Genomic DNA, 72,089 nt, shown 5'->3' with positions numbered 1-72,089 from the left:
GATGAAGCATGATGAGCCACTTCAGTACAGAAGAATCACATCACGGCAGGATGAAAAATGCTGTCAGCAGCTGAGGCAGCATGAGGAGGCAGGATTTAAGTGCCTAAACTGTATAGAACCAGGACACCAATCCACCCGTCACCTCTTACAAAGAAACTCTACATGTCTGTAGTCACCAAGCAGGTGAAAAGCAGCAAAGGGCTCCTTAACTCCCTGCTGGGGCTTACACTGACCGTGCTCCAAAAGCAGGGACTCACACAGTAGATGCATTGCCTAAGCAGTGAGTTACACTCTCAGACTGTTGCCTACTTAGTAATGGGCTGGGCTGAGGTGGGAAAGGATCAGTGAAGAAAGGGAAGGGAGGTCTTCATATGCATAGAGAGCCAGGGCTCTGAGCACCTGCTGCCCTGCAGGGATTGATGCTGTATGCTCTCTTTCACCTTTGAAAAGCTCCCAAGGTTGGCTGGAGTTTGTGACTAAAGAGGAGAAGGGTGGGACTGATCCATAGTGCCTGCATCTGGCAAGTCACCTTGGCTTCCTTTACATCTGATAGGGAAAAGCTCACTCTTCTGGCATGCCATTCATTGGACCTCTTCTTTACAACAAGAAAAATCTCTCTCTAAAGGGGACTGTTTTCCTCCAGAGACCATATAGAAAGCCTGAGGTGACTATCCCAGATGTATGCACCTGCATTTGCAGATACCTCTATTTGAGCAGGTGAACCTCCTCCAGAAGAGTCTACATTCCTTTCAGATCTGCGGGAGCTCAATGTGTGTGACAGGAGCCCTAATGTCCATGGCTGGACAAAGAGGCAAAAAGGCTAAGCAGTACTCAGATGGTGAATATTGGCCCAGACTCACTCATAGGACAGGGAAGATAATGTGAATTAAACTTTCCTCTACTGGATTGCCCAATGCTACAGCATAGGAGCTTCAAAGCCCTTGAAGGTGACTTTGATCTATGTTAAGTTCATCTGATTTGGGCCCAGAGAAACAAGTCATCCACCTATCCACCACAGAGGAATCAGCAGCTCCAATATCACCACAGCCCGTAAATCACAGGCCTGGGTTCAAGTCCTCTAGATCACATCTCTGCTACCATCGCCCATTTTGGAGCTACTCATCTCTGCATGGAGCTCCAGTCATGAGCTTGGTATCTCCCTCCTGACAGGGTGCTGCTCCAGTCCAGAAGAGAATTGAGCCCTACTTGTTCACAAGTATCTCTTTAGCTTCGTCAGTGCCAGCAAATTAAAAAGATATTGGAAAACAAATACGAGTATAACTTGTTTGGCCAGAAAAGATTGCCTGAGAGCATAAAGCGTAAGGTGTGTCTGCAGCTTGTGTGTTAGTGAGATTGTGATACTGTGAGTTGGGCATGAAATGATTTCTCATTGCTGTACAGTCTTCCAAACCATTGGACTTACTTCAGTTTACGAATGTATCTCACACTGGGTAACATCTGCCATTGATTTCAACAGAACTGGTGTTTTCAGTCAAGCAGAAAGGCCTACAGGCTTTCCAATAGTGTTAATATTACAGGTGGCTGGAAAATCTCCAAAGAAATTAATTCTGTCAGAAAGGGGTGATTTATCAAGCAAGAATTTTTATGGCAATTTGCCATTTTTAGTGGAAAAGATTTTTCAGGTCCAAATTGAAACAAGGATCAGAATAATCCCAAAACAGTTTAATAGTCTGGATTACAGAGCTTTAGGCCATTTAATACTTTATTCTGTCTAAAACTAAGCCTGGCACTTGACCATAGCTATCTCCATCTCAGAGGAGGGCTCTTATGGCCATTGCCTGTCCTAACTTGTATCTCATTTTCTCTCATTTGCAAATGTGAACAAACCCTTTTTGTTCCATTGTGGGAGGAGAAAAAGTACTGAATTTCCACCATTTTCCACCTTGCTTCACTGTGCTCAGCCCTGCATCTCCACTGAGCCAACAGCAGGATGAGCTTGAAAGTTGAAGCAGGGGCTTCAAATTCTGCAGTAGTTTTTTCTTTATTAAAAACTAACTAATTTAAACTAGGCAGAAAATGGACATTTAGAGCAGGTGTCATTTTGTATTTACTACTGTGATATTACATATTGTTCAGCACCTCATAGTCTCCACTTGGTAAAAATGGTTTGAGGCCAAATCCAGCAGCTACAGCAGGTAGGCAAGAAGATATTAGAGGACAAGGAAGGAGCAGCAGGAACTTTCCACTGGTGGGAGAAATGCAGCAACTAGATGTTTCAAATGGAATGGCAAGGAGCTGAACAGTAATGACTTGTCAGTGATCTCTGCTTGGTTTTGATGCCAACAAGCTGTTGAGAGGAGTAGAGCAGCCATAGAGGAATGTTATGGAAGACTAAGGAAGACATTGCTGTCTGGATTTATGCCACCTAACTTTGGGCTCTTAAAATTTCTTCTCTGTAGGCACAAGACTCCCTATACGAAGTACAAAAATATAGCTAGGCTTTAACCTAGACATCTCAGCTAAATGCATAAAGCTGAAGTGAATGAATCTGGGTTTACTGACTTGTCCCATCACTGACACCTTTGAAGTGTCCATTGACATAGGTCTCCCAAGACATTACACAGGCTCTTGTGTTGTTTAGTCCTTCTGTATGGGTAGGACTGACTCACAGGGACTCTGTCTCCTGAGTGCTTCTTGAAACAAGCCCCAAAACTGATTTGGCCACTGGTATGGATTTTTGTGTGGTCTTGATCATAGAATCATAGAAGCAGTAAGGTTGGAAGGGACCTCTGGAGATCATCTAGTCCAACCTCCCTACTCAGCAGGGTCACCTAGAGCATGTTAGATAGGGTTGCATCCAGGCAGGCCTTGAAGATCTCCAGAGAAGGAGACTCCACCACCTCTCTGGGCAACTTGTTCCAGTGCTCCGTCACTCTCACAGTGAAGATGTAACAGATGTGATGATTAACTACTAAGGGTGCTTGGAACACAGCAAGTTGGCCTGACTTGTGTGGAGTGCTCACATACCTCAGAGAACTTGCCCACATTTTTTGAGTTCTCAGAAGATACACAGGTTTGCAGAGTAACTAAGTGCATCCTTCACCCCTGAGGCATCAGCAGGGTGTGGGCCTCTGGTGTAAACGGACACCTTGGCATTCTGTAGATAATGCTGCATACTTGGCAAAACACTGCTGCCTGCAGAACTGAGATGAGTTATTTCATGTTAAGAAAATGGGCTACTTTGTCATGGATCAATGAGAACACAGATCCTGCTGGCTGCAGAGGAAGTCTGAATGGTAGTAATTTGTGTCCTGACATCAGAGAGACATAAATGGTCTTGGAGGCTCTCCAGACTACCAGTGGACAATTGAGAAAGAAGGGTGATGATCTAGGTGCCCAATGTCATACAGGACTATGGAACAGGCATTAGGACTCCAGAGATAGAGGATAATTTTGTTCACCACCAAGCCCTGCAATGCTGCAAATCATCCCCACAAGCCCAAGCAGATTGAGGCTTTGTGGAGGACGATGTATCTGGGAACCTGCACCTGTTGTCTCAGCAGTGTATTAAAAATCTGTCTTTTTCCATCGCTCTCTTCCCAGCTCTGAGAGGATGCAGATGCTCAGTGCGAAGCACATTCCCACAGAGTGCTTTCCTGGTAGCTATTGAGACTCCCAGAAAGACAGCAATGAGGGTTTGGACCTCTATGGTGCCAGTAATTTACACCAGGGTCTACTAGTTAGAACATAGTTCTTATATGAACATCTTCTATTCCAATGGAAAAGATAATTTCTGCAAAAAATATGTTTTCTTTTTCTTTTTCAGCAGGGAAAATGAAAGAAAAATGAGATTTAGTTTACATTTGATAAAACTGTTTTCAATTGGTCTCTTGAATGTTACTGTAGTGTATTGCAGATGTACACTGCAGTTTAATCTTCTGTAAAGTGCATTCTGCAACCCAGCTGTATTACCCATGACACGGAGCATGGAGGAAGATCAAACTCCCCCAAATGATGATTCAGTGCAGAACTCTCCCTCTGGAGGAGTCTGTCTGCCTCTCCAGTGGTGCCACAGAAGCCAAAGCAGATCAGCTAGGCAAGGCAGGTTAGATGTCTATGTGCAGGTGATGTGATCTCCCCAGGCCTACCTCTTCTGCTGAGGCTCTCAGTGCATCATGAGAAGCAGGCACAAGGGAAGGGACAACAGGAAGGGATGTGGTGTGAGCAGGCAGCACCGAGCAAATGAAGCCTTCATCTGTGGGATCATTCGCTGCAACAGAAAACTGCTGATGAACTCATGCTGAGCAACAGGTTAAAGACAAGTCGAAAGTGAATGTTGCAGGTCACGACTGTTGAAATGCTTCAATTTCAGCTGAAATGATGCATTTTATTGTATTTTTATATATACTATTTTTGGCAACTTTCTATTTCCTTGAAATGTTGATAAATATCTGCTCCACTCAGGTAGAAGAAGAATGCTTCATTTCTGGAAAAGCTATTTCCTGCAGGTCAGAAATTTTCAAATTTTACTCAAAAGAGATGTTTTTTCCGTGAAGATGGGAAGAGCTTCCTTGGCGTTTCCCAAAGGCTTGCTCCAGCAAGCTGCTGACTCAAGGGCCAGTGAGGACAAGTTCATCTTAGGCAGTAATTCCAGGCTCATAATTCCAATTCTTGGATACACAGGGATTTAAAGGGCTGTAGGAAACCTGAGCATATGTGGAAATTACAGATGGTGTATTTTTAATCAAGTAGGAAATAGAAATCCAGTGAATATCTTCCTTATTCATTGAAAAGCTTGCAGAAAGTCAATAGTATTTAGATGAGCTAGTGTGATATGTAATTAATAATAGTTATAATAATATCTTGCATTTGTATAACCTCTGCTCTGCTGTCCATGTATCTCACCAGATTGCTTAGTCACCATTAAAGTAACTGGGTGGGGAGCAACTGATCTGTGGTAGCTCATACTTGGCCTGTAATTTGGGTTAATTTAGCATGCAGAGTTGAAATCAAGTCATTTGCTGGTGGGCCTGAGGCCATAGTTTGTCAGTAGTAATTAATGTAAGTGCTTAGTAGAGCGGATCCATTATTTGTCCCATAGACTAGTTATCATCTTCCCCAGTGTCGCAGCAAGAAACCAGAGGCAGGGCTGGGAAGGGAAGTGGGATCCTTTCCCACCTTCCCTTCCACGTTGGCCACCAAAGAGTCCTCATTAAAACCTGAAATCAAGGTCACCCAACCTTATGGACCGGCACTTGCTAGGTTAATAAATGGGCCTGTGTTTTCTACGTGGGGCGGCATGAACAACCATGTGAGCACTGGCACCAAGGAGAAGACACAAATTCAGAGTTGAAGTAAGGCTTGAGTCTTGCTGCTGGGGAAATGGGTGGGGAAGGGCCCGTGAAGGTCCGTGATCCGGCCCAGCGTGCCACCGTGCGGTTGTGTTGTCTGCGAGAGCACCCACCGTGCGACAAGGACCTACCCCTCTGGCCTACGCAGGGCTTGGAGCAGCACTCCAGGGATGGACGGTTCAGGCGCAGCAGCATCCGTTATGGCCGAGGCAAATACTTAGGTGGCCCGCGGACCGCTGCCGCGTCTGCGCCGGGTGTCCGGCCCCAGACGTCGTCCTCGGCTGTCTCCCCGCAGGACGCTGGCTGGCAGGGCAGCAGCGCGTGCCTTCGAAGCGCGCTGTGCTGTTTAGCTGAGTGCCGTTGAGGTGAGGGCGGTGGGAGCGTGACCGCGCCGGTGGCCCTGCTCTGCAGCGCTCCCCTCCGGAAGGGACACGCACCGGCCTCGGGGGCGTTTGGGGGGACGGGTCCGAGGTCTGCAGCGGCGGCTCTCCTCGGGGACCCGCTCACCCGGGAGGGCTGCCCGTCCCACCCCTGGCCACGGGCCGCATCCTGGACGTCGCTGGGGGCGCAGGCGCGGGGAGCTAATCCACAGCTATGGGGGGCTTCGAGATCTTCCTTCTGCGTGCCAGTGCGGGCACCCCAGAGGTCCCAGCGGCCGGGACGGCCCCAGTGTGGCTCTCGCTGGGCACAGTGGCCGTACGCCAGGCCGGGGAGAGGCGGCTGCAGCCGGCGCGCGGCTAGATGGCAGCAGAACCGCGGCCGCGGGCCGGAGCACGTCGCCAGCCGCCCGGGAGAGCGCAGCTGTGTTTGCGCCTGTCTCTAGGATGTGGTGTCACTGGGACCACTCTGGCCCCTGGGGGCACCTGCCATGCTCGGCTGTGCCTGGCCCACCCCAGAGCTGCTTTCCCGGATGGCTTTTCTCATCAGCGTTGCTTCGGCGGAGCCTCTGGTAGAGGCAGAGATCTGGGGAGTTTGTCTCGCGATCCGGTCACCCCATGAGATGCCGGCCCAGGAGCTGGCCAGGCCTGGGGTGGGCTGTCCCACTAGGGCTTTTCAAAGTCCAGAGGAAAACTGTTTTTTTTTTTATTTTATTTTTTTCCTAGAGAGACTAGCAGGGGCCGGAATAAGGGATGCACAGAAAGCTCCTGCCCTTACCCGGGCCGGTCCTGGCCAGACAGCAGGACTCTGTCCCCAGGCCGGGCTGAACCACTTCTGAGCACCTGCACTTGCACTAAGCCCTGGAAAAAGGTGGGGAGTAAAATCAGGGCTGCTCTGCTCCAGGAGCAGAAGCTCTTCAGTGACTCAAAGAAGGGCTCTGGTAGCAAGAAATAGGCTCCAGCCTGACCCTACGCCTTGCTACCTAGGCCAGACCCTGCCGTGAGCTCATTTTGGCTGTCAGGATTTCACATGCGCCTGGAGGATCAGGAACTGCTCCTGACCACAACCCAGCCAGAAAACACCCTGCCAGCTTGCTGCCCACTGGCCCAGCTTGCTGCCCACTGGCCCACAGGAGTGATCAGATGAGGTCAGATGCTGCCCAGCCCTGGCTTTTCTCCTGAGGTCTGGAGGATCCTTACCAGCATCAGCTGGGAAGAAGTGAACGGTGCAGAGGGAGGAAGAAGGGGGGACCCAGTGCGGAGGTCTCACCAGGTGATCCGCTATCCAGAGCGAAGGGCCAACACGTAGCGGCAACAGCACTGGCTGCTCCTGGTGGCCTTCAGCAGAGCTGAGCCACTGCTTTCATTGCTCCAGCAGCAGCTTTCTGGCCACAGTCCAAGCTTTACTCCCTATTCATAGGAAAGGGAAAGCAGCATTTTAAGAGGCAGGGTTATTTCTACATCCTGGCCCTATTTCCGTCCTGCTCACTGCTGCCCGCTTGAGCGAAGCATGTTGTGGGTTCCCATGTGATCCTGCCTCTCTAGAGTGTCCGACACCTCTGGCCCAACACCCTGCAGCTGTGTTTGCCAAGTGTAAGATGATTTGTGGTTTCCTTCACGCTCAGCCTGGAACGGTCACTGGGTCACAGCTGTGAAGGCCGGCAGCCGAGGAAGCCTGGGCCTCTGCCTGTGACACCAGCGCCAAGCAAGCAGAGGTGAAGGGCTCTGCCTGGACAGCAAGAGGCTACGTATGAGAAGGAGTGGGATTTTCAGTATTTTTCCCACTGCATGCAAATCCAAAAGGACTTCATATATTTACAGACATGCCCTTTTTCTTCTGATAATTTTATTTTTCAGGCCAGAACAAAACTGAAACAGAAGATGCAAGTAGCTAACCTGCATGTTAGTAAAAACTATGCAAGCCATAGCCTTCCTTAGGGCACACATCACCCCCCTGACTTTGCAGAATTATTTGGGGTTTTAGGGCTATTTTTCCAGTTAAGTGAAGTAAAAATGGAAATGAAGAAGCTTCCTAAGCATGGTGAGATGATGACAGACCAACTGAATTTCAGCAGCTGGAACGTCAGCTACACCAAAAATACCGCTAAATACACCGTTTGTACTAAATATTTTTGGGTCCTTGGAGAGGAGAACTGTGACTCACCTGGAGAAAACCCCTTCGTGATCCTTTAACAATAAGCTGCCCCTCCCTGTGGTCTGTACTGGATAAATGGCAGGACTTTGGGGGAAAAAAGAAAAAAAGGCAGTGTGAGCAATTCAGCTGCTGGATAAGCTTTTCATTGCCAGGAGCCAGCCCATTTGGCACGTGTGGTTTTTCTCCTTTGCATTTCTTTCATTGTTTTAGGGCTCTTACATATGGCCAGGCCAGAGGTTCTTTGCAGGCAGTGCTGATCTGAGGCTTGCTCAAATTACTTACTGGAAGAAGGAGGGAGTAGCTCTGGTGCACCCCAATAGCTATGGCTTTTAGCTCCAGGAAAAATAAAAAAGGTGTTTGAAATAAAGGTTTATACCAATCAGTATTACAGGATAGCAACTGAGAGGTGAGGAGAAGTCCCAATCCATTTTACACACTCCACAGTAAGAGACTCTGTGACTAGGGAAGGAAGTTTGGTGTCTGGAGCACAGTATGTCTGAAATGTCCACTCCTTCTGGCCCATCTGGTGGGACTCCATCTGGTCCTTCTGGTGGACCTTCCTTTTTGGCCAGTGTCACTACAAGAGCAAAACTCTGCTAGAGGTGCAATGTGTAGTAGCAAAGCTGCACGTGCACGTGGTTGAGCAAAGCAAGCAGTAGGGCAAATCCAGCTGCCTGCACAGGGATCAGAAGTTGCGCTGGCACAGAAGTGCCACCAGTTGCTTCCCACCTACCAGCTCTGCCTCCTGAGCTGCCTCGTTTTCCCTTGCTGACAAGTGCTAAGACATCTGCTGAGATCAATGTAGGTGCCCAAAATACTGCACCTGTACCACAGATCTCCTAGCACTCTCCTTTCTCCCTAACCCTTAAACCTACCAACTCCAGAACTGTTCTTTTTGAAAGGAGAGATTAACAGTAGCAGGCGATAGCAGAAAAGGGGCCTACGACATCCGGAGCAAGTGTTGGCTTTACTGTTGCCCTCTGCAACACGCAGCCAGGAGAGCAGTGAGGGGATGAACGGTGGCGGGAGAGGGGTGGGACTGAAATACAGTCCTGCACAGCAATTCTCCCCTGCTCCCTGGACTGAAAACCCAGTGGATTTCAACAGGAACAAGCTTCTGAAGAACCAGTCTAGATGTGTGTTGGTGCTGGAGTAAAATCCTCATCCCCAGGAGAATTACTGTCTCCATGTGCGATTTGTTCTGCAGATAAGCAACTGTACCTCTCAGAATTAGACTTTTGATGCAAAACCCAGGAATTTGAACAGAAACTTCTAAAACTTTGTTTCACTACATTGTTTTCCCCAAGGAGGGTTCACTTCAAATCTTGTCCGTGCATTAAAACCAAATAATGCAATGTAATCCTTTGTCAGGAACAAAGATCATGATGTTCATCTCCATCTCCAATCACTAACAACTGCATATTTAAAATACACCATCTTCAGCAGGCGTTACATATTTTTCAGAAATAGAAATAGAACTGGATTAAAAACCAGGACAACCGAGTGGAGAGGAAGCACATTTACAGGACTGGAACTCCAAAACAGAGTATGTTTTGTTGCAAAGTATTCCTGAGCACGTGTCAAATAATGGATCAAACAAGAGACAGGTTTTATCAATTTTATTTAACCAATGAAATTCCTACTGATAACAATGAAAGTAATTTCAGCAAGTATAAATGCGATACAGTTTTAAACAAACCCCATTGTTCCGTACCTATAAATAGAATTTTCAAAACCTCATAAAAAGTGCAGATTTATGAATTGCTGTTAAAATGTTAATACATGATTCCTTTGTTTAAAAATGCATTTTTGTCTCTTAACTCACAAAAAAGTTCCTTCTGCATCTGTTCAGATAAATTCAAGTCGGGTAACTTAAAAACTAAAAAAAAAAAAAGGTCACACAAAAAAAGAATGGATCCCACTAGGTCAGTCTGTCCTCCGCAAAAAAAAAAAAAAAAAAAAAAAAAAAAAAAGAAAGAAAGAAAGAAAGAAAAGAAAAGAAAAAAAACAAAACCAGAAAAAAATGATAGAAACTGCTGTGAAATCCCACAGTTAACTCCTAGCGGCTGACTCACCTAGCAGGCAAATCACCTGCAAAAGCACAGGACCCTGTAAGACCCCACTGGAGCTCTGGGTACCTGATGGCCTGAGAGGCAATACAAGTGCCCCTGACTCCCTGTGCCAGCTATCATCTTGTAGGTAGCAACACGGTAGGCAATGTGGGACCTTCAGAGCTATTATGCTTCCCCCACATCTCTGGTGGTGGTGGGAGAGAGCAGCAGGATCAGAGCTTTGTCATTAATCCTCCATCCCAAAATGCTCAAGCAGCTGCGACAGTACAAAGCAACAAGCCTCACAGCTGCAAGGCAGGGACTTGGTACAATTTTCTCCCTCTCCAGAGGATGAGAGGTAAGAGTTGCAATTGGAAACAAAACAATTTCCCTCCTGGGATGATCAACAAATCACTGCCCTTTACTCCAGACAGATCTTTATGTCACTATCCAGCCTTAGGTTAACAAGGCTTAGACCCATAACCATCTTTGGAGAAGTCATGTCAATGGGGAGCAAACACTGCTTTTTACCCCTCACAAGCAAGGCTTTTTAGACATCAAATCAAATGCTAATTTTTGTACTTAAGAGAGGCCTGGAATCTATCAGCTGCAGAAATACTGTGCCCAAATTTTCCATCAAGCGGGCCAGTCCAAGCACTGAGCTATATGTCTGTTTTCCTTCCACTCTATCTGATGCTTACATGAAACCCAGGTTCCACATCCACTGACCGTGTTACTGCACTGCATAGGGCAACACATGGCTCACTTGCAAGCGAGATACCTTAAGCCATGGCCTTCACAGCATTTTGGCCCAAATGTGACCAAACACCTAACAGTCTTGCTGCTTGGACATCTCACCATACTTTTCCAAGAACGGGGCTCAGTACATCAACAGTCTAGAGAGGTCTCCCTCCATTGCCAGTAATTCTCCCCATATATACAGTGGTATTTTATGTACAGCAGGGTCTGTTTAGCAAGAGCAGTTTAAAGTGGCTATGTTTATCAAGTTTGCTACTTTACAAATTAAAAAAAAAAAAAAACACAACCCAACAACTATAAATACAAAGACTCTCACACATCAGACGTTTGCAGCCTGTGTGAATCATAAACCGCATTAATGTTCTGTTAAAAAGCTTATTCTACTTAAAACTATACATAGTACAAGAGATTGAAAAGTGGCAGTCATGTAAGGTCACATTGTCTGCCCCACATTGGCCCACAGTCACCTGCTTCATATAAATCAAAGTGTTTACAGTAACAAAGCACAGGACTGCAGAGCCTATCACAGCTTCTGATTACACTGGATACAAAGTACCAAAGAAAACACGAAAAAGACCTGGTGTTAATACTGATGATTTAAAGAGTAACTATAAGGATCAAAACAGACGTTCACAGCATGCTACATATATTGCTCACAAACTTAAGAGGAAAAAAAAAGGCTAATACAAAACAAGAAGTTGGCAGTCAGAGTTTCAGTTATGTCAGATAAAAGATAAAGCATATACATTCATTATGTAGCTTTCCAGCAAAAAGAGGAAGGGTAAAACTCAGAGATTTCAAGTTTACAAAATTCCTATTTTTTAAGCTACTGTTTATATCCAGTTCCATTCACAATCAGGAAATATTTGTGACTACATTTCCCCACAGAGTCCAAAGACTGTAGCCTGATTTTTTTAAAAAGGAAAAATTCCTTGCCTTAGATGTTTGTGTAGCTGCATCTCCTGTCAATGCTAGCAGCCCGTTTCTGGTAGCCATCCCTTCACGTAGCATGCAAATCGGGAGGGAAGTAAAAAGGAAGGCTGGGTTTAAATCCGGTGGCATAACATGAGCATGAAGTGGCAAATGAGAAACAGTGGATCGAGTTTTAGACTTTGAGTGTTTGGATCAACTGCTATCACTCTTCCAGACTGTGAGCTGGAGACACTCTGATAATCTACCTATTTTAGCCTTAAAATTCCTTTCAAAAAGTTGATGGAGGTGAGAAAATGCAATTCAACAGCAGCATGTTTCACTCAGCCAAAAATGAAATGTTACACTTGCCCTTTTACAGCCACAGAATAATAAAAGGGAAAGGTTTTCCATAGCAACTCAGAGTCTCATCTTTTATTATATAGAAATTCACTGGAAATTTTGGAAGAAAGTATTTTTCTACTGTCTCACAGAAATACAGAAGTACCTTTTGGACACAGTAGCGAAACTATTTTAATTGACAAAAATGTTCATTTCCTCTTATGCTGCTCATGTCCCCTGCTACTTTTATTTTCAGATGCTGACAGGGGGAGTTGCTGCCTGCTTAAGCCCACATTTAATCCATTCATTGGCATTTTAAATACTGACTCTAACTACTGTCAAGAAGACGGGCAGAATTCAGATTTTTTTTCATTAAAATCGGTAAGTTTTATGGTATTAGGTACGCGTAAGAACACCAAAATGTCCCATGTCTCAAGGAATCACTACAAAATTTGCATTTGGAGCTACGCATAAACACAAAGCCCAGATCAGTTTGTTCTAAAGGCCATTTGCAGTCTGTCCCACTGTGAGGAGCCTGAGGAACAGTCCAGAAGAATAACAACCCTATTAACATCCACTTTACTCCCATCCACGCTGCAAAAGAATATCTCAGAATTCCCTGTGAGAACTCCCTAGAAGAAGCTTGCATGGCTAAAATGCTCTCAAGAAAGGGGAATTTTGCCAAAGAAAGCATTTTCTTAGTGGATTCACTGGGTTTTTATTGTAATTCCAAAGATGGAATATGATATGCTACTACCAAGTACTACTTAAATGTTCTAAGTATGCACTAAGTACCACACTTTCAAATGAGATTTAGAATTTTCCTGCCCAGAAATAACTTAATACTGGAATTAAGTGTTTCTGAACATAAGAAAGATCCTATGAACTCAATAAAGAATGGTAACACGGGAACTTTAAATTATTTCACAATATTAAATCTAGGAGGCTGTCTCTCAATGATTATTAAGGTTTGAGAGTTGGAAAAACAGGAAGCACTTGATGCAGAGAGTGGTGGCAATGTAAAATGTCAATTTATGCCCTTGATGAGAAGAAGGAGGATTAAACATCTACAAGGGAGACCTGATGTGTGTTGAGGGAGCAGCATTACGACCACACGTCAAGAAAACTTGCTCCAGGAGATAGATTAACACTGTTCAAGACAGTCCTAATTTTTCCTCATACTACTGTGTTCTTCCCATCTCGCATACCTGTGATCCATGCGGTAGGTATGGAATGCTAAATTAACTTTCAGTTTAGGATAAAAGGTTTCATTTACACTTTCCAAACGTGAACAAGCTGGTGGATGCATCTCTTTAGACACACATACATTCTGGGGGACATTAGCGGGGATAAATACGAAGTTCGGATTGTCAGTCAGAAAACTGACATTTTTGTCCAACTCTTGGACTGATTGCTAAAGGCAAGCCAATTCTAACAGTTGTATATTCAGATCAGCTCGGGAAAAGTTATTTACAAAGAAATTCCCAGTCCCCCATCTTCTGCAATTTCACTCCTTATTTATAAGAAAAGGATTTGAACCTCTATGGAAAGTAACTGAAAGTACATCAGCCGAAATCAAGGAGATTTGGAATATATCCTTCTGGCCAAAAATTTTAAGACCTGGCACAAACTATACACTTGCTGATGCCAATAAATCTTTTCTCCAAGTAGAGGTTAAATAATCCAGGTCTTCTGAAATAGAGTCCAAACTCTTGAGCATAAACCTGAAATGCATGTCTTCAACAAAAACACGTATGTATGAGAAAAACTGAGAACCTGTTCTGCAAGAGGAGCATCTTACAGTTTAACTTCTTTTGGAAAGATTTTTCTAATTATATATTAAGATCCCCAAACAACCTATTTCATTAATAATTGCTGCAAATCATATGGATCTGCAACATATTATTCCTTTAATCTCTATGGAAACTGATTTTATTCTGTTGAATTTAAATGTTAAGTATCTTTAAAAATATGACTCAAAATGCAAGTGGGCACCTTGCAGGATTTTGCTAAGTGCCCAGGTGCTTAAATTCTCTTTGCAATTTAGGCAACTAGCTGTTTTTTCCAAATCCCATTAAACCATCTATCAGCATTGCTATGAACAAAAATACTTTGAAGAATCTGGTGCTTTGACCTTCTGTGAAGTACAAATCCCATTAAACCATCTATCAGCATTGCTATGAACAAAAATACTTTGAAGAATCTGGTGCTTTGACCTTCTGTGAAGTAATAGAGAAGCAAAATGTTTTTCTTTTTGTTCAATTCTAATCTATTGTAAATTTATAGAGAGATTCTTATTTATAACTATTTATAATCACTGATTTCCCCTGCCCCTAAAGTTTTTTTTTTTTTTTTTTTTTTTTTTTTTTTTTTTAAGAACACAGGAAGGGCTGATACTGGCAATTCTTTCATTTTTAAAGCTTAAAGTACATTCCTCCCATTTTAAGAAGGCTTTAGGACACAGTATACATGCTTCAGCTCAGTCTTGATGAACTGTTAAAAAGAAATTCATCTACAGTTCACCAAAATTCTGACAGGGTACCACAACGCTAGTTATAATAGCTATTTGCCCAAATTGTACCTTAGTATAAAATGGTTTCTGTTCTTCTATGATAACACTCTTGTAATGTTCAGCTGCAGGCAATGTATTCTGGAGAATGCAAATGCATTCTCCAGTTTGTATTTTTGTCACTTCTCTTTACTACCAAAAAAAATGCAACATTTTTAAAGGGAATATACTCTGTCAGAACACACATTTTAGCGTGATTCCGCACGGTTAGCAAGGTGTCCATGCTCACAAACTCTGTTCCCTACTTACAGCATTTCCTGTGATAGCTAGTTCATTGATATCTAACAAGTTTTCTCTTCGGTAGACAGGAGACTGTACACTTTGTTTTACATTGGTCATGCCTGGGATTTTGTGGACTAACATAAATGCTGGTAAATATAAATCTCAATAAAGGAACACAGAGGGAGGGTATCCAATGATTACAGTACTCTTAAGAATAGTATTCATGAACAAAATGTGAGGAATGACATTCATGAGTGCTTTAAATCCCACCCCCTCCAAAATCCAAGAACACTTGCACGTTAAAATTTGGCACGATGTGAGCCTAAAGTGTGAGTAAAACACATCTGTACATCTGTATGACTTTAAACACCTATTCTGAACAAACATCTATTAAAAATCATAATTTTGAGTATAAAAACTAGGCTATAAATTGTTACATCGTAAATGCAATACTTTGAAGGAAAAAAAAAAAAGCCACCTGGAAAGCATTTTCAGAAGTTTCAAGTTTACACTGTATATTAAAAAAACGTTATAGCAAACTACTTGTAAAATGACATTTCCTATGATGGAATGTCTTGTAGGCCATACTTGACTCAATATGGCATCTTAAAAAAAAAATACTGATTTACTGCAAGTTTTATGAAGCAATCCATCTATGGTTTCTATATTTCAAATCTACTCATGTACTTTGCTCAGAAGGCATTTGAGCTGGCAAGTATATTTCATAAGGAAAGAAGTAAAGGCACTCATGTTTCCAAACATAAAACTCAACATGCTCTAAGAGCCTTTGCATTTCTGAAGGGAAACTAAGTGGTCATATTAGTTACCTAAATCTAGTTTTATCTCCTTTCCAAAGCTCAGCTGTGCTTCTTGAGAACTACGTGACTTTTCATAATAAAGAAATTTAAAGTAGCACTGTACAGTTCCCATCACCTAAAAAAAGCAAAACTATTGCATGAAAAGTTCTTTCAGCAGAACCATTTTATGCACAAAAACTATTAGGTGTGGCCACTACAGTTACAATAGGGAGGAAAAAGAATTATAGGAACTTAGAAAGCTAATCTAAGTTCATACGTATCATCTCAATGCTTCTGAGAAATCTTACATAGCTAACTGCAAAGATAAGTAAATCTGATGTTTTATGCAAAGCTCTCTCTAGAAGAGATTCTGATGCTGTCTATTGGGTAGTTTTCTAAATAGCTAATGTTAAAATTTGTAAAAAGTTACTAACTTCTTCCTCAAAAGCTTTTAATGCACAGCGTCTGTAGTCTGAAAGTGCAGAAAAAATGTACAATCATTTAGTTTTCCAATCTGGGACAGACAGAGAAAGTGAAAAAAAACAACATGCGAAGTCACAGCAAGGTATCAGGAAAACTAAAGAAGAGAGAAAACTAATTTTAGTAGCATACTGGTCCATGATTTTTTCAATGGAAAGTGTTAAAATATGGCTGGTATTATCATTTTCAAAAAACTATTCTGCAATTGTCAATGGAGAAAAAATCCTGTATCATCTTCTACAATTCAATATAACATTAAAAATAAATCTATCCTGCTAGTTTTGAATGTATGTAACAGAATGAACGGTCACCCTCCTCAAGGTAAGATGAAAAGCCCAAACCAACAGACAAAAGTTTAAGCAGTGACAACTTGCATCCTATTGGGTAAGTTTAAGGATCTCTTTAGGCACTTCACTGGTTCATTAAATGCAATACAAAATAAAGCTATAAATATCAGCATTTTGTGCTCTTATGAATTTGTCAGAAGCAACAGAAAACAGCACAAAACTGTGACATTTTTGGCAGCTTATTTCTTCCCTTCCCCAGTATCATCAGTTGTCCAAGAATACTTTGTTTCGGGGATGCTTTGGCATCTCAGGTTGTCTTAAGCCACAAAAGCTAAAAACCAAACTGCTAGGCCTTAGACAATAAAGAAATTTGGTTTCAAAATTTCTTTATGGCTATATAAGAAGGACACTTTAGCAGTGACATGATAGGGAAAAAAGCTTGCTTCTTTTTCAATATTGCACTTTTCATTTGTTCACTCACACTAATGCATAGGAACTTTTAAAATTTTGAATATTAAAATTTCATACTATGAAAAAGTTATGGGAAATAAATTTCTATACATCCAATATGAAAGAACAGATATGCTAGCCTTCCTTTACTTTCCTTAGTTAAAACATTGAGAAAGAGGAGAGTGCAAAAAACCTACAACACTATTTTTGGTCAGTCTTGAGTATTAACTTTACAGGTGCCAACTAAACAAATTGCAACATGTGATGAGCATGGATATTGTGAAGACAACTGAGGGTGACTGTCAGTATACCAAGATTATGCATGATTGAAACACAGTAAGTTTAGTTGAAATGGTGAATTGTGAAGCCTCTTCTCTTGGGAAGAGACAAGATAAAACAGATGAGTTTTGTACTTCAGTAGCATGCCATAGAATTTATCATGATTAATTTCACATTAAAGTGTGGTCAAAGTTTGCATCCACATTTCACATCACCTTCAATTGCTGTAGTAAGACAGTGACTGGCAAGCAGTCTCCAGGAGACACAGATGGATCCAGTGGGCAATTCAATTTAACACAGCACATGCATCTCTATCAGAGTTACGACTTGGTGGCAAGTTCTCAGAACATTCAAAACAGATCTTCTGCTGGATTCCGTTATTCTGAAAAATGATTGCTTGGAAAATAAGTCTCTAAGCACTTTATTCCCGTGCTTAAAGAACAAAGCGCTAGAACTGAGTATAATAAAAACAGTTTTAGGATTCTGACCACTGTGCAGAAATCCAACCGGAAACAATGTAGAGTAGTGCTCCTCAGTGTTATGTTTGTTATCATTAGTAATGTTAAGCATCAAGAAAATAAAACACGTCATTGCACATTACAGCCGTCAAGAAACACGGCTAAACTTTGACACTAGAGAATTGAATAACCTGATGCTACATCACAAACAACTTCTGGCATGTATCTATTTCAAAAAGTCTTTACATACTCAGTAAAAATTCCTTTACTCCCTCTCAGTGAAAGCTTCAGGTTAAGTGACGAGTTATGGCACGAAGGGCGTACAGAAGTTCTGCTTGCATACGAGCTTCCATTAGAAGTAGATTTACATGAACCTGTGAAAAATTAAATCAGTCATTTAGTTTGCTTTGAGTCCATCATTGTTTATTCATTTATGCTATAACACTTAACTTTTAGCAAATTATCACTGTAAGAAATTAGGTCATTTCTTGCTGTACTCTGCTGCAAGACTGCAACTGCTTTTTGAACAGCTATCCAGTATTAGACAACATTTTAGGACTCCAAGTAACTATCCTTAACTGCCACTTTAAACATCTTTCTATCTGAAAAATCCCAGTAAAGCAATTTCGTATCCTAATGGTACAAATTCTTAATGAATGGTATTGTTGTTTTGTTTACTACCACCTACTACCACCATACTGCACAGTATAAGGACCAGTTCAACTGCCAGATATGCTAGAAGACATACAAGCATTGAACTCTTGACAGCAAGCATTTAACGTAGATATTTGCAAACACACTGACATTGCTTCTTGATGAAAAAACACAATGAAGACTATATAAATGAGATAAACTCTTTTTTGTCCCCAAATCGAAAGCATTGACATGGCTGACTATTTCTGCATTCTCAAGTTTATACACTTTTCCATTACAGATGTCAGTTCAATTTTATGGAGAAGTCATTCAAAATAAGAAGGACCGACAACATTTCCAGTCTACTAGGAAGTATTTTTGTAAAACTGACATTTAAACTCACTGAATTAATCTCATTTATTTCTTTGGTTAAAACAATTAGTTTGACAGAAACAAACATTTTTATAAGTCACTGTATTTTCCATTTTTAAAATGCACTGGCATCTCCATGAAGTCAGTATACATACCTTCTCTGAGTGCTTGAACTGACGCCAGTAACTATCATACATGCGCTTCGTAGTTCTCTCTGGGTAGCAGGTCACTGTCTTTATGTAAACCTTCAGGCTGCGTTCAAGTAACTGATTAACTTCTCCATAATCATAGTCATCATACCTAAATAACAGAGGCAATCACTCTGCTGGATACAGGTCTTTAAAAGCATAGTCTTTTGCAGCATATCAAGTTCCAGAGTTGAAGCATTTAGTATATATTCTAGAACAGAACCTGCTAACACACAACACAGGCTGGCTTCTGAGAAGACATTTCTGTAATAACCTCTATCCTGGTTCATAATCATTTTAGTCACTGAAATCAAAAGCTGCATGAATAATATACCAGCAAAACCACTCTAACTTGCAGACTGAGATATCATCTCCACTTTAACACCTGGATTCTAAACTAATCCTTTTCAGGTAGTTTTTCTCTCTATGTTTACACACTCTAAAATGCACTCCTTAGCCAGCGCATTTTGTTCCATACCTGATTCCATACATACAGTGGACATAGTTAAATAAAGCTCTTCTCAGCATAGTTGTATCAACATCTTCATGTGTTGCCATAGTGTTATATGTGAGATTATAGACCATCCGAAATTTCTCATCGAGGAGATGCCCGATATCAGAATAAAGCCTGTTTACAAGGGAAAAGCCATGATTTTCCCAAGTATAGTCCTGTAGAAGCAGAAAGAAATACATTATATATATGCATATATATATATATACGTGTATATTTATATATACACACAGATGAAGTGAAGTCTCTATTTGGTCCTCTCTACAGCTGAATAGTATCTGTTACCTACTAGTTATAATTTTATTCTCTTCAAAAGATTTGCATTTTGAATCCTCCATCTTTATCATCTGCTCCATTCTACCAGGCTTCCTGGCAAAAAATGTCACATTGCTGCATCTCACTTCCAGTTTGGATACCATTAACCTACAGAATATATGAGGAGAAAAAAACTACCCTTATTCTTGAGGTGTTGACACAATTTGCCATTGTCTTCCATGCCACTTTAACCAGCATCACTCTAACTGAAATGAGCCTTTGAGTTTAAAAAGTCCTGGAACAAGGTATTAAAATCCAGGTTGCTTTGGTCTTAGACAAGCACCTGGATTGTAAGGGTAGAACTATGCTTCCTCATATCAGGAATGCGAATTTTTTGAAAAGCAGTGGCACAGCAACAACAGCAGAGAATTACCCTGCTTCAGAACAGTATATAACCATTCTTCATGCTGCGGTTATAGAGAACACGTTAGTTTGCCCACATCCTTGGCAAGTGTCCAGTCATTCGATCACATACCCTCTTTACAGCTGAGGGCACCGTCTCTGCTTCCTGCTGTGTCTGGTTGTTTTCAGAAAGAACTGCTAGGCAAGGGCCTTGCAGATTCGCATCAGAGCACACCTATTTGACTGAACCCGATTGGGAGGGAGGGGAGAGTACGCAGGACAATATCCAGCTGCCTTAAAAAAAAAAGTGTTCTGTGACATCTGAAATGCCCCACATTTGGCCTCCATCTGGCAGTCCAGAAGGCCGTAAGACTTGTGAGACAACGTCCATTATCTACTAGCCTTGTACAGATGTCTAGGACAACCTGCAGTATCACAAAAGGCTCTGGACACCGACGATCACGCAACTGAATTGAGCTTCCTGTGTTGAAGCCTCAGGGGATTTCTAACATAAGGACCTTATTATGCAAGCTGCCCAGCATAGACATGACCTACACTGGAGCAGAAACAGAACTTTGCATCCCCAAAATGTAAATCATGAAGTCGCCAGGAGCCATGCTGTAGTGTCAAGTGTGTGGCAGGTTCTGAAGATCATATATACTTTTTTTTTTTTTTTTTTTTTTTTAATTTGGCACCTTCATTTGCGATGTCACATCACAGTTTTGTGTCATGGTTCTCAAATGCTGATGGACAGCAGTGAGTGGGGATTTTGTTTGTTTGTTTCAAGTAGCCAAAAATACTAATTAGGACCCTTCAGAGTATCAGCTTCTGAAAATCAGAAGCCCCAGGAGGAGGGAAGCACTGGTTACTAACAGCAGTTGATCCATAACAATCACAAAAAAGGAAACATTTTTTTTAATCCTGCTGTTTGTTGAACACCTTTTTCTATTACTGAATTTAAACCCACAGAGATAAAGATGTTTTATCCAGAATAAGTATTGGATTTATTAAAGGGGTTTGGGGCACTACTGTAATTTGAATAGCATTAACAGAGCATTTGGGAAGCTGCAGGTATATCTAGCTGCTGGAGAGCAGGACATACTAATAAAGTTAAATTTTCAAGATCACTCCTTTGAAAGCAGGCTTGAAGCTGTCCTATGTATTTAAGAGCAGAGACATTTTAGTTACAGTTTCAACTTCGGTAGAGCTTTTTTCCGTAGGAGCCTGTTGTTCCTAAGTAGTTAAGCAGTATGTTTGATTTATAGGCACTGACTTTGCCTTATTCTTTTGGCAATATCCACCTACTTTAGGCTCATATTAAGACCACAAAATAAATCATCCAGATCAGCAAAATCTGCTGTATAGCTAAATACATTTCCTGAAAGTGATCATGAGTTCTTTATTTTTCAGTCTTAGATAAATCTTCTAACTGGAGTTTTCCTGCATCTACTTTTTTTTTTTCCTGGAAGTTTTCTGATTTGGTGCAAGATTTTGTCCACTGCCTGCAATTTATTACTAGACTGATGATTAATCTATTCTACAACCCAGAATAGGACTACCTAGAACCTGCCTGCTATTATTTACATTATGAAGATGTTTATGAGTCTAGCCATGGTTAAATGTCTCCATACATTGGACAATACACAGACAAAAGGGCAGTTCTCTCAACATACTAAATATAAATATACATACATATTTTTCACAATAGACAAACAGTAATTCTATTTAAGTACTCGTTTTCAGGCATTCAAAGCTCAGTGATTTGGTGTATATATAAAAACAACACTCACCAAATCACTCTGACAAACATATATACATGTTTACTGATAACCACTGAGCAGAGAATACTTAAGATATGTCAGAAATTAAGTGTTCTTCCAGTAAAATTTTTCTGTATTTGAAGAAAAGGAAAAGAAATTCTTCCTTTCCTAGCTTTCACTTGTATTCCAGATCTATTGATATGCTTTACAGTTTTCCTACTAATTCCTTTAATATTTTAAGCAGGATCTAAAGCTAAATACTTCTGTGCCTTTCCAGAAATAGCAGAAGACTCATCTCTCATAGATTTGTAGAAGCCTGTGAATTATTTAATGTACAATGGCAAGAAAAAGTGCACGACACAAACATGTTCCACTACAACTACTTCACACTATTTGTCTAGTAAAGAAATATGTAGTATTCTTTGAGTGAATGTATTTTAAAGAAACACTACCTGAGCTCTGAATGTTGGCAGATGCTCTTCTCCTCGCCTTGCAAAGTCTTTGTACCCAAACCCAGGATCTTCAATATAACGGGAGACATCTGTAGAAACTATTTCATCATCAAATGCTGTGAAAAAACAGCAAAGCAGAAGTCAGCACTAATACTACTGCTCTACTAAAGGATTGGAGAATGATTTTAAGAGTTTTGCAAAGGAAGAGAATGGAATGAAGGAAGGAAAAACTTCACTTCATCTCCATTCCACTTAACCCATCCGCTTGTATGGAATTCATCCTTTCCACTAAGCCACTGAAATGTCAGCATAAGACATTGAAGATGCTTCTAGGAAATGGGAAGACATGGGCTGAACTATTACCTGGAGATATGTTTTTCTCCCTGTTGACTTCTGAGGGAGGCCAGATACCTTAAATTGGGCAAGATGCGTCCCATTAATAAAGCCATTATGCTAAGATAAGAAACAGAAGAACACACACTTGACAACAGGATTGCTATGTTAAGCACGTATGGTGCCAGGAAGTACATCAGCTCTATTCTATACCCTACAATACAAGCAACTGGACAGCAGTGCAATACTCCACTTGTAAATATCAATTGAAGAGTATATGAAAGCAAAGTGCTCGACAGCACATCAGGCTGAAACTCTGCCAGAAGCTCTAGTAACTAAGCATGTTCAAAGAGCTTCAAAACGTGTCACTAAGCAAGTGCAGGTTCTCTATCAGGAATCAATCTTTCCTCCCTGAATAAACAGGTGGCTTGTTTGTGCAACTACCTTTGCAGGAGTTGACTATGGTATAGCTGACTACATTTGACCCTGATGTTAATACCTGGGCTTGCTTCCACATGCATTGACAGAACAGTTGCCATATGTCCACTCTCAGCACCTTAAAAAGTCAGTAAATTTAAGAATTGCAGAAGTGCTTTATCTCCTCTTTGCCTCATTAAACAATCAAAACATAATTGCGTAGGAAGAAGCCTGCACATCTGCTACAGCTAATCCTCAGTGAAGAATAAAAAAATCTACAGGCATACAGGGAGGAAAGGGAGGAAAGCAAACAAAACTACCAGCAATCCCTTCAAGAAATCTTCCTGTCCCAAACAACACCTCATCCTAACAAGCTTGAAGTTGCAGAAACTCATGGAAGTCCTGGTTTAATAATGAAACTGCAGCAGGTGTCAGTTTGTTTACACTACCTCAAGACTATCTGACTAAAGAAAAATTGAATGAGAATGGATGATGTCCATTTTTTAAAATCCAGTAATGATGACTTTGGATATATTTCCTTTCAGTGTTTGAATATTTTTAGAGAGCCACAAAATCTCTGATGATTCACAGAACATTCTTTCTCCTTTTGGGCTCAGTACACAGAAACTTGAATACCTTCAAATAGTCTTGGTCTGACTTGTATTCTGAAAAAAACAGATTTGATTAACTACTAGTTTGTAGCTTCAGTTTTCTTAGCAAATTCTCTCTGAAGTTACTTAGATCTAAATTGACACAGAAGATTTCTGGGAAAATGTGGGCCATTTTATAGGTCACTTTTTAAAAAGATACAAGCTATGATCTTCAGGTAGCCTCTAACATGTGGAGTTGCTTGGAGATTCAGATTGTCCTGATCATATTGTTTCTTCTAAGACACTCTTTGGAAGGAAAAAAAAACCCTCAAAATCCTGTTGTTTATATGAAACAGATTTAATTGTATGGTATGTTAGAGATGAAAGTCTTTAGAACAAATAAAAAATATAGGAAAAGAGGTTTTCAGCTCTTAATTTTGAACAATACCTAAGAATTAAATGAATGTCAAGAAATCTCTATCATAATACAGGTAATAGAAACAGCATAGCAGAATAATCACTCAAAAACAGTCAGTCTGTGATGTCCTTTCCAGGGAGAATAACTGAAACAGTAAAAAAAAAAAAAAGGGTCTCATTCCATTAGTGTACAGTTATTTGCTGTCTGTCAGTCCCAATCTCAGGGTCATATATGAAGGCTATCTATGAGTGACATAAAACTCCTAAGCACTGTAGAACCTAAAATTGAGAAGTATTATTGAATATTTACACAAAGGAATTAATCTGAAGAGCATAGAAATAAAAAGAAATTTCACCCAAGAAGCCTACAGGCTTTTTTTTTTTTTTTTTTTTTTTTCCCCAAATAAAAAAGCTAAATTTCAAGTAGCAACAAGGGTGGCAACATTTGCCAATCAAGAAGTCTTAAGCAGATGAACCAAGTCACAGGACCACCCTTACTAAAGCAAGAGCCAGAATAAAGAAACTGACAGGAAGAGTTGTAGTCATTGAACCGAACTCTAGTGTTTAGGGCTTACAAAGCACAAACAGACTGGAACTGGAAAAGTACAAATACCTCCACTAATTACTAGCAGACTCTCCTTCTTTTCCTTTTCAAAGCGAGTTGCCATCTCTTCCTGAGAGGCTTCTTCATCCTCTTTATCTTCCTGCAGCCTCTTCATCCTTTCCATTAAGGCCTCCAGCTCACTTAAGGAATCTGCAATCTGCAAAAACACCATGACATTCTGGAAACTTAGAAGATAGACAACATGTGTCATCTTCAGATTTCATGCTCTACAGTACATGCTTTCAAAAAAAGATATCAGTAGCAAACATGAAAATCCAAGCCAGAATGCTTTTTGTCACATGTAAGACAGAAACAGTTTTCAGAAAGTCTAAAAGAAGGGAGTGGGTAAGTGTTCCTCTAAATCTATCGAAGTATTCCACTGCAACAAGATTAATAGTGAAAGTGGTGATGTCTGAACATGGAAACCATAGTTGCCTATAATATATATCCTACCAGAAATATCTATGTGTATCAGAAAACAACTTCTTACATTAAGCTAACTTTTCTCAGTCAACTGGTAATGCAAATTATCTTACTGAGAAGATACAGTGTAATCCCACAACACAGGAACACAACCTGAGACAGCCAATCAGTATTCTTTTTGTTTACTTTTTGTTATGTTTTTCTATGTATTCAAAACAACTTTTACAGGGACCTTTTTCTTCCTTTTGTGCCTCTTTACTAGAATATATCAAAATACATCAAATATATCAAAGTTTGCAATTCCGTGATCTATCTTGGCAATTCAGATTTTTCTTAAGATAAATTGCTTAGTCTTTCTTTTCTTTTTCTTTTGATTCTTATCTTCTACCCACAGCTAAAAATGTTTTATATCATGTTATTCACTGCTTAACAAGCAGCTCACAGCCCGAAGCAGCCCTTAGCTCACTACAAATGTGTAAGAAATACTGGTGATTTAAGCTAGCATGCCTTACATCACAGAAACTTAAGATGCAATAACTAATTACATGCTCATATTGTAAGCTTACTGCTAGTTTTACAAATCTGTCTAGTGATTCAGTTTATAATCCCTATCTTCCATCAAAGGAGATGAGGCTAATTCAGCAATCAGCAGTTTAATTCAAAGACTCTTCTTCAAAGCATTGTAAAGCAACTTTCAGAGAAATTTCCATTTTTGAATGAATTAAATAGTAATTAAATTTTTCTTTTGGTTGATTCAAGACCAGAACATTAATGTAAAGAATAAAGCCATTTTATTTCAGATATTTTCCTCTCATCTACAAGGAAGTGTTTCAAGATTAACCTGTTTTGAGATCACAGGCCTTGTCAAAGTCAAAAGGAATATTACGACCTCTGGCGTTTTTCCTTCTGTTTTCTTCATTCTACGTGTTAAGAAAATGATTAATAAAATGCTTCAGTGAGTGATACACTGTCTGAACAAATTCAAACTTCCAGCTTTCAACTGGAAGTGAAGTTTTAGTCTTGCTCAATGGGTTGTGAGATTAACTTTTAAAATCATATTATTCTGAGCACAATTCTCCGTTTCAATGTGGTTTTGAAACAGATTACACTGCAAACTTCTCGAGCTAACATAAGAGTTACCAGACCCATGCATTCCAGTAGAGCAGACAAAAAAACTTTCAAACTACACTGAAATTTAAACAGGAAAGAATGGAAGAAAGCTTTCTAATGCAAAACAGAGGCAAGCAAAAGAATCTTCTTGGAACACTAACCCCAAAGTTGCTACTTGTGAGGGATGCATTTTCTATGTTGTTGTCATTGGCAAGATCACAGACACAGAAGTTGTTGACTGCTATAAGTCTGACTCCATTAGATGTATCCGGATCTCTCTCTGGATTAATGCCACTACCAAATACAAAACTTGCCAAGGCATGATAATGTGCCAACAGGACAACAGCATGCACCAATTCAGGAAGAGACCAATTATTTTCCCCAGTCTTGACAAGTTTCTGAAATGAGAATAAAAAAAGTGTAAATATAAAACTTCTTTTGGTCCCAAGGTTTGTATAAGACTACATATATTTTAAAAAGGCATCAATTCCTTTTTTCCAATATTACCATATTTCTCTTCCACACGAATTCTCAAAAAAAAAAAAAAAAAAAAAAAAAAGAGATCTAATAGATTACTTCTTTTCTGCTGGGGTTATTCTAGTCAATACGATTCCTAAAAGATAAGCTTTGTTGGCTTTGTCACGTAGAAGCCTTCCTTGGGTTATTCAATACTCCAATACTTCCCTGAATTCTTAAACTCAAGATAATGAAGCCCAACCACGTACTTGCATAGCTCTTAACAGTTCTTCTTATTGGACATTTACTGCTATCACAAGGCATTTTTTAATAGGTACCTGAATGTGCTCTTTTGTGATTAGCCAGGGCCTGTGTGCAAGGAGTTTGTTTATTTCATTCAGATTTTTCAGTCTTTGTGGAATGTATTCTAAACCATTCAACCATTCTGCAATTCCTCCAGTCTTCAAAAACTCATCAACATGCATATTTATTAGGTAGGAACACTGATGTCTGGCAGCAGCCTAAAATAATTAAACACAGAGGCAAAAGTGCAGCATATTAGAGTATAATCTTATTTCACTGCAGGTGAAAAACAATACAATTTAGTTGCACAGAGCCATATTTTGTTTTGTGAAACATTTCTAATCAGTACGGAAGGTTCACAATAAAAAAAAACTTTGATTACTTTACTTTGAATCACTAAATCTAATTTAGGTTGCAAGGGACATCTGCAGGTCAGGTCATCTGGTCCAACTTCCAACTCATACTAGGGCTGGCTTAAAACAGGTTGCTCAGAGCTTTCTCTAGACAAGATCTTCATCTTTGGAGATCCTACGGCCTCTCTTGGGTCCTGTTCCAATGTCTGACCATTCTCATGGTGAAAACTGTTTTCCTAGTGTCTACCTTAAGCTTGTAACTTGAGTCTGTTGCTTCTCATCCTATTGCTGTACACTTATAGTTACACTCCCAGAAGTAAGTGGCCACAGCTTTAACTGCTGTCCACAAAACCTCACTTCCGTGGGCATGTGAGAAGTGTCTCACTGCAGGATACTAACATGAAAAGGTGTACTTTGCTAATTCTCTCTTCTCATTGAAAACTTTGTGGCTATATATGCTTTATTCAGATGGAAATCAGCTTTAAAAAAACATTCATGCATGTACACCCATTACCTAAAATATGACACCAGTCCCTCCTTTCTGATTTTTTTCATTTTTCTTCTGTTTTTTTTTTTTTTTTTTTTTTTTTTTTAAATAAGAAAGTCAAGATGACGGGAAAAAGTGTATACCTTGTTGGTACATACCATTATAGCAATGTAGTGCCTATAGGGCAAAGGAAGGGGCCCATCCATGCGCAACATATAGAACTGGCTGCGGAGGAAAGACTCCAGGTACTGAGTATGGATACTCATGACCTGTGTGATGTTGTCCAGGCGACCAGATGTAGAGAATTCTTCCACAAGAAGATTAGTACGTTCATCCAAACCGTTTGCTTGCATAACCTTAAAAATAAGATGCAGAAAGTTAACTGAGAGAGGTTTTCTCTAGCTTTAGCCCTGGATAGAAACATACTAAAATATGAAAGTTTTGCTTTTGTACAAACTTGCAGATAGTTCTGGAGATACAGATGTATGTATAAAAATGTATGTTTATGTATGTGCATGAATATACACATATAAATGTGACTTGTATACTGAAAATTGAAAAACACTATACACCAATTATTTTAATACATTGCTATGAAAACCAAACATTTTTCTGTAGATTCTTCCAAAAAGTCTAAACTGACACCTGAAGTCAAATCTTCAGGGAGATCTTGAAGTAAGCAGAAGTTAAATGGAATGTCAAGTCTTTATGGAAGTCAGTCTGTACAGACACACAGTACCTGAGCACTCAGCCCTACAACAGACCTCAAAATTAATGAAGAGGAACTGAGTTACATAACCAAATTTTATATGAAAGTTTATACGGAATGTAACATAAACGAGTTACTCCATTTTCATTTCTCACTACTGTGATACTGTGAGACTTCACTGTTTTATTTGTGGGCCCAGAAAGAAAGGGAAGAAGCAGAACAATCCAGCTAAGCAGCTCCATAATTTTTATATGTATAGCTCTTCCCTACCACAGCCTTTCTGTGTTTTATATCAAAAAGATGCCTCTTCGATACTTTTACTACCAGAATTTTATCCACACATTAGAGACCAAGCCTATATATTATGGCATACCACTGCTCCGCTGTAAGTAACACTCCTTATTCTTCAGAAAGAGCATCTTCCAGGTATTTAAGAGATTTTTGTCTCATTTAATTTCTTAGGGAAACTACATTTCAGTCCTGCTACTGCTGTAGTAACATTTCTGATCATCTCCAGTTTGTCAGGAGCTTTTCTTGTAACTTAGTACAATTTACAGAGAAAGAATTATGCTGACAAAGTTGAAATATAACCCTGTAGGACTGCATTGTTGCTATGTTAGGCACAGCATTATAGAGCACTATTTCTTCTGAAAATTCTCCACCTAGAGCCTGAAGAGAAAGCAGTATGTCCCTCCTCCTGATTTATTACCATACACGGATTTGCAAACATGCTTTTCTAATTCTCCTGCTAAAGCCTTATGACACCTTAAAGGGAACCTTTACAATTAAGTGTTATTACTCTGTCCATATCAAAATCTTTCCATTATCAAAATAGAGTAGGCTTTGATAAGAGCAATGTTCTGTAGTTAACTTATCAAGATTTGTGAGACATTAAATATGTTACTAATTCACAATTACATCCTGTCTATCAACTGCACTATTTACCGGCCAAGGAACTGGGGGAAAAGACCAGTCATTTGTTTAACAAACATAATTCAATATTTGTTCTTGATATTAAATAGCTGTTATATCAACACAGGTAGAGGTTGCATTTTTCTACTAGGATAACTAGTGGGGTTACTGCTTTCTGAAGGCTGCTCAGTGCCGTCCTTCTGCATCCTCGGCTGCCACTGATTACCAAGTGTATCACTTCTGCAGTAAATTCATTAACAATTCTCTCAAAACCTTACATACAATCTTTCTCATTATATTTATTTTCCCACTCTTTACAAAATTCTCTTAATAAGAAAAATCAAATCATTATGCAGTTTGGCATTATCAGTCCTTAATGTATAACGTCAGGGAAATCCCTTTCACAACTCTGACTAGCTGGAGCTCACTCTATGCTCCTCACTTCCCAAGTCTAGAGGACTCATTTTAAACTCTATCCTTTTTTGCTTATGTTTTCTTTTTTCCAGGCTTTATACTTGCCCTGTTTTTAGGTTCAATTCTTCCCTGTGTAGGGAGAGAGAGATTCAGAGAACAGTGGATACCTTCTGACTTTCAAAAACTTATTTTTGGCCCTGTTGTTCTAGCATATGAATTGCCTGGCTTTAGCAACTACTCAAAAGCAGAACAGAAAAAGGACCCGTTTTTATCGTTTGCCACTCCAAATAATTCATCAGTAAATGATACTCCATGGAGATTAATATCATAGGAAAAGAACGACACTACAGGAAAGTTGCAACAAGCTGCAAATCAAGGTTTAAATTGGACATTAAATCATACACAGAACTCTTCAGTTTGAAGTCCCACTGTACCTTTCAACCGTAAATTCTCTTAAGAGCCACAGATGTGATCTATGAAGTTAGCCAGGCTTTTCGGTTCTCTCAAACCGAAGGTCAGAGGCTGCTCTGAGAGTTACAGAATCATGGTGCCGTAATACCGGCCAGGCCCCCCCTCGGGCCTGGCATTAAGAATAATAATCGATCACCCCCCCAAAAAAGAGCACACGCCGCATTTATGTGCGTCTCTGGGAGCGCTGACAGCCGCACACTTACTTCGTTCTCTGGTATAAAGGCACTTGGTCCTCTTGTTAAAGGCGGAGAGACTTGCACTCTTTTTTCCTGCAAAACAGGCACGTAATTCTATCAGCATCAAGACTAACATATTAACTTGCTTTATCTTAGCAGATTAGATCTTAAAGGCCTTGACTCAGTTCTCTTCCCAAGGCCACCTGCACGTTTTACAGCTCACTGAGCAGGTGAGGCTATCACACCACATTAGTTACACCATCTTAGCGCTCCCTGTCCTTTGCACTAACGAACTGCTTGAATTTTTGCAAGATAAAAAAAAAAAAAAAAAGAAAGAAAGAAAAAGAAGAGAAAAAGAGAATCTCACCATGATTGTTTGATAAGACCAGGTTGAAGGTACATAAGAAATAACGATCAAAAATTTGGCACAATGTTAAAATTAGCAGTTTGCTGGATTGAGCAGAAGTACTGAAAGCAAAGAGGAAAAAAAAAGATCTATCACTGTATGCACAAAGGCCTCACTTGGGAAATGAAATTAAGAAGCAGTTTTCTTCAGTATCAGAATCTAATTAGATTCTAAGTGTTTGGAAGATTATAAGCACTTTGTGTGCCAAATATTTGCATGAAAAGCACACTCCCTGCACACTCCCCCACCTCCCTGCAAAACAGCAAGAACCAATTAAAAAACTCACTCTGGAAAAACAACAGAAAGATTATGTTGTTTAGCTGCTGAGTCCACAAGAGAACAAAACACGGGATACAATCTTTCCTTGGGCACAAACTCAAGCTAAAAGAAGAGGTATGGCCTAGGAGGGAGAGGAAAAAGATCCCAAACCTCCCTTTGATGATCAGATATTTAGTATACAATAAGCAGATAACAGTAACCAGGACTGGAGGATTTTTTGATTTATTAGGAAGAAAGAGACTGAGCTAAGACAAACTCTGGAGGTCTTAATACAGTTGCCACAGCATTGGAGAGACCTTAGGGGGTGGTCTGGCTCCTTGGCTTGCCCAAAGGCAGCTCAGGTTTCTGCTCCCCACAAAGGTCTGTCGAATCGGTTCTTAAAGACCTCCAGCGGCAGGTCACTTAGTTCGGTGACTATCTCCTCTGATCATTAGGAAGTTTTTTCTTGACGTCTAACCTAAATTTGTCGTGGTACCGTTTGTCTTTATTCTTTTCCTCTGTACAGCTATATTCCACGTTCCTAGAAGCTCTGGCTGCACATTTTCTGAAGTCACTAATTGCACTGCAGTGTAGTAAGTTATCTATCAGCAACTGTATCACGTTTACCATGTATTTCTCGCCCCTAACGAAAAAAAGTCTAAGCTTTTCCATACCAAATGACCCTTAACTATCTCTATTATTCTACTAGAGGGGCTTACGTTTAACGGTCATGTATACTAATAACAGCACTGGTCTGAGAATGAGTGTGCCACAGATTTCTACACAGGAAAATAAGACACTAGAGCAGCCTAACAACCGTCCTACTTGTTTAAAAAATATCTTGTCCTTTTAAAATTAGCACATGAGAACATACACAAAAGTCAGCACAGATTATTCAGGAAAGATATTCCAAAACAAACTCTCTCTTGACAATTAGATTTGTTACTTTGGAATAATTAGCTGTTAAAAGATGAAGAATGTATTCATGCGTGTTTTACTCATTTTCTGAAATAATCTGAACCCATTGTGTGAAATCAAGCAGTCAGGAGATGACTTACTGCAACAACTGCCTACTGTCACATACACCTTACGAATCAAATGTATGCAACCTAAAGTAATTAAAAAGGTGTGCAGAGACTAGGTGCATGCACATACAACCTCTTTTTTCATACAGCTATACAAGGCACAGGAAGATATCTCTATATTTGAAACTATACACTTTTGCTAGCAGTAAGACATTTTTGTTAACTTTAAAAAAGTTTTTTCCAAGATTTCTATTAACAATGTATGTTATGCATTTTATGAAGGTTATCCTAATATTAAATTTTAAAGACCTTCATTTCACGTTGATTAATCTGGAGGAAACAGCTTGTGCGAGTGAGTAACTTGGACAGCTGAACATCTTTAGCCTTTGGCTCAAGCTCAGGTCTAAAATAGAGCTGAACCACTGCTTTCCCCATTTTACTGTCTGACCTATATCCTGCTTTTTCAGGCTCTGTAAAGCTGGCCACCTAGGCCAGATTGGGGCCAAAAACTGTATATACTCCATAGTGGAGGCTTTGGGCTTCATTGCCTCCTTTCCCCCTTCAATGTGACTTAGGCTACTCCTGAGAATGAACAAGACTGAAAGAGAACTCAGGCACAGGAACATATTCAAGGATCTCCAATGAATTTACATGAACACTAACAGAATGTAAAAGAGATAGTCAAACATGAAAAATAAGCTGAATTAAATATATTACACAAAGGACAAAATCCAGCTCCTTTTTGGCGTTGGCAGTTATAAGGAAAAGGTTTGTGGGAAAAAAAAAAAAGATAATTCAAGCTAATGAGTCTTATCATGGTATGCTTTTAAGTTTTTTTTTTTTTAATATATATGTGTGTGCATGTGTGTGCGCACACTCGCATATATATACACATACATATGTATATATGTACATGCACACATACATATAAGAAGTGTATACTCTACCCTTCCATCAGCACAGAAGATTTTTCGTCCTTCATGTCAAAGCGTGTATTTTAGAAAAACTGGTTAAAACAAGCCTGTCAGAAGAACAGGAGCAAACACAAGCTAGTCATACAAGTTCTCAGGCTACTATTAATAAAAACATGAGAAGTTTACAAGCACTAAGTAAGATAACGTTGGCTTTCTCAGACTTTAGATAACAGCCACTGCTTCTGGGCACCCATTATCTAGAGCAGTGATTTAAGATCTACCCAAGAACTCAAATACGTAAAAATACATATGGGAATTGGATAGAAAGAAACTTTTCAGCTATATGATCCTTCATAACAAAAGTTCTTCTTGCAAAGCTTACGGTCTCCCAGGAAAACTGATTCATTTTCCTGTTTGACTCATCTTTACAGGTTAACTTAGCTACTGCACAGTAAGTTAACTAGGGCCCCCAAATATCTTATTTGAAATTGTATTCTTATGCTAAGTAACTGAACCAAGAAAAAGGTTGCTCAGCAACCAAAACACCATACGCACATATACAAGCCATTTTCTGCTCCATGTTCCTCCATAAATGCTTTGTTGTCATATGAGTAAGTTATCTTAAAAAGTTTGCAACCAGCTCTGTTTGCATTAAAATTAGAGTCCTTTCGGGGTGCGCTTCTTCGAAAGGAGACCAGCAATGAAGAGCTTCAAAGAGAAGCAGAGAAAACTGAGCCTGGGAAGGGTTACTCGGAGAGGGGCCAGTTTGAGCCGTCGGCCTAGAAAGTGACCTTTGCCGTAGCGCGGCACCGTCAAGGCAAGACGGAGCTACGGCCCTACAGACCACAGAGAAGCCGCTGTAAGCGGGCGCAAAAAGGCAGGCTTGGGCGCACCTTCCCTGTGCCTCGCTCTCTGGCCTTCAGCTGAGCTTCGAACGGCCCGGCGAGCCCCATATCGCACGTCGGACAGCTACAAACCAGAACGCTGCTCCCTCGGAGCTGATCTGCACCGCGCAGCAAGGAACATCTCCGGCCTGGACGGGCCCTGCCAAAACGTCCCCAAGCCAAAAGCTGCGACGTGCTGCCTCCAAGTTTTATGTTTAGCTACAGCGGTGACGGCACACCTTCCGCGGGAGCAGCGAGCCCGAGCCGCCTCGCAGGCAGCCCCGCTAGCTTCCTCTCCAAAGCCTTCGGCGCGGAGGAACACAGCTTTCTTCCTCTTCTCGAGCACATGAGTCACCCTGTTCTGAGACTTTAAAAGAAAGGGCTATTTTTAGCAAGCGCAGTAGAAAGGAGGCTAATTTTATTTGAGGCAGCACAAAACGGAGCTGTTATCTGGTGGAGCGGATCAAACAGCTGGTTGAGAAAGGGCTTTAATACCCGCGAACACGCGAAGCATGGCCGAGGCGAGAGCTGCTGCGCGCATCCGTCCGTACGGAGACTTCTCGCACGAGCAGGGTATAAAAGCTACTTCATCTTGAACTCGACGCCAAGATGGTCATGCTGTGACTTGAAGAAGCACAAGAAAGAACCTTCTCAAGAGTGAATTTTGTGAGTTGCAGCAAATCTGCCAGCTGCATGTTCCTCTGCTCTGCTAGAGCAGCGCAAACAGCCCAGAAATACTGATCACACGGTAATTGATAATATGGCTCAGATTCATTACTTCAACAGAATTACAACCACAACAAAGGTATCTGTCTAATAAACCGCCTTTGAACAAACATAAAACCTGACAGCATCCTGAAATTAGCTTTGCTGAGGAATGGCAGACCCCTTTTGAAGTTTCTATTTGACAAGAAAAAGTTTTTTGGAGAAAAGGTATGAACGTGTATTTCTTATTACATGTACCTCTTACATGTACCTACTATCTCTCCCTGCCACTGCACACACAGTACAGTAGCCTGGCCCTGTGTGCTTCTACCTCTAAGCCATACTAGTGCTGAGGCTGTATTTCTCCACCTGACTCTTAGGATTTCCTCTAGTATCCAGGTAACCATTATTTATTAAAAATAAAATCATTAAAAGCTCCAATTTCCAAGTGTTAGTCTGCTGCTTCATACCCGGATTTCCTGATATTCAGCTTTATGCCTTCTATCTGAGGTTTCCAGAGGACAGATACCACCCACCCTCCGGTTTATTACTCTGTTTTTCTGTTCCTTTATGATACTTCTTCCTCAGATATTTCTACCTTTGCCAAGGCCACTCTCTGACCTCGCACAGAGAGTACCTTTGGAATAGTAAAGTCTTTACAGTTTTCTATTGCGCAGAAGGACAAAGATTAAATTAAATCTCTCTTAGTTCAGCAGATGCCATCTATTCCCTCACATCTACCATCCTGCAAGCATTTTATTGCATGTCTGGACTTAAATCCAGAAAATAAATTTCTACTTTTTTATCTTTTGCATTTTACTGGTACTTTGTGGAAGTCATTTTTGTATACCTGCAAGTTCCCAGCATAGGATCTTACAGATGTTCCTACTTCAGGTTTATTTAGCTATGCGAGTTTTATTGTCTTCTTGCCAGAAAAGCACTAAAAGCATATGTATTTTAATGCAATTTACTAAATTGCCTCTTAAGTCCCTCTACACTTCATAAAAGTGTGTGTGTGTGTGTCACATCCCTTTGTGATTTAGTATGCGGAGAAACATTTTCATGAGACATTAAACATCTGCCCTTTAAAAATTTATTTACAGTACTCTATGCTGCAAATGCTCAGGTACAAAGGGTGCTTCTGTCACGGTTGCTCCGTTATGCTCCCGTATCTCCTATCTTGCATTAGTTTCTGATTGCTACTTAAGAAAGATATTCAACTAAAAAAAAAAGCATTTGATAATTAGTGAAGTGACATTTTTTGTAATCAAAGAATAAGGCTTCACTGCTAACTTCGACAACTTGTCATTGTCCAGTTAGTAACTGAGTAACTGTCTCTTTTTTTCTCCAAAATGACCTTTAAAGAAGGAGTAATATACCTTCTCATTACCCAGTCCCAATACATACTATTCAGAAGGTTGTTCTAGGTATGAAAAACAATTTGCCTCTTTGACACAATTTCCCAGTAATGCTATAGTTGCATCTTCCAAGCACCAATCATGCTTCTCTAACAAATAATAATTTACAGTATTAATAAAATGCTTCAACTCTTGTTCAGGGCTCGAATAAGTTCAGCCAGCTCAAATTTTGAAAAATAATATTCTTCTAGAAGATTTCCATGTTCAAATTCTTATTACTAACTACTCTGAGAAGCCTGTAATGTACTCTTGCAAGAACATTATGGTCCCACGAACTTCATTGTTCCCCTCTTTCTTGACGAAGGGGCCTTTTCACTTTTTCTTACATTACAGTCTACTAGTAATTTTTTCACCATTTAGCATTTCTAAGGATCCTGGTTATTTAAATTCAGTGATCTGTAATGCACATTAGTATCTTAGGAAATAATGGATGGACTCAATCTAGATTAAGACACCTAAATGTTGATGTCTACATTTCAGCTAGCTGCCTAACCTCTTTTAAAGCAGGGAGTGAGCACAAGGCTCAGCAGCACAAACATATGGATCTAGGGCCCTTGGAGACACCCTAGAGCACCTTGCTGGGCCCCCAGCCACCGCTTCAAGAGGGAAGGGGCTTCCCATAGCTCTGCAGAGCATCTGCTGCTCCCCTGGATGTCTGGATAACCTTGTGCATCTCAAAAGGTACTTATAGCCCATGTTGGGCAGCTCTTAGAGGTCTTCAAAGACCAAATGTGCCAATTCCATCTCATGAGCTCATTGCTCTAGATCCTTACTTTTGGTTTCAAGTTCAATACACACAAACGCTTTTCCTTTTAGTTCATATGGCACCAGCAGGACTGTCTGCTGCTTCTGGTTAAAATATGCCTCAAAAATGGTTTCTACTACTCTCGTTATTGCTTATTATATACCTTTCCAGTGTCTGTTCTTGGATCCTGAGGACAGCATACATTTCCACTTATTCTGATCACAGTCAAATGCTCTGGTTTTCAGTAATACCTAACGTGACTTTGGAATTATACTAGACTGCCTCCTTCTTTTACCCTCATGGAAGAAAGCAGAAAGCAAGACAAAATGATTTTTTTTTTGTTATCTGAACACTGACTGTGTCATGACTTCTATTGTTACTCAAATCCTTTCTTAGCATAACAGAGGAATATATTTGATTTCTACATATGTCAGGATGCATTTTAAATAATCTGTCCAACTTTACCAAATGAAGAACAGTTTAGGAATGTGGCTGAAGTTTATGATGCATTCATTTTAAGTGGAAATGAATATTTTTCATAAGCCTATTGAGATTTTTTATAAAATTTAAAGCTACAAACAGTCCAACTCATTAAGAGGAAAAAAAAAACTAATTCACTTGTCTTCATAATTGAATATTACTAAGAGGTACTAATGGACAAGAACAAAAAATTAGATACAAAACTGTGAAATTTTGAAATTTATTAGGAAATATTTGTTGAGGTATCAGTTTTAAGAAAAGTATGTATGGCATTTTATGAGAAAAGGGAGATTTAGGGAGATTTATAGCTTTACAATACACATCTGCAATTCACCTCAAATTAAGGTTTGTGCTGAAACTTCAAAAAATTTGAATACACATTAAAAACGTAAACATCAGTGTCCTATATTTCAAAACACATTCAAAATAAAAAAAAAGAATTATTCGAGTGAGGCACAACATTTTATTTTTAACAGTGTATGAACTCCTCGGAGACTAACCCATTCCTATAAACAAACCTAGGACATATTTCCAGAAGCAATAAAAGACGTGTTCAGAGCAAACAATGTCAAAATGTTAGAGTTCACGAAGTAGCAGCCCCGGCATATAGTCACTTGTTAATGCTATTTCATGTGATTTTGCAATGTTTTTTTCCTCTTAATAGACTCCAAAAATGCAAATTAAGCGATAAGAAGAAAATTACCAGAGGAAGTCAAACTGTAGGACTGTTTTTATGTTACAGCATTTCAAAAGAGTTAAAATAGCTGCTTTTAACATTAAGAAATTGGTATCTTTGTGCTTGACATCTGATGAAGTGGTGCAAGGAGCTGGGAAGCAGGCCAGTGAAGCACCATCAGTGTGGAAAGGTTGTTTTGGTAACAGGTTACAGGGCTTTGGGATTTCACACAACAAAAGGAAGCCTATCCCACCTTCCCATCCCTCTATCTGCTACTAAAAGCACAGTCCACACTAACTACAAAGCAAAGGGTGGCAAATTCTACCCAGCCTGTGATGGATGGCTGGGCAGCGTAATTCCACAGGAGTTTCTCAGTCTTTGAAAGACATCTGATACATTCAACCTAAAGGAGAAAAGCTCAGAAGTGAACATGCACTTACTGGCAGAAAAGTCTGTCTTATTTTTACATAAAACCTATGTCTACATCCACTTTCAGTCATATTTGGGTTGTATCACTCACTTTGTCCTGGAGGTAATTTCCAAGTTATTTACAGCTATTAACCAAAGCCAACGTTCAACTAAATCTGGAAGTAGACAGGCAAAGAGTGCAAGGCAAACATCAGAGTAATGGGTTTACTGCAAAACCCATTTTTTTTACCTCCTTATTTAAGAAGCCAAACTGTATTCTGCTTTTTGTTGTTGTTGTTGTTGTCAGAATAGACATGAGCATGTCAAGTAAAAGACACGGCTACAACTTTATATTCATGTAACTGAACTAGAGAACACATCTAACTGAGAAATTAAGGCTCAGGCTCCTGAGCAGATGGGTAGAAAAAAATCTTTGCATTAAGATTTGCTCAACTGAAAGGTGCTAACAATCATGCCAAAACAGCGATTATTAACATACGGAAAGGATGAGATACACACAACCGCAGCCACTTCTATTTACTTGTTGCTAGAGATTCACTTCCATTTAATTTAAACCAAATCTCAAAATATTAGTTTTTATCCATGCTTCAGTCATTATCAGATACCAAGGGTGTAATTCAACTGACCAGATACAGACATCTACAAGGCATATATCCAAATCAAAGTTAGTCAGCTAGACGCTGTGGACAACTTATAAAAAATAAAGCTAATGTCTGATTCAGGACAAGAACAATTGTGCTGCAGAAAGGCCTGTTCTTCCTCCAGAGACTCCAGACTTCCTCCAGCAAGGGGTAATCAGATCAGGTGCAACAACCTGAAGCTAGGCAAGAGGCGTATCACCACCAGAAAGCAAATGGTCAGCACTGTAGGTTTACAGGCTGCCCAAAAAATGCCTTCTGGACAGAAGATAACCTAGCGATTGTGAAGATGGCTTAAAATCTTAAGATCGCAGCAGAAGAGCATTTTCTGTGTTTCAACAGCATCAGCTACCAAGGGCAAAAGTTACAGAGAAAAACTTCAGTGATTTAAGTGGAGACTTGTTCTGTCTGTACATTGCCCTGTTTTCACCTTCAGATTTAGCCCGAGTCTGACATACTGAGACAGACCAATGCTATCTAGTTTGGAAACGTAGCTTTAAGTCACTAACTTGGCAGAACTGCATCGAGTTCATCTGCCTCATCAGCCAGGACACCAGTGCTGCTAAAGCACAGGCTCTGCAGCAGCCAGGCATACCCTTCAACCTGCCTGCCGTGCACAGGGCTGCCTCGCGCCGCCTGCGCACAGCCCGTCTAACCAAGCCTGCTCTCACTCTGCCAGCCGGGTCCTGCATGTTTTGGAGGCTGCACGTTCAGCGGGGGCAAGGACAGCGCGGTGGTCACACACACGGTCTCGGCCATCCTGCAAAGAGAGAACGTACGGGTTTCCTTATCCAACCAATGCAGCGCACCAGTGCCAGCAGGTAAAGCAAACATCTGATAGAATGTGCAGATTAAACAGAAGCTGCTCTGACAGGCCTGAATTAATACCTAAATTAACCACTGATAATAAGTCTCTTTATCATGCAGTGATTGAACAGTTAAATACTTCCGTTCATAAACATATACATATTTAATGGGCACACTGCCAATCAGAGAGGCGTAACTGGTAGATGTATAAAAAAGACAAACCCCTAGGGTTGTGCAAATCCATCACACATCTCTGGCAGAAGTGCTTCCTAAGAATGCTCAACTGCATTTTTAATAGAAGTATTATTTGGAAATACATGCCTTGTAAGCAAGCGAATTTGAATAGTATCACCCATATTATAAATACATAATGGCATCCTAACACTGAAGAAAGGTGCTGAAGGTTTTTTTTTTTTTTAATCTATTTCACATATGCTAAATGTTCAAAATGTAAGATTAATATATGAGCAGTAAACAGCAAAATACTCCAACAATGTATTTTAAAGAAAATCTTTAACACACTTCATTGCAATTCACATGGGACCATCTTCAAGCATTACACTATTCCAGCAGAAATCATCATCAAGGATTTAAAGCAAGGTGCATTTAGCTGTAAGTTACTATAAAAGCAGACAGAGTGTTTAAACAGAGATTGGCATCAAGGCTGCATTCTCTCACCTTCCCTCTTTGGCACTGCCATCACATTCACTACAACAGGGAGCACAGTGAGACACAATTTAGGCGCAGTGGACTTTAAATCATTAAGATTTAGATCTTACCAAAGATAAGACTCTTAAGGTTTAGCCTACACTGCAGTCACTAGCACAGCTGCAGTTCTTCCAGAAATATTTAGTCAGCTTTAAATAAGTTCTTGGCTGACAGCACTAAGTCTGGTGGGCTCATGGACCTCATCTGCACAACCTGCTTGAGAAACTACGCAAATGTTCATTCAGTCGGTTTTGACTGAATTTTCGGTTGACATGATGAAGCAAGACAGTTTAGATACTACTGTATCATAGAGATCTGCTCAGAGCAAGCAAAGTTGTATCTTTGCAATTTAATGGAAAAAAAAAAGTACAGTCTTCTCCTCTGATTAGCATCTCAATCTCCATGCAGTTGCAGGGAAGGAAGCTGGGCTCTGACCTCTGTACCACCTCACAAAAATTGTCTCCTTCCTAGTTTCAACTACTTGCATAATAGGCCATCAGAAGTAACAAGGCTGCACTGGTGGTGTGGCTACACAAAGCATCTAATTGGATATTCATGACTATTGTCGAATACTGCATAATGCCTGCTAACTATCAAATACAGAAAAATCTTATCTAGTAAAGAGTGGAAATCCACCACAGAATTTAACAGAATAAGGTAAAGGCTGAGCATCTTTCTAACGTGAAAAGACAGGAAATCTGCTTGAACAGTAGCTACAAGATGTCAGACCACATTGCCTTGCTTCCCAGTCGCTTCCAACTACTTTTCACCAAATATTTCACAACAAAATGTGTCACCATAGTCGTTGTCCAGTTACAGATCTTGCTTCTTCTAGCTGTTCTCCTAAAATGCAGAAGGCAATGCATACTGCTTTCTGCATTCAGTCAACTCATGAAAACCATCTAACTGTGATATTTAAGCAGAATATTTAAGTCCTGATAGAACAGTATTATATTTGCTACATATGAAATATTTTATTCTTTAGAAGGTATCAGATGCTTTTTTTACTGCATCTCAAGCAAAAGGGTAAAATTCCCAAGCCAATACACTCAGGAAGTAAATTCATCATATATCCCAGCCAATATTCCCTCTTAGTGAGTCTTTCTAGTGTTTTCAGCTTCATAAAAACTACTACTGAACAAATGAATACTGCCCAAGCATATGCAGCTGCAGGATGGGGGGGAAAAAGGGGGGAAAAAAAGAGAAAGTTTTCAAGCATCTTTGATTTACTAGGTACCATATAAAACCAAATTCTATTCTGAGACACAGGAAAATCATGCAGATGGCAGAATCATGCTTTTTCCACAGATTTTATGTACAAAATGATCATACCAGTTATTTTAGATCCATGTGCAATAACTATCTTAGGAGTTACAAAAGTAACTTGCCAAAATTCAGAAAAACAAATCTCATCCAGATCATTAAAAAAGAGGGCAGTGTGTTCAACTCAGTACTGGAGTCCCCACAGCTAGCTTCCCGACATATTTTTCACAGAGAATTGCAGTAGCTTGTGTCTTTGAAAGCAACTCTGAACCGCTGAGCATGCTGTCACAAACCTGTCAAGATATTTTAATTGATGCCTCCTGGTTGTCACAGTCCACACACACTGTGCTGTTACCACTTCCAATGAAAGGTTAGGACTGACTAGCAGGGGGCAAACTCAAACAAACGTTGTAAATCTTTTCCACAACTAAGCAACTAAGCTGTATAAATACTTGTCTTAAGATGCCGTGAACACCTGAAGTTTGCATGCGTTCTAAGTAGATCGTTCAAGTCATGGAAAAGAAATGCACAAACAGTTATTAAGCATGGAGAAAACACCTCCAATCCAGAAGTTCTCAAGCTGCAAATGCTTGAAGACACTCAGAAGAAGTGTCATGATAAACACACCCTGTTTTGTATACTCTTCTCTGGGCATCTTCTCCTGGCCACTGTCAGACACAGGGCACTGGGCTTTGATCTACGCGCTATAGCTGCTCTGATGCTCTTGTACTAGCTACAGTAGTAATTCAAATTTGGTTCAAGTATATTATTTATTCTTCAAAGGCTATTAAACAAATGAAATCTGTTTTCTAATATAGATATGAATTGGCATCAAAATGGAAAAACAAACACGGTGCTAATCCGGTCTAGAAGATGCAGCCCACCTTAGACAGAGCTCTTTAGTTACCCCAGTGAGTGCATTATTGCACTATCTGTTCACCACAGGCAGTATCAATCATTTACTTTGTAATCTTCAGTACTGTTACACCCACATTACACTTTATTTGTTTACTATTATGTTCTTATGAAGCAAATGCTATTTTTTCCCTTTTCTGAATGGAATGTAAATTCTCATTGGAATTTGCAACAATTTAGATTGGAGAAAAGGAAAAAAAAGAAACAGAGAAAAAACTCTGAAGAGTTGAGACATGTAGATAGTTTACATATGTACTGTCCATACTCACCTGAGGGACAGATGATGTTTATTTAGATTGACATGTACTTAGAAGAATATAAGCAGATATTGGCTATGCTATCTCATAACGAATGTCGTCAGCTAAGCCTATTCACGTTAAAACTCATGTCTGTGGCCTAAAACCCCACTGAGTGCCTTAGAACTCCATTTATTCAATGTTAACATGACCCGCTGAATTTCAGAAGTGAATCCATTGAAAAGCTTTTCTAAAAAATTAGAAACCCCTTTAACACAAGTTTCTCAACCAAATGCTCATCCACAATTGATGGCTGTTTTGCATCCTTGTTACAGTTTCAACAGCAAAAGAAACTGTGATGCTGGTCTCCCAGCTCTGCTTGGAAAGGGATAGTCCCCGTGGAAGGCCAAGAGGAACAATATTCTCCTCCTTTAAGAGGAGCGTGCTTTTTTGCCTTTTTATTTGATTGCCCACTCGAACAGAAAGAATGTGCCAAACAAAAAATAAAATCTCCTTGACTTACGTGCTTTAACTCTAGCCTAAAGGCTAAGTTTCTAAGAGCAAGTGCCTTGCTGGCTGAGCCATGCATTTTAGCTTGTTTTTTGGTTAGTTGACTCCAAAGCATTTTTCAGATGGAGGCGGTATCTACACCATGCATACGAACTTATTGAAATAAATTTTCTTATGTTACTTTCCACCATCTCCTTAGAAGCAATCCACACAATTCTTACAGGTATGAGGCTGCAGAGGGAGAGTCATGGATGGGCAAACCCTCTCCATTCTTCACGCAATGGGAACTCCTCAGGTAGGTACTGATTAGGGCAAACTATTTCACTGAAGAGTCTTGTTTGCAAAGACCAGAGAGGCTCTTTCAGAACGAAGAAGGAGCTGACAAACTATCTGTTTCACATTTGGTCAGTCTGCGGTAGGTTCGGACAAGAGACCAACAGACAAAAGGCTTCATTCTCAGCAGCATTTCCTAAAGTCACCTACTTGCTGCAACTGCCGTAATAATGCTGGCAGTCAGCTCACTTTCTTACTCTTTTTTTTTAAGGAAAAAAAAAAAGAGAGAAAAGAATGTCTGCACCTTAACCTAGCTCTTACCTATGTGAGTTATTACCATGATATAATCTCCTGAATATACTGACTTAATTCAGCTGAGCTGGTAAAAGTAAAGACCAAAGGTAAAGAGCTCACACTTTTTCTTGCCAAAGCTCAAAAGAAATGCTGATTTTCCAAAAATTAAAATTCACAACCATTACAGAAAACTTATTATATGTAAATAGGGAGACAGGTCCAGAGTCAGAGCAGCTATTTCTGCAGGAAGTGTTACCTGAAATTGTATGCAGTTATTTTTGTCAGAACTTTATCTCCAAATTTGGATTTCAGACTCTACCGTCTAACTCAGACTACTGTCTACTCTTTTACTAAAAAGACTTCTGACCGCACTTCAGTGACTTAATGACTCTTCAAAAAAAAAAAAAAAAAAAAAAAAAAAAAAAAAAAAAAAAAAAACATGAAACAAACCCCACTACCATCACCAAAACCTACCATGCTACAGAAATAATAAAAACACTTATTTTATATCCTGCTTAGCTAACCTGTTCTATAGAAATACTTAACTTTCTTCTGTATGAAGTAACCAGATCAAAACTATGCATCAGAGTAAGCCCAGATCCCAAGAGACACGTTGACAGCCTTCTGTTTTCACCCAGCTCAGCTCTACCCAGACCGAAGTCAGACCGTGCAATGCATATTCCAAGGGTCCTGGGAAATACAAACTGAAGTCATGGGCCAAGCTTCTAAATTAGTCATGCTGGATGGCTAGGTGCTGCCTATGCACACTCATAGGGCACAGCTTAACCCAAAGGAGTGTCCCATACAGAACAGCAACAGCACTGCATAGTCAAACTGCTTCTGCTTGTACTGCAGGTTTCTGCTGGATAAATAGGTCAAGTAACTAAAGCTTTATCTAATGTTTTGCACAGGTAACCTGAAAGAGGGACACAGAGGGAGACCTTCTTTCACCTCCATTCACATTTTGCTCTTTTAAGTTGTGTGAAAGATGGCTTAAGCATACCCTCCCTCCTCCTTGAGGACTGCTCTTTCTCCTTCTTCGCTTAGGTGTAACAAGTACCTTTGCACAATGTCTCCCCTGAAGAGCTGCTATGTGGACTGCAGGTTCCTTCAGCCTTTAATTAACAGCTGACCTTTTCAACCAACACACTTCTTCCAAGGACTTGTACAGCACTGGCATTAAAGTGAAATGACAAGTTTTCAATTGCTGGAATAAAAATCACTTATCTCTGAGCAGGTTCTACTTGTATGATACCTGATGCCACTGCCTTAAAGCCTGTCATCCTATATTCTCCCACTAAGATCACATAGGTAAGATTTAAACTGCTAATGTAACTGAATAGTTTGCTTCAGTTTTCTGGAAGGAAAGGAAATTGAAAATATTTTCTGGAGTCTCCTGAAGCATTAGACTGGCATAAATCAGTTGATGTTCTTTTGGTTCACTACTCTTCCACTTCAGTTCTTTAAATATGGAGATTGCAAAGAGTAAAAATAAAGTCCACAATGGCAGAGAAGATAGAAGAAAAAGCTACAAAGGAGGAGACAAAGCTACATATGATTCCAGCTCAGACACATTAGAATTGATCTTCTGTACTACAGAGTGGGAAGTTGATCAGTCAAAATGAACTGTTGCCTCATGAACATCATACATCTGAAGTGCTGTTTTAAGTTTTTTTATTTATTTTTTTTATGACTGAGGATTGAATATTTCTATTACAGGATCCTAACGAAAATCCCCAATTCAGAGTACTCCAGCAGCAAGGTTCTCAAACAAGAAGTGTGTACCTGAGTTAAAGCAGACCTAAAATATGGGCACTAGAACAGCTGCCAAGACACCAAACACTTGTTTCAATCAGTCTTTGGAGGAAACAGAACAAGTCCGCTCATAAAGAGTAGAGATGTGGTATTTCCAGAACTTTAGTGTTTTTTTTTTGTTTTTTTTTTTTTTTTTTAAATCAGGTTATTACTGTACAAGAACAGTGGCAACTTGTGAGTCTTACCAGCAGGCTTCTACTTCATATACACTTTAAACTACATGTAACAGATGTAAAATTCTAAAGTCTAACTTCCAGAGCTATGGAGTACGGGTGTTTCTATATAACAAGTTGTCTTAATTTTCCAATTCTAATCTAGTCTTTGCAGTAAGGTAGTGAATGCTCAGCAGAATAATCAAATCCCAATGCTGACTTCCAGGGAGGGTCAACGTTCACTCTTGCTTGCTAAACAGCCAATGGGTATTTGCACGCAGGCAGTGCTCTTGATTTCAAGACACAAAACATACTGTAGTAAAGCAAAGCAACATCAAGTGTTCTTTCACATTGGATGAGATCCAACTGGTGTCAGGTAGAATATTTAGACAGCGTGTAGGCGCTCCATTTCATTAGAGGTCTAATCAAATTTCTAAGTGCTAGAACAAATTACTATTTCCACACCTCTAATCAGTAATGAGGGTGCTCTACTGAGAAGAATGTCAATCAACTCTGAGAGACTATTTTTTAGTTTTTAAGTTAATAGGGATAATTTTATTAAAACAGATTTAGAACCATATGGCCAAAACCCCTCCAGACATATTTAGCCAATAATATAGTTACATTCCCTTCACCACATGCAAAAGCAGGAGATATTAGACATATTTACAGGCACATGCTATTAAAATAGGTTCAGTGCTGTTAAAAATTATTTAGTAATACAGTACCTTGACTGTACAATTCATAAAGAAGAACATATATTGGCTTTGAATTCTGTTTTGTTGAGATCAGCCCAAGCAAATCAAATGCTGTAATAGCCCAGAGAAAGATGAATAGTTTTAAGCAAGCAGTTCTGAACTGCTCTAAAAAACTGGTTTAGAGAAAGAGAGCTAGTAATTCCTCAGTGTCATCAACACAGTTCTGTTCTACTCTGTGTGACACTGCTAAAAAGCACAAATTCTTAATTCCCATGTTGCAAGTCACACAAAATGGTCCTCTGTATGTGAAAATGTTAAGCAAGAAGTCATCTTTGTAACTATTCCTCCTTCCTAAGGAATAATTTCATTGATTCTTTTAAGTATCAATTAACTTTAGAAGAATTTACAGTTCTCTCCACTTTCATTTCAAAAGTTCACAATGAAAACACTTTAAAATACATAGTTAGCCATCCTGATTGCAAAGCATAGTAACTGAGCTATATTAATAGTGTTTATGAATTGATAGCTCATTCTGAGCAGGTGAAAATGTTGAGTTTAAAGTCTTCTTTTGCTTCTCCAGACGTCTTCTGCACTTGAAGAGACAGAGCACTAGAATTCTCAAGAAGGCAGTTTCTCCTGACCTTCGTACATAGAATCATAGAATCAGTAAGGTTGGAAGGGACCTCTGGAGATCATCTAGTCCAACCTCCCCACTCAAGAAGGGTCACCTAGAGCATGGCAGACAGGGTTGCATCCAGGCAGGCCTTGAATATCTCCAGAGAAGGAGACTCCACAACCTCTCTGGGCAACCTGTGCCAGGGCTCCATCACTCTCACAGGGAAGAAATTCCCCCTCACGCTCAGGCGGAACTTCCTGTGCTTCAATTTCTGCCCACTGCCTCTTGTCCTGTCACACGGGACAACTGAAAAGACTCCGGCCCCATCCCCTTGACACCCTCCCTTCAGGTACTTGTACACATTGATAAGATCCCCCCTCAGTCTTCTCTTCCCCAGGCTGAAGAGGCCCAGCTCTCACAGCCGTTCCTCATAGGGCAGGTGCTCCAGCCCTCTGATCATCTTTGTAGCCCTATGCTGGACTCTCTCCAGTAGCTCCATGTCTCTCTTGTCCTGGGGAGGCCAGAACTGGACACAGGACTCGAGATGAGGCCTCAGGAGGGCTGAGTAGAGGGGCAGGATCACCTCCCTTGACCTGCTGGCAACATGTTAACCTAACATTTGTGCATGCCAGAAGATTCAAGCCACAACTCTAATGATGATCCATTCTTCAACACCATCATATGGAGTAAGACCACAAGAAATTTAACTTATCATCCGATACATGCTTAGCCATTCAGGTCCAGTTTACTCACAGGAAATTAAGCCAGAAATGCTTTGTGTTTCTCTCCATTAATTTTTTCCACCTTATTGCCTGAACGTAGGTATTGTAGGTATTTTCCTAATATGTTACCAAAATCACTATGTTGGGCGCTGAGTTCAGACTGACATACAAGTATATTGCTGGTCTACCAAAATGGGATGCTTATACTGAGAGAAATGCAAGGCAGTGATCAACAAGATAAAACAGAGGTTTAGTCAGGAGCTTGCATGTATTATTTATTTTACTCTAATTTAGGTAACAGGGGAAGTTCAGAACTAAGACTTAAGATATCTTTCTAGATTAAGAACATCAGTTTCAATCTCTGACTCTACGTATTATCACTTATACTTCTTTTAGTTCCCTCCCCAATTTGTATCTGGTTAAATCCACACTCCCCATAAGTCTGTGCTTCAAAACATCTTTCTATTTTAATAAGAGGTGAGAACAAAGATACTTGAATAAATCAATGGCTGATAACAGTCTATATGAAGAACAAAGTTTCTTAGCACCCTAAACATGCAAAAGTAACTCATCTGCACTGGTATTTTGCCCTAACTGATAGTTATTTAAGTATGATATGCAAGAAGTATTCTATAATAAAAATTTGAAATTAGTGGTTAATGAAGACATTTAAATTTTATATCCCTTGATCACAGCCTCCTCTATTATCACTAATTTGCCCAGGGTAGCATACAGAGAACACTGTAGAATTTCTTGAAATACGTCCAGCACATTCAATGTAGTGACTGATAAACAGTCGGCAAAAATTGTTTGTGGGGAATATACCCACCTCCTTGTAATGAGATAAAAAAAAAAAAAAAAAAAAAATCTTTCATTTATCAGCACAAGAATCCCTGTAACTACTTGAAGTGCACATACTACTAGATTGGGTTGCAGAGAAAACAATGGCAATTACCTCTGCATATCACAGGAATACCTGTAAAGAACAGAAAAATCAAGTAGTAGATTATTTCTGCATAGGTTTTTGTCCAACTGAGGTACAATTTCTCATTAACGAAGGTGTCTCCCCTGGCAATCTGAGAATCTTTTCCGCTGAAAATACTGACCCTCCCAAATCTTTCCCGATCCACTTAGACGAGAGCAAATATTCAGTGTAGTCAAGCAAACTATGCTTTTGATCCATTCTTACTATCCAGCCCTGGAAATGAAAATCTGATAATGAAACCTTCAGACCAACTCCCTTCATTAAGCAAAGGCAGGAGAAAATTATGTTACAATCTTCTCCCCTTCAAATATCCCAAGCCAGTAAAAATGGCTCAAAAAGAACTGAATGAATATTAACATCTCCCTCATCAAAGTGACGAAGAGGAAAAAACAAGGATGCTTAATGAACTGATTATATATATATTTTTTTAATATTTCAAAACATCATCATTTAAAGAGATGATAAATTTGAGGCATTAAGTAACATGCATAAATTTAAAGTAAATGCTCAAAAAACCCTGATTTCCTACCCACAACCTGTGATTTGGCTGATGGAATTCACCACTCCTACCAGCAACAGTAAGTCCTAATAGAGCACAACTTCCACGCTTGACTAACCCATCCTGGACACTAAACCTCAAGGTTTCTTTTGAATAGAGTCCTCCTCCCCACTAACTTTCCATCTTTTCCCACCTCTATTAATTCCCTGTAATTCAGGGAAGAAAACATGACTATTCTAAATGAGTGCTGCTCCTACAAGGTCAACTGTTACAGCTTTTCACTGCAGAATTTTCTTTCACTAGAGATTCATTTTACTCATGTCATTCTCATTACAGGTCTATTGAAAATTTAATAGTTCTGTGTTCTTACCTTCAGCAGTTAAGACTAGAAAGGTAAGGGGAAAATATTTTACATTAATTTAAGATAAAAGCAGAAGAACACAGGAACATTCAATATCAATGCACACCTTAAAAGAACAATTGCTCTCTCCGACTCCAGACAACAAAAACAACAATTAGCAAAGGGAGGTGAGAGAACAATTATTTAGAAAGATACGAATCTAAAAGACAGATTACTGCAAGACTTGTGAGGATGGACAAAGTGAGAAACCAGAATTATTACAGTTATTTCACAGGGAAGAAGCTTGCTCTGTAAGACTTTTTACAAATATCTCCAGAAAAAATATGACCAAACGATGGCAATGAGGGGCCTGTTGCTGAGAATTTTAAATTGCCTTAAAAAGATGGGTTTATTTTTACACTTAGATTTTGGACCCCTCAAAGTTCTTATTTCCAATATTTTGTCCCTAACCGTGCACACTAGGGGTGTGTTAGAAATGACCTGAGTTAGTTTCATCATGGCAGAATTCCAAGGGATTGGAATACAGAAATACAGAATTTTATATATATATATATATATATATATATATATATATATATATATATATATATATATATAAAGATATATATAAAGATATATATAACAGTTCTAATTCTACCAACTTTCTGATAAAAAAAACTAAGTTAGGTTTTCATGTTAAAGTATGAAAATGATTTTGAGAAATCCTTTAGAAAGAGGCACATCAGAGATTTTAAGTGATATTTACATATATTAAGACCACAGAGTGAAAAGACTTATCAATGAAAGCAGTCAAAAGCATGGAAGACATTATTTCATTTCACAAAATAAAATTCTCTGTGACGATCAAGCTTGATAAAATCTCTAAAGCAAAATACACTACTCAACTGGATAATGCAGAGATGATGTATTATGAAAAACAGGTTATTTTTTCAAGCAGACATAGATAGTTAAATTTGCATATGTTCAGAATAGGCTGAACTAGGTTTAATTTCCTTAAAGTAGCTGAGACATTCTTGAAAGGGCTCTTGAATTCTGCAGAACTGGTATTGGCATCTCCATTTACCTTCATGACTCATGGTGGCATATTTTAGCTTGAATAGACTTACAACATCTGACATCAGACTTTTTTTTGGTTCACTTTTGGGCTTCTTTCTTACTCACCTACACAAAACACAATAAAGCAAATTTTTAAAAATTTTATTTTTATTTTTTTAAAATATATGACCTTACTAAGTTCAGGCTCATGCTATTGTAGACACTGCCTATTTAACAACCTTCACATATTTTTCTATATTAAAATTAGGTGGTTTTTTTGACAGCAGTAGACCTAGCACAAACTCAACCATGACCTCACAACTCTAGACATTTCTGGTTTTGCTGAATTAAAAAAGCAAATTCTCCCTTAGTCTCCTTCTGAACAAAAAAGAAAAAGAAAACCCACCATACTCTATTTCTCTAAGCATCCAGCTCACGTCTGTGTGCCTGTTTAGTTTGGATCCATCCTTCCTGACTTCTTTTCTCCTCTTCCCCCCCCCCCCCACTCCACTAAATTGCCTTGCAGGATGACATTAAGCTGCTTCTTAATGGGCCTTTCCAAAGAGTTGATTTTACCAAAAGCTATGAGTAACAAGTAGTCAGACTATAACTATACATGTCCCTGGATTTTACGCCAATTCCACCTACTCCAGCGCCCAAGGTCTCCCAGTTTTCTAAGAAATATTCTGGCCTTTCCCTGGATTGACAATATCCACCACGTCTGTCTCAATGAACATATTCCATTAACAGTTATTCTCATCACGATTCACGAAAGTGTTAAGGCAGATTAGTTTCAAAACTGATCCTTTAAAAACCCACAGATAGATCATCTCCTTTCAGCACAATGACTTCTCCCTTCAGCAGGGCCCATTGTCATCTCCACTTCAATCAGTTCCTTACCATTCCTTTACTAATTAACAGGAGCATAACAACAGATGTAATGCGTCAGATCAAAGGTCCACATCACCCAGTAACCTATCACTGACAGGGGGCTATAACAGAAGTCCAACAGTCAGGAAAGCATGCAGCAACACATCTCCAACAGGCACTAGCCCCCTATTTACAGGGGGCATTTAATTTCTCCTTTATGAATTTACCCAATTACTTCTTAAACCTATTTCAACTTTTCATATTTAGAACACTTTGTCTTGACAGGTCCCAAAGTTTAATTCCAATTGATTTGCTAGTGGAAAAAAATGAATTCAAAATTTGATGTTATTTCAGATTAATGAATGAAATCTAGATTTAGTCATTCTAAACCTTTTAAAAGAGGACACTATATAGTATATGACTTATCAGTAGAAGACTACCACATTAGTTTAACATAACATACCATGTCATTTTTTCCTCATATTTGTACGCTTTTCCTTCAAAATTTGTTATAATAGCTTGCATAGTATTGAGATTTGTGTTGAAGATGACAGTTGGCATGGGGAGTGGCAAGCACTGAAAATTCTTTATGTCAATCATATTCCATACTATTTCCTTCTCATAGGATCACTCTGATTTAGCAGGTCTATTAGAGACAAGAACTGGATCAAGGATTTTATAGTTTTTTTCCAGAATTCTAGCATAGAAATAGGCTCAAATCAGGAAGATCTAATGATTCAGGTGCAATTCCACCTTGCCAACAGTAAAGAGATGCTCCTAAAGTATGCCTCCCCATTACCCATTTAGCTATTGCCCTTATATTCCTCTCACTGAATTCTAAAATAAAACAAATATTTAGTTTGGGATTCTCTCTCATACTAAATTTGTTTTCTATCCTACTGTCATTGAACAACAATCTGTACTTATAGGCAGAAGAACCTTTTGCTTCATGTGCTTTGCAATTTGCAACTAAACTTTACATTTTGGCACGTTCTCCCCGTTCCTACATTTCCTGAAATATCAGACTTTCCATCTTCTGAAGACTCTGCTTATTCCTAAAATCCTCCCAAGAGAGTTATCTGCCCAAATAAATACTGAGCACTACTTACACTTCTTCTCCATCTCACTTGGGAAACGGACTCCTTTCAGGTATAAGAATCTTGAATTTCAAACATGCTCGAGATCTTCAGATTTAAGGCCCCAAGGTCCCCACTCCAGGTGACTTCCTTACCCAGTTCCCTCACACACAGGATTTTTAAACTTTAGAGCTAGAGAACTATTACTGGTTACAGGAATACAACAGCTCTCAGCTACCTCTACGGAAAACTAGGCTAGAGCAATCAGGTACCATTTTAAGTACTTTTACCTACATCCGGCAATTCAAACTTCATACCTTAAAATCCATCCATCAATATCAAGAACTGTAACTTTAGATCTAGCTTTGCTCATTCTCTCATTTATTTTAAGCTGAATCAAAACATTGTTGTTGGCAGTCTTTTTCAAGATACTTGCTCACAAAATCTAAAATAAAAAAAAAATCAGTAATTCAGCTCTAATATCTATGAATATCTAAGCCCTTATGATTAGCAGCAATTGTTCTGAAAGTGTATCTGGTTATTTAAAGTATCCCATATCAATAAATACAACCAGAAATTTCTTATCTTATTAATATTACAGATCTTCCACATGGGCAAATTTAACTAGGAGATGCTCAGCAAATTTCTAACACTACCCTAATAGACCTTCTTGTACTAAAACATAACTGATTAATTTGAAATTAACTGCTACTTCAAGTGCTGCATACAGCTTTTCTTCTCTTTCTGTTGAAAGAGAAATCTGCCCTCACCCATGAGAATTCAAAATCTGCTAGACTATTCCGAATTTCATTATATGCCACTGGGTAGAAGGCTTGTTTTTCTTCCTCATAATATTTGATGACAGTACTACCTAAGCAGCAAGCATTCTAGTGGTTTGAAATAAAGCCTTAAAACTGAGGAGGGCAGAAGAGAATCAAAATGTTTTAAGGCCAATCATTTTTCCAGTACATTATCACATGAGCATTAAAAAAAAATACCACCAAAAGAACAGATGAGACAGCACTTATCTGAAGATTATTACATTGACACTCAGGTCAAATTTGCATCTCATTTCCCCAAGCCTTTTTTCCCCCTCCTGTTTTCTACTTGCATGTTTGCCAATGAAGTGCAAAAGGTTAAAATTTACAGTGATTTTACGATAGCAACTTTTAAATGATTTCAGATGTAGTCAGAAGCTTTGTGCTTCTACATTTATTGTCCTGCCTAAGAAAAGATACAACGTCATCCTACAACCAATGCAAATACAAAATAGCTCGAGATTAAGAGTTTGTCTCAGCTTCACCAGCAGCCACTAGATTTTGTTTTCAATTTTGTAACAAGAAGTGACTGTGAAGAGACCACAGACAAGCCAGGACAGTGCTGAGCTGTCTTCCTCTATGCAATCAATCAGGCTTCCACATATTACCACACAACCATCACCTTCCCTACATTATTTGAAAAACATCTAATCTAACAAGGTTCCTGTTACCAGGAAAGTAACTTATAGTCTTGTCTCCCTCACCCCCCCCCAGCTGATATTAAAAAGAGGTATACAAAAAAAAAGCAAGAGAGAAAGAAAGTGAGAGAGAGAGAGAGAGAGAGACAGACAGACAGACCAACTGACCTACCCACCCCTACCCAGCAGGATGAGACTACAGCTTAAAAAATGTTAAATAATTTAAATTTAATTTTAGGTATAAAACTGCTGCCAAGCACCACTATATTTGTCAACAAAACATTTTTATTATTTGGCAGAACAAAGCAAGCTCCCTCCTTGCTTTCTCCACAGATATTTTTGGCACTGGTTAATTGGTATTTCTTTAGACATATGTCAAGTCTGAAGCTGTTTCAGGCTTTAACCCCAAAGAACTTCTCTCTTTAAGTACTTGTTTTTCTTAAAGCAGTAATGCCAGCAAGTTAAAGCCAAGAAAGGATCCTGTAATGAAATGGTTAAAAATCAGACTGTGCTGATGTGCACTTCTCTGATCCATTACAGTTCTCGCAAGCTGAGCTAAGAGCTGAGCACCAAGTATCAACTGTAATATGATCCAAGAGTTTATGGAAAAAATAACTGCACATACCAAGCATGCACATTTAATAAGATTGTTTCCATTAAAATATTCTAGAAACATGATTTTTAAGATTTATTTCTCTTTCTGACCGATTTTTAATGTTTCTCCTCCCCCTCCCCTAAACACACACCTCCTTTCCAAAAAAACCAAACCCTTAAAAAAAAAAAAAAAAAAAGCAGTCCTACTGCAGGGAAGAGAGGCTTGAAAAACAACTTTGATTGGCACTTGGCCTGACCCACAGAGGAAGAAAAACAGTTTTTGGACAAAGAGCGCAAATATTTGAGCTCATTGACTTACAGGCTTTCTTAGTATGTACAAGAACAAACCTGGTGAAAAATGTATCAGCAGAGATTTAATTCAAAAAATGGCATTGCATTCATCTTAGTCTGACTCGATGCATTTGCACAGCTCAGCAATTTTAATTCATTTGCACTGGACAAACAAAAAGCACCTCATCTAATGCTCCCAGTTAAGCAGATGTCGAGAGGAGGTGGTAAACCGATTATACCAGTCCTAAAGAACAGAGAGCCCACTCAGTGGGGCTGGTAATAACAGTAGGGTTGGGGTTTAGTCTTTTTTTTTTTCACTTTAGGAAAAAAAAAAAAAGGCTTAAATTTCAGATGACACTCACAAAGACTTGCTGGCAAATCGCGGTGATGAATTTTACCGGATGATACGTGGATAAACTTGGTAAACTTTCTAACCACCCCTCAGTGAGGATTGGCCCCAAGACACCCCCACACCACCGCAGAGGCCAGGTGTACCCCAAGAGCCAGGGGGCAGCAGCCCTAAGACAGGGGCAAATGACAACCAGCCCCAGGAGACGGTGGCAACAGGGCTGCAGGACACAACACCCCCCGGCACACCTGGAGCTACATACTCCAGCTCATCCCTGCCCCATATACCCCTGCCAGCAGCCCAGATACCCCCACAGCCCTTCCTAAAGCCCCAGGTGCCCTCCCCCACCTCACTGCCTCCCTACAGCCCCTGTTTCTCCCCACTCCATTGCCTCCCTACAGTGCATTTCCCTCATCCTACTGCCTCAGACCTCCCACCCCACTGTCTCCCCACAGCCCCAGCTTCCCTCCTAAGTTACCCCACAGCCTGCTTCCTCCACTGACTCAACATAGCCTCTCTACCCCACTGCCTCCTCACAGCTCCAGTTCCCCTACACAGCCCCTCTACCCCACTGCCTCCCCACAGCTCCAGTTCCCCTACACAGCCCCTCTACCCCACTGCCTCCCCACAGCTCCAGTTCCCCTACACAGCCTCACACAGCCCCTCTACCCCACTGCCTCCCCACAGCTCCAGTTCCCCTACACAGCCCCACACAGCCTCTCTACCCTACTGCCTCCCCAAAGCTCCAATTCCTCCACACAGCCCCACACAGCCTATCCCACTGCCTCCCCATAGGTCCAGTTCTTCCACACAGCCTCTCTACCCCACTGCCTCCCCATAGCTCCAGTTCCTCCACACAGCCTCTCTACCCCACTGCCTCCCCATAGCTCCAGTTCCTCCACACAGCCTCTCTACCCCACTGCCTCCCCACAGCTCCAGTTTCTCTCCCCACAGCTCCTCCCACAGCCCCAGCGCCTCTCCCTACAGCCCCCACTCCACTGCCTCTCCACAGTCCTGGTGCCTGTCCCCAGCGCCTCTCCCCACAGCCCCCCTGCCTCTCCCCACAGCCCTCCCCCCAGTCCCACCGCTCCCCACACCCCCCTCCGCCCCTCCTGCAGACTCTCCACGGCCTCCCGCACCCCGCCACAGACCCCACCGCCAGCCACCCCGTCGCGGCCCCTCCGCCGCCCGGGCTCCCCCCCGGCCCCTTTGCTCCCCGAGCCCGCGGTACCTGTCTCGGCACCTTCCGGCAATTGCCGCACACCCGGTACTGGCCGGCGGCGGAGGCGGCGCTGCCGCCGCCAATGGGACCCGCGCTGAGCCTGTTCATGCTGGCTGGGAGCGCTGCGCTCGGCTGGCCGGGCGGGCGGCGAAGGGGGCCGGGTGCGGCGGAGCAGCCGCCGGCGGAGGCGGCAGAGGGTGGCTCCGCGCCGCTCAGCAGCCCGCGCCGCCGGCCGCCCCCATCCTCCAGCCGCGGCCCCAGCACCCCGCTCCGGGCCGCTTCCCCCTGCGCACACCCCTCCGCGCTCCGCCAATCAGCGCGCCGCCGCCACGCCCGCCGCCGCGCCGCCCGGCCAATGCGAGGCGCCGCTCGGCGCCGACCAATTGCCAACGCCGTCGCCGGCTCCCATCTCCAGGCAGCCTCGGAGGCAGGGGCGGGCAGGGAGGCGGGGCCTCCGCCGCGGAGGGGCGGGGCCGGCCGCGTCTCCGGGCAGCGTTGGAGCCAGCGGCGCGGACGGGCGCCTCGGGGCGTGTCTTCCCCCGGCCAATAGAGCGGGCTTGCGGGCGGCATGCAAATGAGTCGCGGGAGGCCACGCCCCCGAGGGGAGGGGCCGCGCAGCGGGCTGTGAGGGGCGGGCGAGGGGCGGGGGGGGCTCTGCGCTGCTCCCCGCTGCTCCCCGCGTCGCCCCGGCCGGGCGAGGGAAATGGCGGCCGCGGCCCCCCGGGCCGGCTCGCCTCGCTGCCCGGCCGCGGGCCGAGGCAGCGGCCCCCCCAGCACCTAGGGAGCTCTCCGAGGGGCCTGTCGCCGTCACCCCCGTGCGGAGCCCGGCGGGGCCGGCAGCGATCACTAGGGCGATGAAGTGCGGAGCCTCGGCTGGAGGCACGTCCGGGCCCGCACATGCCCCAGCACCGCCAGGCCGGGCAGAGAGCGCCCAGCCCCCGCCCTGGGCCGGCTCCCAGGCCCTCCGGCAGGGTCCCCCCTCCCCGAAACGCTTGCACCCATTGATCGCGGGGACGAGACCCGCTGGCGGCCACCAAAGCTGCCCGCAGTGGGCTGCTTGTCTGGAGAAAAAGCTGCTTTGAAAAAAAGGCAGCGGCTTTGAGGCAGCTGCTTGCACATGTAGGAACAGGAGGGCTCTGCTGCCAGGCAGAACAGGATTAGCTATTAGCTTTAGGGAAGTTGGGAATGTTTGGAGAGTGTGTGTGTGTGTGTGTGTGCGTGTGTGTGCGCACTTGTGTTTGCCTCGGGTCGCGGGGAGTGTTAAAAATGATGAGTCAGATTTTTCTAGACTCCGTGCTAATGCACTGCGATGGAGTATGCAATTAGGACGGAGTCAAATCTATAATCTACAGTGTAGGATAGCCGGGGTATAAACCTCCTATTCACATCATAGCATCACCAAAATCTTCCTTGTTTATACCCTCTTTAACTGCAGATTTTAAATATGTGTAGATATATCCTTCAATGTGAGCAGCCCTGCTGATGTCAATAAAAGTTTGTGCATTAAATGCAGAGCATTATATAATATCTTGAAAGATGATGGCATAGAAGGATTTGTTACAGAGAGTATTATAGCCCTCTGAAATTTCTAAGAAACTTTATGATGTTACATACATTGTTTCAGAAGTTTTTCCTAACAAAATAGTTGTAAATTGGCTGCCTGAGAGCTGTGACCTGCCTTATATACTTTCATCTATGGGAATGCTATATGTTTTTGCAAAACTAAGCATTGTGAGCTTGTTAGTTTGTTGTGAACTCGCATTAGTCAACTTGCTGGCTGAAAAGGACACAATGCAAACAAAAATTTACATCCCTTAATGGAAGTTAAATGAACCAGATCTGACTTTAAGAACTACTGAAAAGTTTCTCAAATCAGACTTATATCCACTATAAGTGAAACCACATACACTGCAAGATCCTCTTCCATCTTTTCCCCTTCCATCCATTTGAAAGGGAATCTCTACTTCAAGCAGAGTTGTCCTTAGCCATCGTACACACCATGGACTTTATTATTGCCAGTCTGTTTAATGTGTAATGCATACAAATAGTACTGTCACAGGCAAACATACAAAATGCTTAGGGAAAAATAAATGAATAAGGTTTTTTGGTTTGGGTTATTCTTTTTTCCCCCAAGCAATGTAGTAGAAATGATATCCCGGCATGAGAAAACACTGGTTGCTTGAGTGCAGATACCGGCTCTGCCATGTTCGCATCCCACAGGCTGCAGCATGGTGCTGTTACAACTGAAGTGACATAGGGAGCCAAACAGGTTGGTTTCCGTCCTCTAATTTGAATGTTAACGCTAAAATGTAAGGAAATGGCACAAATAATGTAAATGATTTTTTATTTATTGATGAACTCAATGTCATCTGAAAAGAGCAGCTTTAAAACAAGCACTGGAGGATCTGAGTTACTATAGCCACAAGCAATAAAGAGTTGATTCTTTAACTCAAGATTACGTTGAGTCATTTGTTGTCAAAGTGCCTGGTCCAAAACTCACACGTGTTGGCGAGGATAGTACCTGGCAAGTTTGAACACATAAGTAAGAAAATGATTTTAATTGAGTTATTTTTAAGATTTAACATGGGACTAGTGGCAAATACTCAGATTTCAATAATAGCATGCATTCATTTATTTCATTTCCACAGAGGGAAGTACGTATGACTGGGCATAGTCAGAATTATGACTGGGTCCCATTTCTCCATATTGAAATTATTCCTAACTTGAATGTCAACTTCAGATTTTTAGGTAAGCCCATTAAAAAAGGGAAAAATTTCCATTAACCAAGTGTGAAAGATAGGCTGACTTGTAAGGCAACTTAAAATTTGAGAAATTTGATATCTAGTCTCTGTTGTGCCACAGACTTTGTGTAAAAAGAGGTGGGACATGCATGCCTCAATGCATTAAGTATTTAGTTGACTAACTCTCACTTAAACTGAACCACTTTGCAGCTTCCAATCTTCCCTTTCAGTACTTCAGTATCTGAGAAATGTCAAAAGAAGCATAAACTCTGAAAGCATTTCGTTATTTTTGGAAACAACACAACAAATAGAAGTTGACTATATTCCTTTCCTGCATCCAACAGAAATAATTTACCTTGTCTTTTCTGAAGTTTATTTTTTCCTTCATATATTCTTTTTATAAGAGGTTTTCATTCCTAATGGAAATTAGAAATGTGGCTAACAGTGCAGAGATGCAGTAACTATCCAGTATCTGCATCAGATAATTAGCACATAGACTAGAAATAAAACATTTCAGAATACATGAACTCTTTGACTAGATGTCATGTACTGAAATCAACTATTACTGTAATTGTGATCCCTGTGGTACTGATCCTGTAAAACTCCGTGTATGTGCTTAGCTTATTCCATCTGCAGAGTCGTACTGCCTGCAAAGACTTGTGCATGTGTGCTTGATTTTAAGCTCTTGGCTCGTCCCATTTCAAACATATGCATAAATTCTGCAGAATAAAAGCCTCTCTTTGTAAAAGCGGGGTTCTTAGTGAACATGTCCACATTCTTGAAAGTTCTCCTTGTAAACCTATTTCTTCAAAGAAGTATTACAAAAGTATTCACCGTTCCTTCATAATTGTCTGGCAGCTTTTATGATCCAACTGTACTTCACTTCCCATCCTCTGCTGTGGATTTCCTTCAGTTTTAGCCCAGTTACTGATTCATGAATGAAAGCAGAATCCTGAAATTAACAGGTAATTTGAACAACCTGGCAGAAGTTGTTTGAATCTTGACCTTCCTGGAAAATTTAAGATGGTTAATCCTACAAATACAGACAGTCCTCTCTGCTAAGATCACCTAGAAAGGCAGTTTGTTATTGCCATATATGTGAAAGGTAGGGATATTTTTTTTCTTGATGATATGGAACATACTGGCATGAGACCATCACATTCTTTTCAGGGAGATTACTGTCCTGCTGTGATAGAGTGGTGCAAGTGGTTGCTGTTTTAAACAGATTTTTATCATTGATGATCGTAACTTTTGCAAAGTTTCAGAAGTAAACAGCAAACCAAAACAAAAGCAAGAACAGATTTCCAGGGCAAGTAGGAACTTCTCTGCCTCCTGAAGTAATCAGATGCTTTTTTGACAGATACATTGTAGCCAAACACAGATTGCTGCACTCACCATAGGACTAGCTGGATGAAAAGTAGATGGCATTTGCTAGAAGGTCAAAGCTCTAACTAATGCCTTATTCACCCTTCAAGCAAAGATGGTTGAAGCATATTAGCGAAGAGACATTGCTCATCCAAACAACAAGCTGTTTTCTTTTCACCAAATAAGGATTTATATCTTGGTTTACCAGTCTGATACAATCTTCGAACTCACACTGTGGCTCGGACTGCAGTATTTCTGCCTGTTATTCCCTGAATAGGAAGCTGAGAGCTGTAGAGTGCATCTCCACTACCTTCTAGAGAGCTCGCAACTAATGAGCGTGAACTGCACCACCAACCTGTCCATGTGTGGCAAATCCCAAGATGCTCTTGGACTACATAGTGTTGACTAAGTCGCACATCTTGGAAAAGTCAGTGTGGCCACAGCGTGCTGTGCAAGTGCTACAGGAGCAATCACTTAAGAGGTCCCTAAGAATTGGATCCACCATGCAGGTGTGCAGTGCTTGTGTTGTTAATATGGCAATATTAAAGCTTGATGATTCCTGCAAGGGTTGGATTCACTAGGTAAGTGCTGTACAGTTGAACTAGCCACGCAGTGAATATGTTTGCAATTCATAGACCTCCAACAGCTTGGAGAGGGAGGGAGGGAGGGAGGGAGGGAATGGTTACCATGCAATAGCTCTGCCTGGATTGCTGCAAGACTAGAAATCCCAGATGAAATTTAAAGATGTTCAAATTTTGTTCAGGGAAAACTTTGGGGGTAGAAAAAGAGGACTCAGCCTTGGTGCCTTAGCGAGTTTCCCCGCAATAAAGTTGCCGAGTCCCAGGTTGCCACAATAAAATGTTATGCAGGTGTTAAGACTAGGTGATTGACACATCACATTGCCTTACATTTCTTGAATCCATGATTTACTCAGTAAAACCATACCAAACATGGCTACATAGGAAAATAGGTAACAGTTTCTCCAGGCCGAAAAAGCCTGTGCATTACTAGTATGTCAAGTGATAGTCCTACTTTCATTATCGTAATTTTTGCTGCACCATGTTAATGTTGTTTGTGCAAGATTTATATTACATTGTCAGAGGAATAAGGGGCAGCAGGTAAAGTTTGTGCCCTGAGTAGCATTACACATGCTTTGACACTACAAGATGACTTCCCATCCTTATGATTACACATCCTAATGTGCAAAATGAGTGTTCAGATAATTACAGGAGACAAAGGAAATGTGATAGTTTGTGGAACCTTCTTCAAGGGTTGGAGTGCGTACCTTTTTCTTTGGAGCATTTAAACCCTGATTAGATAAAAGTACTCACAATTATGCTTATCATAAGAAACAATTACATACTGGCCCAAGAGAGATGATGAAGCCCAGGCCGACCAAACAGGACTTTTTAATATTTAATTTCTCTGATAGTGACAAAATTCTAAAAAAATTTAAATCACTACCCAACCAAGAAATATTTTCTCCTTTCTCTTTTTATGTTCTTCTGTATTTTCCATGATAATTCACTAAATATATTTTGACATGTTGTTTACCTCAATTCAGCCTTCTGAGACCACATTGACCAATGTTGTGAGACTGCAAAAAGGGACCATCTAGAAAAAATAGATTACGATAATTTTGAAAGTTAATCAAATTAATTTTGAAAGTATTTTGGCCTGTACAATTTTGGGGAGTGATGCAGTGGGGAAATGCATTACTTGCAAAAAAAAAAAAAAAAAAAAAAAAAGGGGAGGGGGCAAAAATCTAGTGATAGCTACACAAAGGTTGTCTTATAGATTCTCGTATGTCATTAGAAAGGGGCACATAAAACTCAAATGAAGAATTTCAACTGTGTTAATATTTAGTCTGTTTGGGGTTCATATCTACATAGGGCACATGTACTAGTCATAAGCATGAGAGGACAGGAACACTAAGCAGTATTTTGCTCAAATGCCTCTGATTTATTTCTTATGCATTTTTAGTTAACATATTTTGAAAATGCTAATATGTTCTCTTTTTCTGGCCTGTGTGTTTATCTGAGCCAGACTGAAGGATTTTCTGCTGAGCAGTTTTAACAACAGCAGCAAGAGTAGACTGGGTGACCGAAATGTCTTTCTCTTCTCTAGTTGTGACAATGCTACACAGGTAGTCAACCTCTGGAGAGGCAGTGAACCTCTCCTGAGCCCCCTTGTTTATCGTGGAAAAGAAACCTGCAAAGTCCCCAGCATGATTTGCTCCCAAGCTAACAAAGCCAAAGTCTAGTTTTACAGCCACACAGGAGTCCATTAACCCACCAGCTACCAACCCTCCTGAACAACAGCAGCAGGTGGAGATGGAAAGTAGAAGATCCTGGCTTCATCGATTGGCTTTTGTGGGTTCACTCGCCTTGTAGGCTGTCAGAGCCAGACACAGCCTCCCTGCCATGCACTGGATTTCTGGTGTTGCTTCCCTGCCCCTGTCCCTGCAATGCCTGGCAGCTCCTTTCCTCCCGCCTGTTGCCTTTCTCGGGGACTAACTGTGGCTCCAGAGAAGATTTGGCTCAGTTTGGTACCTGCAAGAGATTGTGCCTGAAGAGGGAAATGAAATGACTTGGAACAAGCTCTTCAAAGCAAACTCTTCATCAGTAGGAACATAGCCACTGAGAAAAGGCTTAAAGCAGCAAAGCTGCCTAACGTGCTTCTCTCCTTTCTCAGCTATTAAATACACTCATCCTATGCATTTCCCTTACTCTGTCTTTTGGTTAACAGGATTTTCTTCATTTTCCTGAAGATGCTGCTCCTTTCCTTACTTTAGATTTCAGATGGGCAATTTAGACAAGAGTGTATTATTTTGTACATTTGAATGTGGTCTGCAGACAAGGGACCTGGCTTCAGCTTGGCCACAATCAAAACTTCAATAGCATTGGCCATCACAGTGTGCATCAAATGCTAGTGATGGGTCTGCCCAAAGTCTCAATATGTCCTCCTGCAAACCTGGCAGGAACGTGTGCAGGCATCCCTTTTAATGAAGTAAGCACTGCAGTAGTTAAAAGCATTGCATTAAGTACAATATGGACAGAGCAGTACAGTTCCATCAGGGTCGTCAGGCACAGCACCTAAATGTATGGTGCTTTAATAACAGTTTCTGCAATAGAATGTAGGGAAAAAGTGAGGCACACAGTGCTGTGGGGCCTGTAAATTAGCGGCCCAAGTCTAGAGGTGGACTTTCTAAGGCAGATGTTATGTCTATGCTTATACCCCTGGAGCAGGCAGCATTTGGGGGCTCGGAACAACCGCTGCCAGGCCATCACCCGTAGACTGGGAAGGATGTGTCCAAAGGTTCATCCCTCTCTGAAATGCAGGTGCCTTTATCAAAGCTGCAGTAATGACATCTTTGGGAAGCACAGGTGCCAGTCAATGCAACAGATCAGGCTCTTCCCTTTTACACAAGCAGTTGGCTGGCCTTTTGCACGAGCAGTCAACGCTAGAAAGTGGGAGGCTCTTGTTCGGTACCTCCCTTGGCTCCCAGCTAAATCTCACATCCCCAGAGAGTAACCTGACCATGAGACTAAAGGTTAAGCTGGCTAAAAGCACCTTGAATCCTCCTCTCGCAGCCAGGGCCCTGTGAAGCCAAGAGTTCAAAAACCAAGGAGTCAAAAAGAGGGCAAGCAAGTGGGAGCCGGCTCAGTTACCTGCCTGTTAGAGTAGTGATCTGGAAGTAAAAGACTTTGCTGCCTGTATCCTTCAGCTGCTTTGGCTTAGTTCATTGCCTGGCCAGTGTGAAGTGCAAAAATGTCTTTGTCTTGCTGGAAAAAAACAACATTTCTCATACAGCAAAACTTGTGTGTTCCCATTTTGCAAATGAAACACATGGTATGGCATGATGCCACATTAAGGATGGAGATGTCAGTGAAATTAGCTTCCTGTATTCACTGGCAATGTTGTGACTTTCATTATTTTCACAACAAATACAAAACTCAGCAGCTTTTGGGATACGGCACATAATTTAGGTCCGTTTCCTATTGAAGCCCCCAAGATATGAACATAGTGTGCTGGAATATCATGCTTAATTATGACGCAGTTTAATTCTTTGTTTCTAGACAAAAAAGAGCTGAAGTGCTGAAAGATTTACATCTATTATGGACTTGGCTTATCTTGATTAAAAAATGCTTTTGCAGTGTTTCATTATTTTTCTGACAGTTACACCCTGAAAAAACAGAGTGTCAGTGCAAGTGGAATTTTCTCAAAAGGTACCACACTTAAAAGCAACTGGGTGCATGACTGAAACCAGTTAGCACAAGGGACATTCCCCAAGAAAACAGGCTCAGCATTGAAGGCATGTTTGCATGGCATGCTTTTTTTGGGGGGGTGGGGGGGAGGATTTAACACTATCAGGATGCCAGGAGTATTCTTGGACAGGATTAAGTCCCAAATTCTGAAATTCAGCCTCAAAGAACCACCCATCCGAGAGAACTGGCTGATCTAATCAGAAGTGGAGCATGTCTTATTGACTATTCTGTGCAGAGCCACAAAACCAGCTAACGTCGATGCTTTCCCTCACCCTGTTTGCAAAGCCAGGCAGTGACTACTGTGATATACCAAAATAAAGAAACCAAACTATGGTGCCATCTGGCATCATAGAGCAAGAGAAAAGGAGCAGCAGCTTCGATTCCTGCCCTGGGTTTACATCAGGCAACTCCTGTTTCCTCTCCTATCTCTTTCAAGCCTGCGCATTTGCCTGCTGCAGGATGGCCACAATTCCTATACACAGATTTTCCGTTGAAGATGCAGCCTGTTTCAGACGAGCTTTGCAGTAGACATGAACTCCACTTATAACGTTGTGAGAGAGGAAAGAGCAGACCAGTCTGGAAGGAAGAAAAAGGGACGTAAACAACGCACCTTGCTCCACTGGTGAAGCTGTAACAGTACGAGCTCTAACAGTGGAGCCCGAGATCTGCAAAATGTGAGAACTGATTTCTATTTAGGCATATAAGTGAGTAACAGCAGGTCATTGCATCTTGCTTTCCTAACTGCCAGGTAAATCACCTGAACTTCAGACACAGAAATATTTACTGTTGCTACAGAAACATTTATATTGGGTAAAGATTCGTGAGAAACAATACTTGTTTTAAATGTAAAGCAATGCCTTTGTACAATACAAGAGCATGTTCTAGGATGGAAAATACAAAAGGATGGTATTTCCACAGCAAGGTCATGCCTTCAGATTTTTATTTGTCCTCATTTCTATTACAATGTCCTTTAACATGGAGAAATAGCTTCTTTTAGTTATGTTATATTGCTCTTGAAACTTAATATTCCTCTTACTGGGATCCATAAATCACTGGGATCATGGATTTTCCTATAAGCAGACTACAGATCAGCTCACTTTTTGTATTATTTGGCTCCATCACTTCAGGAACAGTACAGACCAAATTCTTCCCTGGCATAACTCCATTCCCAGTATTCTTATTTTGAGAATTCTGGGCCAAATTCCTGCTCGCTCTTTTGCCGGCATATGCTCAGAGCCATTCCACTGTGATCACTGGAGCCACATATCATTAACACTAAGGTACTGCTGAACAGAATGTAGCCCTGTGCTTAAATATAACTTTGATCAAATGAAATAAGAAAAATACTGCTGAATGTAGCCTTAAGCATATTACTTGTTTGGTACAAAAATTATTCACTCTTGATTTAACTTATTTCAAGTATGACATTCAAAAATAAAATTATCTGTGAGTGAAATAAAACTCAGTAAGAGTCAGTAAGACCCAATCTATTACAGTATTAATAAATGTATATTTCTGCTGAAGAATGCTAAACCTTGAAGTCTGTATATAAATATCAACATCTATTGAGTTTCTGGGAGAGATGGCTGGCAGTAATCATGCTTGATGTCATTCTGCAATATGTAATTATGTTTACATGAAGGCTATTTGCAGGCATGTTCTTGTCGGTAGGCAGAGAAATTTGCTTCTTCCTAGTCTATTTACAAAAACTGAATTCCCCACTCTTACTTCCCTGGCAGGGTATTTAGATTCCCATAAAGTATAGTAGCAGTGATGTGATATCGAGCAATACGTCAGCCAAAAGCACTGGAGAAAGGGTGCCACAAAGTCTGCTGTGTGACAAGGGCAGTGTCTGATACAGGCACAAGGACTTCTCATGCCTTGACCAAGTGATGCTGCTCATTTAGCCACTGGGCAAAGCCTCCTCTGTGTGGGTCGGGATTCTTCTAACCTCAGCAGTGACTTCTCCTCACAATAAAACAGCGCATGCACGCACTTAATCGGCAAGCGTGTCATAAGCAGTGGGTGCAAGTCATACTGCAACAGAAGGATGTGGTTTATAAGCAGCGTCTGCAATGTGACTAAACTAGGGGGGGAGCAGGAGAAGAAAGTGGCTGGTAACTGTTTGTCAGCAGGATGAATGACTTGCAAGCATGCCAGGTAATTTCAATGGTTGTGTTTTGAGCTGCCACGTGCAGCTGTTGTTAAAGCATCATCACACTGTTTGGCTACAGCTGGGAGAGAGGGGCACAAGTAAATAAATCATGTCTTTGGGTTCAGAGAGCTACAGCTGTCTGCGCAAAGCAGAGAGGCTGACGTTTGATCTAAAAATTACTGGATAAAATAGTTGGCATCTGCTTAAAAAAATTCCAGGGATATTCATTCTCGAGCATGTTTTCCTTCTGCCCACCAGGACAATGGAAGTAACAAATTATTCAAAAAGGGAAAGGGCTGCTGGCCAGCTGTTACGAAGACACCTGTCCTGGGTGGGTATCTTGGCAGCAATTAGACTTGACAGTGCTAAAAATATAATCGTTTTCCAAAGCCCACTGATACTAACCACAGTCTCTTCACTGACTCTTTGTGCTGAGGCTCAGATTTGAAAACAAGGCAGCAGGGGGCTGGGACAGCTTTTTTTTCTGGGTCTTCTTGTGTGATCTTTGGCAAGAGATTTATTCTCTGGAGACACAATGCTCACTGGCACCTAACTTCATCATGAAACTCGACCACGACAGACAATTCTATCAAATCAGAGTCTCCTTTCCCACCCAAGGAATTGCTTTGGGGGTCTTTATGCACTTCATGTAGTAATAAAAGACAGCATGAGGCACTGGAGAATTAGACCCCTCTCTGCTTCAGAATATAGCCTTTCAGAGCTTTTTAGACTTGTGCTTCCTGAAGCCTTTGGAGATCCATTCAAGAAAGGTGCTGAATGGTGAAAATAAAAGGCCAGAAAAAGCAGCTATCTCTGAAGTTATCAAAGAACAATGTCTACCATTTGATTAGCTGCAGAGAAAGTAAACCAGAAAAATTATGAAACTGAAGACAAAACCAATGTGACTGCACAGCTCTTGATAAAAACATCAACAGGTTGGGAATAAGCTCAACATACCATGAGCAAAGTATCTGAAGTTATCCAAGTTACTGATTGAAATATTTTTTATTCTTCTGCCCAAGAAAGGCTGTGTGAGTTTTAGTGTGATCTCATTTTTTTCTGCTATCAACACTTTCCTGCAGTTCATGCTAAAGTGATTAGTCAAGTCAGGATTTCCTAGGAGAAGTGAAAGGACCACTGGGACATTAGCCATCTCATTAGCATGCCACTCTGGTTAGCACAGGGGAAAAGCCAAGCTAGAGATTTTGCCTCCCCCTCAGTACCATGCTTTCATCCATTCCTGAAAGCTGAAGTGCTATCAAAAGAGAAGAACACTTCTTGGCATGGGTGGGACATGGCCTGCTCGTGCCCAGTGCTAGAGCACGGTGCCCAGACCTCCAAGCTTGTTTTTTCTGGAACTTGCACTTAACATACAGCACAGGTGGTTGTTGCTGATGGACTAATGCTGATGCATTAGCAGAGCTAGCTAGCTTCCCTGAGCACTGTGCTGCAAGGCTATTCTGTTGCAGCTCCAGGGCAGCAGCTTCATCCTCTCACCTACTGCATGATGTAGATGTGCCATCAGTTAGCCTTCCCCAGGAGAATAAAGAGCTGCATAGGAAAGAGACCATTGGAAGACAAATAATTTTTAGCCACGGTTCTGGGCTAGTGGCTTATCTTAAGTATGTTCCCTGATTGCTGCTAAATTCCTTGTGGGTTGGGGATAAGGTACTTCAGTACTCTGATGCCAGGCTTCCCAAGGGTGTTGCAACTGGACATTGACATTTGGGTTCTTCACTCAACTGCAAAGTCCATATTTGCACTGGAGCACATTTTGGACGCACAACACAGCTGTGATGTGATCTGGGTTTCCAGTGCAGGTTTCCAAGCATTGTGACTGATGCGATAGCTGAAATCAAAGATGGACCTGCTTGGTGCAACAGCATTTCAGATATGGGGCAGGCTTGCATTCATTTCTATTCAATCTGTTGTGGAAGTACTAACACATTTTGCTCTTCAGCTTTCAAGAGGATGGTAGAAATGCATGCTGCAGTCTCCATAGACCACTGAAAGCATCAGCAGATGTGTAGGAATTGCTAAAGAGCTATTAAAAGGTGCTGGCTGAAGTTAGACAGATGTTCATGGTATAATGAAAACCAAAGGTGACATGCATCTAGTGGAATATCCCAATTAGCACCAAGCAACTTGCGTAAGCTCTTGCCTAGATGCACTGGAGGCGACATAGCCCTGAAAAGCTGTATTTAATGCTTTCCTTTGCACTTCTGTTAAGCCTGTTGTCCATGAAGCTCCACTAGAGACTTGCAGTCCAGACTGACTAGAGCCTTTTCTTTTAGATTAAGAAGCAAAAAGGGTAGAAAATAAGTAGAACCTCCAGAGATGAGGACAGGCTGCCACTTCCGTCACAGGCAGTATTCAAATGACACTGCAATCGAAACTGTACTTCACAGCAAGTGAGATCGCAGCAGTGAATTTGAATGAAATTTTAGTAAGAGCTAGACATTTAAAACAAATTAAGTGCTGTCACTGGGTCTTATATGGCTTATCAATATGGCCGCTGCTAGAAAGTTATCCCATGGCCAGAGGCTAAAGTGTTTTGGAACAAGCGTCCAGTCAGTAATTGCAGAGGTCAGGCAAGTGCAAGGGGTCTGGCTTCTGGCTGGTGAAAATAGGACTCTGAAACCACAGATAAGAAACAGCGATACTGAAACGTCACCAGAGACAATCACTACCAGGAAGATGAAACCAGCAGTTTGGGTGTCAGCATGAAATGAAGCAGTTAGTCAAAGCAGCACATAAGCTTCAGGCACCTATGAACAAAAGGCCATTTCATGTAGGGGATGCCATGGGAATAGCGCTGGTGGGGGAGGACGGCAGAAATCAAAGAGAGGGCAAAAAATAAGGTGGTCGGGTATCAGTGGACAGGGTGACTCCAAAGGCTGCCAGTCCTCCTAGCTGAGATGAATGGTTTCTTTCTACTTACGTAGATCTGTATTCAGAAAAACATAATAAGTATGATCTAAGCAGAGTCACAGACATTTTGGCGCCTGGGACAGTTCCCTCCTCCCAGTCGGACAAGCAGGGTTTGACCCGAGCAGCGAATCGCATCCCTTGAGCCTCACACGCCACCGCCTGTGCTGCACCGCTGCCTGGCGCGAGGCGCCCCACGCCGCTGTCCTGCCTGCCGTTTCGTGCCAGGCTGTGTTTCCCCAGTATCACCGCAAGTTCAACCAAGCTTTGGCTCCCATCTCAAGTTAAGCATGTGCTAAAGTGTTTCACTAGCTGTCAGCTGAGCCATATGTCTCTCTAGCAATCCGTATTCAATCCGCTGCTGTCTCTGCTTTTGTGGAAAATCAATGTATTGGTTTGAGTTTTGCTTTATTTAAGGTTCAAGCAGTGTTTTATTTGTTATTGCATGTAAAAGCTTGCATGGGGAACAGCAGCATGGTGAGGTCTGATGCCGAGATCAAACTCCCCCCCCCAGCATTACGAGGATGCTCTCTGCAAAGTGCGGGGCTGCAGTGTGGAGAGCTGCCGGGTGCATCTGCCGGCCCCCTTACGAGGGCCAACATCAGACAAACTGTGCAACTCGCAAAAAAAGTGAGATGAATTGAATGCAGAGCAGCTGAAGTGAGTGGTCCAGCTTGCTTGAACCAAGGTTGAATTGGGCAAGTTACTTCTAAGGTAGCAAAAAACTTTCCACTGCTGCAGTCTCAGGGAGTCTTCCTCAGATGGGTAGGATGGGAAGGGTGACAGGAAGGGAGAGACTCATCTCTCCTCGCGACTGTAAGAAATCTGGCATCAGGCTGGACTTCACCACAGGTTTCTGACATGACCTTGGGCAAGTCACTTTGCTCCGAATTCTCAGAGGGAGTGACAGGATGAACCCACTTTTGCAGTTTATTGACGGGAATGGTAAGAGGCCTCCTGGCCCATTGCCCTGCTCTCGCCTGGCGGAGGACACCCGATTCACCCGCCGTGCCCTGCGCTGAGGAGGGGGTTGAAGGACGATGCGCACTGTTACTAGCAAGATAATGGCTCCTTATCCCCGTTTGAGAGGCAGGAATCACATACTGTAACAGGCCAATGGCAGAACCAACAAAGAAAGCCCAGAAAAAGCCCTATTTCCTCATTCGCAGTCCCTTAACTCCCTGGAGGCAGCTGCCCCGTTTGTAATTTCGGGCGGGGAGAGAAAACTGATTTACAAAAGCAGCTTTTCAGCGCTTCCTGCTATATATATATATTTTTGAGGGGGTGAGAGGGGGCTGGGCGACAGAGGTGATATACGAGCACCACAGCGCCCCGCGCCCTCCACGCCGCGGCCCGGCGGCTCCGCGGCGCAACGGCAGCGCCGCGCCGCGCCGCAAGTTTTCCACCCAGCAACAGGGTGACGTCAGCGGGGGCGGCGAGGGGCCAATCGGAGCCGAGCCGGGGCGGCGGGAGCGGGGCTTTGGCGCCGGCGGGAGGGGGCTCCCCGCGCTGCCCCCGCGCGTGCGCGCCGCGGCCGGGACACGCGCGGCGGGGCGCGCGCGTGGGGGCGGCGCGGGTTTGGCCCCACAGCCGGGACAAAGCCGGCGCTGAGTTCGAGCCGCGGCATTGCGCTTGCGTTCCTTTTTCTTTTTCTTTTTTCTTTCTTTTTCTTTTTTCTTTTTTCTTTTTTCTTCTTTCTTTTTCTTTTTCTTTTTTTTTTCTTTTTCTTTTTCCTTTTTTGAAAGCAAAATAGGCGTGTTATGCAACGCCTGGCAAATCAGCTACATTTCCATACTGCTAAAACGTGGTAATGAGGTGTTTGTTTGCCTAGTGCCTGTGCAGCAGGACCTTGTGCCTGTCTGCTAATTTTACTGCTCTGTGTATGGCATTTGTGTTCTTTCTATATTACTTCCACGCTGCTAACACCAAATGTTAAAAATAGTGATTAGTGCATCCAAAATAACACCACCTCAGTGCTTTATTATTTCCCTTTGAAAGTGTGAGCTTCTAGTGCTTGCCTTTTCAAGCTTGCCTAACAATGTACCTTTAAGTGAAAAACCAATGCAGTGCATCATCCCAGAACAGGCGACTTTTCGGAAGGACCCCAGAGTT

At 41.2% G+C, this 72,089-nt stretch overlaps 2 protein-coding genes across 2 annotated transcripts in view; one reads left to right on the top strand and one right to left on the bottom strand.

The window, feature by feature from the left end:
- The window catches only part of ENDOD1 (endonuclease domain containing 1), a 13,559-nt gene extending 12,289 nt beyond the window's left edge, over positions 1–1,270 (top strand). The window contains exon 2 of the mRNA XM_062567318.1: positions 1–1,270. This exon is cut by the window's left edge and continues 4,932 nt beyond it. The gene's annotated coding sequence lies outside the window, so the exon portion shown is untranslated.
- A 13,945-nt stretch (positions 1,271–15,215) lies between these two features.
- Positions 15,216–56,697, bottom strand: SESN3 (sestrin 3). The gene is made up of 10 exons (XM_062567316.1): positions 56,530–56,697; positions 30,223–30,288; positions 27,672–27,869; positions 26,709–26,891; positions 26,076–26,312; positions 24,391–24,538; positions 22,021–22,136; positions 19,119–19,309; positions 18,608–18,752; positions 15,216–17,821 (listed from the first exon to the last, which is right to left on the bottom strand). The coding sequence occupies exons 1-10, from the start codon at positions 56,626–56,628 to the stop codon at positions 17,735–17,737; spliced, it is 1,470 nt and encodes a 489-aa protein (XP_062423300.1). The 5' UTR covers positions 56,629–56,697; the 3' UTR covers positions 15,216–17,734.
- Positions 56,698–72,089: the final 15,392 nt, after the last annotated feature.

This window comes from Rhea pennata, chromosome 1 (assembly GCF_028389875.1).
Source record: "Rhea pennata isolate bPtePen1 chromosome 1, bPtePen1.pri, whole genome shotgun sequence".
Classification (NCBI taxonomy): domain Eukaryota; kingdom Metazoa; phylum Chordata; class Aves; order Rheiformes; family Rheidae; genus Rhea; species Rhea pennata.
This window is presented reverse-complemented; position numbering and strand designations above follow the sequence as displayed.

Bases quoted from the DNA above. Each gene is read 5' to 3' on its own strand.
- SESN3 (XM_062567316.1), bottom strand. From the start codon at position 56,628: ATGAACAGGCTCAGCGCGGGTCCCATTGGCGGCGGCAGCGCCGCCTCC. The intron at 19,310-22,020 runs GTAGTGTTTCTT...CTGCTTCTACAG, and splicing joins TGCCAACATTCAGAGCTCAG to GACTATACTTGGGAAAATCA. The intron at 18,753-19,118 runs GTATGGAACAAA...TCTGTTATTTAG, and splicing joins CACTGTATGTATGGAATCAG to GTATGATGACTATGATTATG.